Source organism: Schistocerca serialis, unplaced genomic scaffold, assembly GCF_023864345.2.
Source record: "Schistocerca serialis cubense isolate TAMUIC-IGC-003099 unplaced genomic scaffold, iqSchSeri2.2 HiC_scaffold_849, whole genome shotgun sequence".
Taxonomy (NCBI): Eukaryota; Metazoa; Arthropoda; class Insecta; order Orthoptera; family Acrididae; genus Schistocerca; species Schistocerca serialis.
This window is the reverse complement of record NW_026048462.1, coordinates 11,292,733-11,364,821: the sequence shown is the minus strand read 5'-3', so window position 1 is coordinate 11,364,821 and position 72,089 is coordinate 11,292,733. Positions and strand designations below refer to the sequence as shown.

General features: G+C 41.8%; 1 protein-coding gene across 1 annotated transcript; it reads left to right on the top strand.

Annotated features, from left to right (window-relative positions):
• The first annotated feature begins 36,076 nt into the window (after positions 1–36,076).
• On the top strand, positions 36,077–62,021 carry LOC126452316 (uncharacterized). The gene is made up of 3 exons (XM_050091059.1): positions 36,077–36,136; positions 39,148–39,499; positions 62,002–62,021. The coding sequence occupies exons 1-3, from the start codon at positions 36,077–36,079 to the stop codon at positions 62,019–62,021; spliced, it is 432 nt and encodes a 143-aa protein (XP_049947016.1).
• Positions 62,022–72,089: the final 10,068 nt, after the last annotated feature.

Sequence of the window (72,089 nt, the reverse complement as noted above, 5' to 3'; positions counted from 1 at the left end):
TGGATACGACAGGATTTTCTTTTGGGATACGACTGTCTCCTTTCCGAAGCACTATTCCTTCTTTACAGCATCCCTCGCTCCCTCACTTTGACGAATTAACACAGAAATCGGTTCGCTATGAAATACTATGGGTTGTGTGACATCTCCCTCTAAATCGAGTAACGTTTTTATGGAAACGACAGGATTTTCTTTTGGGATACGACTATCTCCTTCCCGATGCACTATCCCTTCTTAACTGCATCCCTCGCTCCCTCATATTGAGGAATTAACACAGAAATTGCGCCGCTATGAAGTACACCGTGTTCTATGACATCTCCTTCTAAATCGAGTGACGTGTCTATGGAAACGACAGGATTTATCTTTTGGGATATGACTATCTCCTTTCCGATGCACTATTCCTTCATTACTGCGTCCCTCGCTCCCTCACTTTGACGAATTAACACAGAAATTGCGTCGCTATGAAATAGTATGGGTTCTTTGACATCTCCTTCTAAATCGAGTAACGTTTCTATGGAAACGACAGGAATTTACTTTGAGATACGACTGTCTCCTTTCCGAAGCACTATTCCTTCTTTACAGCATCCCTCGCTCCCTCACATTGACGAATTAACACAGAAATTGCGTCGCTATGAGATACAATGGGTTCTATGACATGTCCTTCTAAATCGAGTAACGTTTGTACGGAAACGACACGATTTTCTTTTGGGATACGAGTATCTCCTTTCCGAAGCACTAATCCTACATTACTGCACTACTGGCGCCCTCACATTGACGAATTAACACAGAAATTTGGTCGCTATGAAATACACAGGGTTCTGTGACATCTCCTTCTAAATCGAGTTACGTTTCTATGGAAACGGCCGGATTTTCTTACGGGTTTCGAGTAACTCCTTTCCAATGCACTATTAATTCTTTACTGCATCCCTCACTCCCTCACATTGACGACTTAACACAGATATTGCGGGGCTATGAAATATTATGTGTACTATGACTTCTCTTTCTGAATAGAATACCGTTTCTATGGAAACGGCTGGATTTTCTTTGGGATACGAGTGTCTCCTTCTGATGCACTATTCCATCTTTACTCCATTCCGCGCGTCCTCACATTATCGAATTAACACAAATATTTCGACGCTATGAAATACTATGGGTTATGTGACATCTTCTAAATCGAGTAACGTTTCTATGGAAACGACAGGATTTTCTTTTGGCATACGAGTATCTCCAATGCGATGCACTATTCCTTCCTTACTGCAAACCTCGCTCCCTCACATTGACGAATTAACACAGGAATTGCGGCGCTATGAAATACAAAGGGTTGTATGACATCTGCTTCTAAATCGAGTAACGTTTCTTTGGAAACGACAGGATTTTCTTTTGGGTTAGGAGTATCTCCTATGCGATGCACTATTCCTTCTTTACTGCATCCCTCGCTCCCTCACATTGACGAATTAACACAAAAATTGCGTCGCTATGAAATACTATGTGTTCTATGACATCTTCCAAATCGAGTAACGTTTCTTTGGAAACGACAGGATTTTCTTTTGGGTTAGGAGTATCTCCTATGCGATGCACTATTCCTTCTTTACTGCAACCCTCGCTCCCTCACATTGACGAATTAACACAGAAATTGCGGCGCTATGAAATACTATGGATTCTATGGCATCTCTTTCTAAATCGAGTAACTTTTCTATAGAAACGACAGGATTTTCTTTTGGGATACGACTGTCTCCTTTCAGATGCACCATTCCATTTTTAGTGCATACCTCGCTCCCTCACATTGACGAATTAACACAGAAATTGCGTCGCTATGATATACTTTATGTTCTATAACTTCTCCTTCTAAATCAAATAACGTTTCTATGAAAACGACCGGATTATCTTTTGTGATACGACTATTTCCTTTCCGATGCACTATTCATTCCTTATTGCATCTCTCGCTCTCTCACATAATCGAATTAACTCAGAAATTGCGCCGCTAAGAAATATTATGGGTTGAATGACGTATCCTTCTAAATCGAGTAACGTTTCTATGGAAACGACAGGATTTTCTTTAGGGTTACGAGTACCTCCTTACCGATGCACTATTAATTCTTTACTGCATCCCTCACTGTCTCACATTGACGACTTAACACAGAATTTGCATCGCTATGAAATACTATGTGTTCTATGACATCTCCTTCCAAATCGAGTAACGATTCTGCGGAAACGAGCGGATTTTCTTTTGGGATACGACTATCTCATTTCCAATGCACCACTCCTACTTTACTGCATCCCTCGCTCCCTCACATTGACGAATTAACACGGAATTTGCGTCGCTATGAAATATATTAGTTGTATGACTTCTGCTTCTAAATGGAGTAACGTTTCTATGGAAACGACAGGATTTTCTTTTCGGATACGACTATCTGATATCCGATGCTCTGTTCATGCTTTACAGCATCCCTCGCTCCCTCACATTGACGAATTAACACAGAAATTGAGTCGCTATGAAATACTATGGGTTCTATGACATCACCTTGTGAATCGAGTAATGTTTCATTGGAAACGAAAGGATATTCTTTTCGGATACGACTGCCTCCATTCCGATGCACTATTCCATCTTTACAGCACTCCTCGCGCCCTAACGTAGACAAATTAACACAGAAATTTCGTCACTATGAAATACTATGGGTTCTATGACAACTTCCAAATGGAGTAACGTTTCTATGGAAACGACAGTATTTTCTTTGGGGATTAGAGTATCTCATGTCCGATGCACTATTCCTTCTTTTACTGAAACCCTGGCTCCCTCACATTGACGAATTAACAAGAAATTGCGTCGCTATGAAATACTATGTGTTCTATGACCTCTCCTTCTAAATCGAGTAACGTCTCCATTCAAACGACAGGATTTTCCTTTGGGATACGAGTATCTCCTTTCCGATACACTATAAATTCTTTACCGCACCCCCCACTCCCTCACTTTGACGAAATAACACAGGAATAGCGTCACTGTGTAAAACAATGTGTTCTGTGACATCTCCTTCTAAATCGAGTAACGTTTCTGTGGAAACGACCGGATTATCTTTTGGGAAACGAGTATCTCCTTTCCGATGCACTATTCCACCTTTACTGCATCCCTCGCTCCCTCACATTGACGACTTAACACAGAAATTGCGGGGCTATGAAATATTATGGGTTCTATGACTTTTCCTACTAAATCGAAAACATTCCTATGGAAACGACTGGATTTTCTTATGGGATACGAGTATATCCTTTCCGATGCAATATGCCTTCTTTACTGCATCCCTCGCTCACTCACATTGACGAATTTACACAGAAATTGCGTCGCTATGATATACAATGGGTTCTATGACATCTCCTTCTAAATCGAGTAACGTTTCAATGGAAACGAAAGGATTTTCTTTTGGGATACGATTTTCTCCTTTTTCGATGCACTATTCCTTCTTTACTGCATCCCTCGCTTCCCCACATTTACGAATTAACACAGAAATTGCGTCGCTATGAAATACTGTGTGTTCTATGACTTCTCCTTCTAAATCGAGTAACGTTTCTGTGGAAACGACAGTATTTTCTTTTGGGATTCGAGTATCTCCTTTCCGATGCACTATTCCTTCTTTACTGCGTTCCTCGCATCCTGACATTGACGAATTAACACAGAAATTGCGTCGCTATGAAACACTATGGGTTCTATGACATCTCCTTCTAATTCGAGTAACATTTCTATGGAAACGACAGGATTTTCTTTGGGCTTCGAGTATCTCCTTTCCGATTCACTATTCCTTCTTTACTGCATCCCTCGCTCCCTCACATTCACGAATTAACACAGAAATTGCGTCGCTATGGAATACTATTTGTTCTATGACATCTCCTTCTAAATCGAGTTACGATTCTATGGTAATAGCAGGCTTTTCTTTTGGGATACGAGTATCTCGTTTTCGATGCACTGTTCCATCTTTACTGCATCCCTCGCTCCCTCACATTGACGAATCAACACAGATATTGCATCGCTATGTATTACAATGGGTTCAATGACATCTCCTTCAAAATCGAGTAACGTTCCAATGGAATCGACAGGGTTTTCTTATGGGATAGGACTATCTCCTGTGACGATGCACTATTCCTTCTTTACTGCATCCCTCGCTCCCTCACATTGATGAATTAACAGAGAAATTGCGTCGCTATGAAATACTATGTGTTTTATGACTTCTCCTTCTAAATCGGGTAACGTTTCAATGGAGACGTAAGGATTTTCTATTGAGATACGACTACCTCCATTCCGATGCACTATTCCAACTTTACTGCATCCCTCGCTCCCTCTCATTGACGAATTAACACAGAAATTGCGTCGCTATGAAATACTATGTGTTCTATGACTGCTCCTTCTAAATCGAGTAACTTTTCTATGGAAACGAAAGAATTTTCTTTTGGGATACGAGTATCTCCGTTTGAACACTATTCCTTTTTTACAGCATCCCTCGCCCGCTCACATTGACGAACTAACTCAGAAATTGCGTCGCTATGAAATACTATGGGTTCTATGACCTTTCCTTCTAAATCGAGTAACGTATCTATGGAAACGACAGGATTTTCTTTTGGGATACGACTATCTCCTTCTGATGCACTATTCCTTCTTTACTGCATTCCTCGCGTCCCCACATTGACGAATTAACACAGAAATTGCATCGATATGAAATACTATAGGTTCTCTGACCTCTCCTTCTACATGGATTAACGTTTCTATGGAAACGACAGGATTTACTTTTGGGATACGACTATCTCCTTTCCAATGCACTATTCCTTCTTTACTGCATCCCTCGCTCCCTCACAATGACGAATTAACACAGAAATTGCGTCACTATGAAATACTATGTGTTCTATGACTTATCCTTCTAAATCGAGTAACGTTTCTATGGAAACGGCAGGATTTTCTTTTAAGATACGAGTATCTCCTTTCCGATGCACTATTAATTCTTTATTGCATTCCTCACACCCTCACACTAACGACTTAACACAGATGTTGCAAGGCTATGAAAAATTATATGTTCTATGTTTTCTCCTTCTGAATCGAATAATGTTTCTATGGAAACGACATGATTTTCTATTATGATACAAGTATCTCCTTTCCGATGCACTATTCCTTCTTTAATGCATTCTTCACGTCCTCAAATTGACGAATTAACACAGAAATTGCGTCGCTATGAAATACTACGGGTTCTATGACCTCTACTTCTAAATCGAGTAACGTTTCCATGGAAACGACTGGATTTTCTTTTAGGTCACGACTATCTCCTTTCCGAAGCACTATTGGTTCCTTTCTGCATCCCTCGCTACCTCACATTGACGAATTAACACAGAAATTGCGTCGCTCTGAATTACTATGTGTTCGATGACATCTCCTTCTAAATGGAGTAAATTTTCTATGGAAGCGACAAGATTTTCTATTGGGAAACGACTATTTAATTCCCGATGCACTATTCCTGCTTAACTGCATCCCTCGCTCCCTCACATTGACGAATTAACACAGAAATTGCGTCGCTAATAAATACTATGGGTTCTATGACTTCTCCGTCTAAATCGAATAACGTTTCTATGGAATCGACAGGATTTACTTTTGGGATACGACTATCTCCTTTCCGATGGACTATTCCTTCTTTACTGCACCCCTCGCTCCCTCATATTGACGAATTAACACAGAGTTGGCGTCGCTATGAAATACTATGGGTTCTATGACACCTCCTTCTAAATCACGAAAAGTTTCTATGGAAGCGACCGGATTCTCTTTGGGATACGACTATCTCCTTTCCGATCCACTAATCCTTCTTTACTGCACTCCTCGCGCCCCCACATTCACGATTAACACAGAAATTGCGTCGGTATGAAATACTATGGATTCTATGACATCTTCTATATCGAGTAACGTTTCTATGGAAACGAGAGGATTTTCTTTTGGGATAGGACTATCTCCTTTGCGATGCACTATTCCTTCTTTACTGCACTCCTGGCGCCCCCACATTCACGATTAACACAGGAATTGCGTCGGTATGAAATACTTTGGATTCTATGACATCTTCTAAAACGAGTAACGTTTCTATGGAAACGACAGGATTTTCTTGTGGGATAGGAGTATCTTATTTCCGATGCACTATTCCTTCTTTACTGCATACCTCGCTCCCTCACATTGACGATTTAACACAGAAATTGCGTCGCTATGAAATACTATGGGTTCTATGACTTCTCCTTCTAAATCGAGTAACGTTTCTATGGAAACAACAGGATTTTCGTTTGGGATACGTCTACCTCCTTTCCGATGCAGTATTCCTTCTTTAACGCATCCCTCAATACCTCACTTTGACGAATTAAAACAGAAATTGCGGGGCTATGAAATACTATTGGTTCTATGATTCTATGACATCTCCATCTAAAACGAGTAACGTCTCTTTGGAAACGACAGTAATTTCTTTTAGGATGCGAGTTTCTCCTTTCCGATGCACTATTCCTTCTTTACTGCATTCCTCGCGACCTTACGTTGGAGAATTAACACAGAGATTGCGTCGCTATTAAATACTATGGGTTCCATGACATCTCCTTCTAATTCATGTAACGTTTCTCAGGAAACAACAGGATTTTCTTTTGGGATAGGAGTATCTCCTTTCCGATGCACTATTCCTTCTTTACTGCATCCCTCGCTCCCTCACATTGACGAATTAACACAGAAATTGCGCGGATATGAAATACTATGGGTTCTATGACTTCTTCTTCTAAATCGGGTAACTTTTCTTCTCTTTTGGGATACGAGTATCTCCTTTCTGATGCACTATTCCTTCTCTACTGCATCCCACGCTCCCTCACATTGACGACCTAACACAGAAGTTTAGGGGCAACAAAATACTATGCGTTCTATGGCTTCTCCTTCTATATCGAATTACGTTTCTATGGAAACGACAGGATTTTCTTTTGGGCTATGAGTATCTACTTTCCGATGCACTATTCCTTCTTTACTGCATACCTCGCTCCCTCACATTGACGAATTAACACAGAAATTGCGTCGCTCTGAATTACTATGTGTTCGATGACATCTCCTTCTAAATGGAGTAAATTTTCTATGGAAGCGACAAGATTTTCTATTGGGAAACGACTATTTAATTCCCGATGCACTATTCCTGCTTAACTGCATCCCTCGCTCCCTCACATTGACGAATTAACACAGAAATTGCGTCGCTAATAAATACTATGGGTTCTATGACTTCTCCGTCTAAATCGAATAACGTTTCTATGGAATCGACAGGATTTACTTTTGGGATACGACTATCTCCTTTCCGATGGACTATTCCTTCTTTACTGCACCCCTCGCTCCCTCACATTGACGAATTAACACAGAGTTGGCGTCGCTATGAAATACTATGGGTTCTATGACACCTCCTTCTAAATCACGAAAAGTTTCTATGGAAGCGACCGGATTCTCTTTGGGATACGACTATCTCCTTTCCGATCCACTAATCCTTCTTTACTGCACTCCTCGCGCCCCCACATTCACGATTAACACAGAAATTGCGTCGGTATGAAATACTATGGATTCTATGACATCTTCTATATCGAGTAACGTTTCTATGGAAACGAGAGGATTTTCTTTTGGGATAGGACTATCTCCTTTGCGATGCACTATTCCTTCTTTACTGCATTCTTCACGTCCTCAAATTGACGAATTAACACAGAAATTGCGTCGCTATGAAATACTACGGGTTCTATGACCTCTACTTCTAAATCGAGTAACGTTTCCATGGAAACGACTGGATTTTCTTTTAGGTCACGACTATCTCCTTTCCGAAGCACTATTGGTTCCTTTCTGCATCCCTCGCTACCTCACATTGACGAATTAACACAGAAATTGCGTCGCTCTGAATTACTATGTGTTCGATGACATCTCCTTCTAAATGGAGTAAATTTTCTATGGAAGCGACAAGATTTTCTATTGGGAAACGACTATTTAATTCCCGATGCACTATTCCTGCTTAACTGCAACCCTCGCTCCCTCACATTGACGAATTAACACAGAAATTGCGTCGCTAATAAATACTATGGGTTCTATGACTTCTCCGTCTAAATCGAATAACGTTTCTATGGAATCGACAGGATTTACTTTTGGGATACGACTATCTCCTTTCCGATGGACTATTCCTTCTTTACTGCACCCCTCGCTCCCTCACATTGACGAATTAACACAGAGTTGGCGTCGCTATGAAATACTATGGGTTCTATGACACCTCCTTCTAAATCACGAAAAGTTTCTATGGAAGCGACCGGATTCTCTTTGGGATACGACTATCTCCTTTCCGATCCACTAATCCTTCTTTACTGCACTCCTCGCGCCCCCACATTCACGATTAACACAGAAATTGCGTCGGTATGAAATACTATGGATTCTATGACATCTTCTATATCGAGTAACGTTTCTATGGAAACGAGAGGATTTTCTTTTGGGATAGGACTATCTCCTTTGCGATGCACTATTCCTTCTTTACTGCACTCCTGGCGCCCCCACATTCACGATTAACACAGGAATTGCGTCGGTATGAAATACTTTGGATTCTATGACATCTTCTAAAACGAGTAACGTTTCTATGGAAACGACAGGATTTTCTTGTGGGATAGGAGTATCTTATTTCCGATGCACTATTCCTTCTTTACTGCATACCTCGCTCCCTCACATTGACGATTTAACACAGAAATTGCGTCGCTATGAAATACTATGGGTTCTATGACTTCTCCTTCTAAATCGAGTAACGTTTCTATGGAAACAACAGGATTTTCGTTTGGGATACGTCTACCTCCTTTCCGATGCAGTATTCCTTCTTTAACGCATCCCTCAATACCTCACTTTGACGAATTAAAACAGAAATTGCGGGGCTATGAAATACTATTGGTTCTATGATTCTATGACATCTCCATCTAAAACGAGTAACGTCTCTTTGGAAACGACAGTAATTTCTTTTAGGATGCGAGTTTCTCCTTTCCGATGCACTATTCCTTCTTTACTGCATTCCTCGCGACCTTACGTTGGAGAATTAACACAGAGATTGCGTCGCTATTAAATACTATGGGTTCCATGACATCTCCTTCTAAATCATGTAACGTTTCTCAGGAAACAACAGGATTTTCTTTTGGGATAGGAGTATCTCCTTTCCGATGCACTATTCCTTCTTTACTGCATCCCTCGCTCCCTCACATTGACGAATTAACACAGAAATTGCGCGGATATGAAATACTATGGGTTCTATGACTTCTTCTTCTAAATCGGGTAACTTTTCTTCTCTTTTGGGATACGAGTATCTCCTTTCTGATGCACTATTCCTTCTCTACTGCATCCCACGCTCCCTCACATTGACGACCTAACACAGAAGTTTAGGGGCAACAAAATACTATGCGTTCTATGGCTTCTCCTTCTATATCGAATTACGTTTCTATGGAAACGACAGGATTTTCTTTTGGGCTATGAGTATCTACTTTCCGATGCACTATTCCTTCTTTACTGCATACCTCGCTCCCTCACATTGACGAATTAACACAGAAATTGCTTCGTCCTGAAATACAATGGGTTCTATGACATCTCCTTCTAAATCGAATAACGTTTCTATGGAAACGACATGATTTTCTTTTGGGACACGAGTATCTCCTTTCCGATGCACTATTCCTTCTATACTGCATTCCTCGCGCCCTCACATTGATGAATTAACACAGAAATTGCTCCTCTATGAAATACTATGGGTTCTATGACCTCTCCTTCTAAATCTAGTAACGTTTCTATGGAAACGAAAGGATTTTCTTTTGGGATACGACTATCTCCTTTCCGATGAACTATCCCATCTTTACTGCGTCCCTCGCTCCCTCACATTGACGGATTATAACATAAGTTCCGTCGCTATGAAATACTATGTGTTCGATGACATCACCTTCTAGATGGAGTAAAATTTATATGGAAACGACAGGATTTTTTTCGACATACGACTATCTAATTTCCGATGCACTATTCCTTCTTCACTGCATTCATTGCTACCTCAAATTGACGAATTAACACAGAAATTGCGTCGCTATGAAATACTATGTGTTCGATGACATCGCCTTCCAGATGGAGTAAAATTTATATGGAAACCTCAGGATGTTTTTTTGAGATACGACTATCTAATTTCCGATGCACTATTCCTTCTTTACTGCATCCCTCGCTCCCTCACATTGACGAACTAACACATAAATTGCGTCTCTATGAAATACAATGTGTTCTATGACCTCTCCTTCTAAATCGGGTAACTTTTCTATGGAAACGACAGGATTTTCTTTTGTGGTACGAGTATCTTCTTTCCGATGCACTATTCCTGCTATACTGCATCCCTCGCTCCCTCACATTGGCGAATTAACACAGAAATTGCGCGGATATGAAATACTATGGGTTCTATGACTTCTTCTTCTAAATCGAGTAACGTTTCTATGAAAACGAAAAGATTCTCTTTTGGGATACGAGTATCTCCTTTCTGATGCACTATTCCTTCTCTACTGCATCCCACGCTCCCTCACATTGACGACCTAACACAGAAGTTTAGGGGCAACAAATTACTATGCGTTCTATGGCTTCTCCTTCTATATCGAATTACGTTTCTATGGAAACGACAGGATTTTCTTTTGGGCTATGAGTATCTACTTTCCGATGCACTATTCCTTCTTTACTGCATACCTCGCTCCCTCACATTGACGAATTAACACAGAAATTGCTTCGTCCTGAAATACAATGGGTTCTATGACATCTCCTTCTAAATCGAATAACGTTTCTATGGAAACGACAGGATTTTCTTTTGGGACACGAGTATCTCCTTTCCGATGCACTATTCCTTCTATACTGCATTCCTCGCGCCCTCACATTGATGAATTAACACAGAAATTGCTCCGCTATGAAATACTATGGGTTCTATGACCTCTCCTTCTAAATCTAGTAACGTTTCTATGGAAACGAAAGGATTTTCTTTTGGGATACGACTATCTCCTTTCCGATGAACTATCCCATTTTTACTGCGTCCCTCGCTCCCTCACATTGACGGATTATAACATAAGTTCCGTCGCTATGAAATACTATGTGTTCGATGACATCACCTTCTAGATGGAGTAAAATTTATATGGAAACGACAGGATTTTTTTCGACATACGACTATCTAATTTCCGATGCACTATTCCTTCTTCACTGCATTCATTGCTACCTCAAATTGACGAATTAACACAGAAATTGCGTCGCTATGAAATACTATGTGTTCGATGACATCGCCTTCCAGATGGAGTAAAATTTATATGGAAACCTCAGGATGTTTTTTTGATACGACTATCTAATTTCCGATGCACTATTCCTTCTTTATTGCATCCCTTGCTACCTCACATTGACGAATTAACACAGAAATTACGTCGCAATGAAATACTATGTGTTCGATGACGCCTCCTTCTAAATGGAGTAAAGTTTCAATGGAAACGACAGGATTTTCTTTTGGGTTACGAGTATCTCCTTTCCGATGCACTATTTCTCGTTTACAGCATCCCTCGCTCCCTCACATTGACGAATGAACACAGAAACGGCGTCGCTATGAAATACTATGGGTTCTATGACATCCCCATCTAAATCGTGTAACGTTTCTATGGAGACGACAGTATTTTCTTTTGGGATTCGAGTATCTCCTTTCCGATGCGCTATTTCTCGTTTACAGCATCCCTCGCTCCCTCACATTGACGAATGAACACAGAAATGGCGTCGCTATGAAATACCATGGGTTCTATGGCATCTCCTTCTAAATCGAGTAACGTCTCTATGGGAACGACAGGAATTTTTTTTTGGGATACGACTATCTCCTTTCCGACTCACTGTTAATAATTTACTGCATCCCACGCTCCCTCTCATTGACGACTTATCACAGAAATTGAGGGGCAATAAAATACTATTGGTTCTATGGCTTCTCCTTCTAAATCGAATAACGTTTCTATGGAAAGGACAGGATTTTCTTTTGGGATACGAGTATCTTCTCTCCGTTGCACTATTCCTGCTATACTGCATCCCTCGCTCCGTCACATTGACGAATTAACACTGAAAATGGGTCGCCATGAAATACAATGTGTTCTATGACATCTCCTTGTAAATCGAGTAACGTTTCTATGGGAACGAGAGGATTTTCTTATGGGATACGACTATCCCCTTTCCGATGCACCATTCCTTTTTTACTGCATCCCTCGCTCCCTCCCATTGGCGAATTAACACAGAAATTGCGCGGATATGAAATACCATGGGTTCTATGACTTCTCCTTCTAAATCGAGTAACGTTTCTATGGAAACGAAAGGATTCTCTTTTGGGATACGAGTATCTCCTTTCTGATGCACTATTCCTTCTTTACTGCATCCCACGCTCCCTCACATTGACGACCTAACACAGAAGTTGAGGGGCAATAAAGTACTATGCGTTCTATGGCTTCTCCTTCTATAACGAATTACGTTTCTATGGAAACGACAGGATTTTCTTTTGGGATATAAGTATCTACTTTCCGATGCACTATTCCTTCGTTACTGCATCCCTCGCTCCCTCACATTGACGAATTAACACAGAAATTGCTTCGTCATGAAATACAATGGCTACTATGACATCTCCTTCTAAATCGAGTACCGTTTCTATGGAAGCGACAGGATTTTCTTATGGGATACGACTATCTCCTTTTCGATGCACTATTCCTGCTTTACTGCATCAATCGCTCCCTCACATTAGCGAATTAACACAGAAATTGCGTCGTTATGCAATACTATGGGTTCTATGACTTCTCCTTCTAAATCGAGTAACGTTTCTATGGAAACGACAGGATTTTCTTTTGGGATACGAGTACCTCCTTTTCGATGCACTATTCCATCTTTACTGCATCCCTCGCTCCCTTACATTGACGAATTAACACAGAAATTGCGTCGCTATGTGATACTATGGGTTCTATGACATCTCCTTCTAAATCGAGTAACCTTTCTAAGGAAACGACAGGATTTGCTTTTGGGATACGACTATCTCCTTTCCGATGAACTATCCCATCTTTACTGCATCCCTCGCTCCCTCACATTGACGTATTATCACATAAGTTGCGTCGCTATGAAATACTATGTGTTCGATGACATCGCCTTCTAGATGGAGTAAAATTTATATGGAAACGACAGGATATTTTTTGAGATACGACTATCTAATTTCCGATGCACTATTCCTTCTTTATCGAATCCCTTGCAACCTCACATTGACAAATTAACACAGAAATTGCGTCGCTATGAAATACAATGGGTTCTATGACTTCTCCTTCTAAATCGTGTAACGTTTCTTTGGAAACGACAGAATTTTCTGTTGGGATTCGAGTATCTCCTTCCCGATGCACTATTTCTTCTTTACTGCATCCCTCGCTCCCTCACATTGACGAATGAACACAGAAATGGCGTCGCTATGAAATACTATGGGTTCTATGACATCTCCTTCTAAATCTAGTAACGTTTCTATGGAAACGACAGAATTTTTTTTTGGGATACGACTATCTCCTTTCCGAAGGACTATTCCTTCTTAACTGCATCCCTCGCTACCTCACATTGACGAATTGACACAGAAATTGCGTCGCTATCAAATACTTTGTGTTCGATGACATCTCATTGTAAATGGAATAAAGTTACAATGGAAACGAGAGGATTTTCTTTTGGGAGACGACTATCAAATTTCCGATGCACTATTCCTGCTTTACTGCAACCCTCGCTCCCTCGCATTGACGAATTAACACAGAAATTGCGTCGCTATGAAATACTATGGGTTCTATGACTTCTCCATCTAAATCGTGTAACGTTTCTATGTAGACGACAGTATTTTCTTTTGGGATTCGAGCATCTCATTTCCGATGCACTATTTCTCGTTTACAGCATCCCTCGCTCCCTCACATTGACGAATGAACACAGAAATGGCGTCGCTATGAATTACTATGGGTTCTATGGCATCTCCTTCTAAATCGAGTAAAGTTTCTATGGAAACGACAGGAATTTTTTTTGGGATACGACTATCTCCTTTCCGACTTACTATTAATTCCTTACTGCATCCCACGCTCCCTCACATTGACGACTTAACACAGAAATTGAGGGCCAATAAAATACTATGGGTTCTACGGCTTCTCCTTCTAAATCGAATAACGTTTCTATGGAAACGACAGGATTTTCTTTTGGGATACGAGTATCTTCTTTCCGACGCACTATTCCTGCTATACTGCATCCCTCGCTCCCTCACATTGACGAATTAACGCAGATATTGGGTCGCCATGAAATGCAATGTCTTCTATGACATCTCCTTGTAAATCGAGTAACGTTTCTATGGGAACGACAGGATTTTCTTATGGGATACGACTATCCCCTTTCCGATGCACCATTCCTTTTTTACTGGATCCCTCGCTCCCTCTCATTGGCGAATTAACACAGAAATTGCGCGGATATGAAATGCTATGGGTTCTATGACTTCTCCTTCTAAACCGAGTAACGTTTCTATGGAAACGAAATTATTCTCTTTTGGGATACGAGTATCTCCTTTCTGATGCACTATTCCTTCTTTACTGCATCCCACGCTCCCTCACATTGACGACCTAACACAGAAGTTGAGGGGCAATAAAATACTATGCGTTCTATGGCTTCTCCTTCTATATCGAATTACGTTTCAATGGAAACGACAGGATTTTCTTGTGGGATACGCCTATCTAATTTCCGAAGCACTAATTCTGCTTTCCTGCATCCCTCGCTCCGTCACATTTTCGAATTAACACAGAAACTGCGTCGCTATGAAATACTATGGGTTCAATGACTTCTCCTTCTAAATCGTGTAACGTTTCTATGGAAACGACAGTATTTTCTGTTGGGATTCGAGTATCTCCTTTCCGATGCTCTATTTCTTCTTTACTGCATCCCTCGCTCCCTCATATTGACGAATGAACACAGAAATGGCGTCGCCATGAAATACTATGGGTTCTATGACATCTCCTTCTAAATCGAGTTACGTTTCTATGGAAGCGACAGGATTCTCTTTTGGGATACGACTATCTAATTTCCGATCCACTATTCCTTCTTTACTGCATCCCTCGCTGCCTCACATTGACGAATGAACACAGAAATTGCGTCGCTATTAGATACCATGGCTTCTATGACTTCTCCTACTAATTCGAGTAACGTTTTTATGGAAACGACAAGATTTTCTTTTTGGTTACGTGTATCTCCTTTCCGATGCACTATTCCTTCTTTACTGCATCCCTTGCTACCTCACATTGACGAATTAACACAGAAATTGCGTCGCTATCAAATACTATGTGTACGATGACATCTCATTCTAAATGGAATAAATTTTCAATGGAAACGACAGGATTTTTTTTTGGGAGACGACTATCTCCTTTCCGATGAACTATTCCATCTTTACTGCTTCCCTCGCTCACTCACATTGAGGAATATGATATACTATGGGTTCTACGACTTCTCTTTCTAAATCGAGTAACGTTTGTAAGGAAACAGGAATTTCTTATGGGTTACGACTATCTTCTTTCCTATGCTCCATTCCTTCTTTACTGCAATTCTCGCTCCCTCATATTGACGAATTAACACCGAAATTGCGTCGCTATTAAATTCTATGGGTTCTATGACATCTCCTTCTAAATCGAGTAACGTTTCTACGGAAACGTCAGGATTTTCTTTTCGGAAACGACTATCTCCCCTCCGATGCACCATTCCTTCTTTACTGCATCCCTCGCTCCCTCACTTTAACGAATTAACACAGAAATTGCGTCACTATGAAATACATTGTGTTCAATGACATTTCCTTCTATATCTAGTAACGTTTCTATGGAAACGACAGGATTTTCTTTTGGGATACGAGTATCTCATTTCCGATGCACTATTCCTTCTTTACTGCATCCCTCGCTATCTCACATTAACGAATTAACTCAGAAATCGCGGCGCTATGAAATACTATGGGTTCTATGACATCTCCTTCAAAATCGAGTAACGTTTCGATGGAAACGAAAGGTTTTTCTTTTGGGATACGACTATCTCCTTTCCGATGCACTATTCCTTCTTTACTGCATCCCTCGCTAAATCGTATTGACGAATTACAAAGAAATTGCGTCGCTCTGAAATACTATGCGTTCTATGACATCTCATTCTAAATCGAGTAACGTTTCTATGGAAACGAAAGCTTTTTCTTTTGGGATACGAGTTTCTCCTTTCCGATGCGCTATTCCTTTTTTAACTGCATCCCTCGCTCCCTCGCATTGAAGAATTACACAGAAATAGCGTCGCTATGATATGCTATGTGTTCTTTGACATCATCTTCTAATTCGAGTTACGTTTCTTTGGTAACGACAGGATTTTCGTTTGGGATACGAGTGTCTCCTTTCCGTTGCACTATTCGTTCTTTACTGCCTCCCTCGCTCCCTCACATTGACGAATCAACACAGAAATTGCGTCGCAATGAAATACTGTGGGTTCTATGACATCTTCTTCCAAACCGAGTAACGTTTCAATTGAAACGACAGGATTTACTTTTGGGATACGACTATCTCCTTTCCGATGCACTATTCCTTGTTTACTGCATCCCTCGCTCCGTCTCATTGACGAATTAACACAGAAATTGCGTCGCTATGAAATACTATGGGTACTATTACATGTCCTTCTAAATCGAGTAATATTTCTATGGAATCGTGAGGATTTTCTTTTGGGATACGACTATCTCCATTCCGATGCACTAATGCTTCTATACTGCACTCCTGGCGACCTAACATTGACGAATTAACTCAGATATTGCGTCGCTATGAAATACTATGGGCTCTATCACCTCTCTATCTAACCCGAGTAACGTTTCTATGGCAACGACAGGATTTTCGTTTATGATACGTGTATCTCCTTTCCGATGCACTATTCCCTCTTTACTGCATCCCTCGCTCCCTCAGATTGACGAATTAGCACAGATATTGAGTCGCTAAGAAATACTATGTTTTCTATGACATTTCCATCTAAATCGAGAAACGCTACTATGGAAACGACAGGATTTTCTTTTGGGAAAGGAGTACCTCCTTTCCGTTGCACTATTACTTCTTTACTGCCTCCCTCGCTCCCTCACATTGACGAATCAACACAGAAATTGCGTCGCAATGAAATACTGTGGGTTCTATGACATCTCCTTCTAAATCGAGTAACGTTACTAAGGAAACGTCAGGATTTTCTTTTGGGATAGTAATATCTCCTTTCCGCTGCACTAATCCCTCCTTACTGCACTCCCGGCGCCCTCACATTCACGAATTAACACAGAAATTGCGTCGCTATGAAATACTATGTGTTCTATGACGTGTCCTTCAAAATCGAGTAACTTTTCTATGGAAACAACAGGATTTTATTTTGGGATGCGAGTATCTCCTTTCCGATGCACTATTCCTTCCTTACTGCATCCCTCGCTTCCTCACATTCACGAATTAACACAGAAATTGCGTCGCTATGAAGTACTATGGGTACTATTACATCTCCTTCTAATTCGAGTAACGTTTCAATGGAAACGACGGGATTTACTTTTGAGATACTACTGTCTCCTTTCCGATGCACTATTCCTTGTTTACTGCATCCCTCGCTCCGTCTCATTGACGAATTAACACAGAAATTGCGTCGCTATGAAATACTATGGATACTATTACATCTCCTTCTAAATCGAGTAATATTTCTATGGAAACGTCTAAAACGAGTAACGTTTTTATAGAAACGACAGGATTTTCTTTTGGAATACGACTATCTTCTTTCCGATGCACAATTCCTTCTTTACTGCATCCCTTGTTCCCTCGCATTGACGAATTAAGGAGAAATTGAGTCGATATGAAATACTATGCGTAGTATGGAATATCCTTCTAATTCGAGTAACGTTTCTATGGAAACGACAGGATTTTCTTTTGGGATACGAGTATCTCCTTTACGATGCACAATTCATTCTTTACTGCATCCTTCGCTCCCTCACATTGCCGAATCAACACAGAAATTGCGTCGCTATGACATACTATGGGCTCCATCACATCTCCTTCTAAATCGAGTAACGTTACGATGGTAACGACAGAGTTCTCTTTTGGGATACGACTATCTCAATTTCCGATGCACCAATACTTCATTACTGCACCCCTGGCGCCCTCACGCTGACGGATTAACGCAGAAATTGCGTCGCTATGAATAACTATGGACTCTATGACCTCTCTATCTAAACCGAGTAACGTTTCTATGGAAACGACAGGATTTACGTTTATGATACGAGTATCTCCTTTCCGATGCACTATTCCTTCTTTACTGCATCCCTCGCTCCCTCAGATTGACGAATTAGCACAGATATTGAGTCGCTAAGAAATACTATGTTTTCTATGACATTTCCACATAAATCGAGAAACGTTACTATGGAAACGACAGGATTTTCCTTTGGGATACGAGTATCTCCTTTCCGATGCACTATTCCTTGGTTACTGCATTCCTCGCTCCCACATATTGACGAATTAACCCAGAAATTGCGTCGCTATGAAATACTATGGTTTTTGTGACATCCCCTTGACAATCGAGTAACGTCTCTATGGAAACGACAGGATTTTCTTTTGGGAAACGAGTGTCTTCTTTCCGCTGCACTAATCCTTCATTACTGCACTCGTGGCGCCCTCACATTGACGAATTAACACAGAAATTGCGTCGCTATGAAATACAATGTGTTCTATGACGTCTGCTTCAAAATCGAGTAACGTTTCATTGGAAACGACAGGATTTACTTTTGGGATACTACTATCTCCTTTCCGATGCACTATTCCTTCTTTACTGCATCCCTCGCTCCCTCGCATTGACGAATTAACACAGAAATTGCGTCGCTATGAAATATTATGTGTTTTTTCTCATCTCCTTCTAAATCGAGTTACCTTTCTTTGGAAACGACATGATTTTCTTTTTGTGATACGAGTAATTCCTTTCTGATGCACTATTCCTTCTTTACTGCATCCCTCGCTCCCTCACATTAACCATTCAACACAGATATTGCGTCGCTATGAAACACTATGGGTTCTATGACATCTCCCTCTAAATCGAGTAACAATACTATGGAAACGACAGGATTTTCTTTCGGATACGAGTATCTCTTTTCCGCTGCATTAATCCTTCATTACTGCACTACTGACGAACTCACATTGACGAATTAACACAAAAAACATCGTCGCGATGAATTACTATGGGTTCTCTGACATCTCCTTCTAAATCGAGAAACGTTTCTAAGGACACGACAGGATTCTCTTTTGGGATACGAGTATCTACTTTCCGATCCACTATTAATTCTTTACTGCATCCCTCACTCCCTCACATTGACAGATTAACACAGAAACTGCGTCGCTGTGAAATACTATGGGTTCCATGACTTCTCTTTCTAAATCGAGTTACGTTACTATGGATATGACAGGATTTTCTTTTGGGATACGGGTATCTCATTTACCAATGGACTAAACCTTCATTACTGCACTGCTGGTGCCCTCACATTGACGAATTAACACTGTTATTTGCGTCGCTATGATATACTATGGGTAATATGACTTCGCCTTCTAAATCCAGTAACGTTTATATGGAAACGAAAGGATTTTCTTTTGGGATACGAGTATCTCCTTTCCGATGCACTATTCCTTCTTTACTGCATCCCACGCTACCTTACATTCACGAATTAACACAAAAATTGCATCGCTAAGAAATACTATTGGTTCTATGACATCTCCTACTAAATCGAGTAATGTTTCTATGGAAACGACAGGATTTTCCTTTGGGATACCAGTATCTCCTTTCCCATGTACAATTCCTTCTTCACTTCATCCCTCGCTCCCTCACATTGACGAATTAACACAGAAATTGGATCGCTATGAAATACAATGTGTTCTATGGCATCTCCTTCTAAATCGTGTAACGCTTCTATGGAAACGACAGGATTTTCTTTTGGGATACGACTATCTCCATTCCGATGCACTATTCCATCTTTCCTGCATCCCGCACTCCCTCACATTAACGAATTACAACAGAAATTGCGGCGCTATTAAATACTATGGTTACTATGACATCTCCTTCTAAATCGAGTAATGTTTCTATGGAAACGACAGGATTTTCTTTTGGGATACCAGTATCTCCTTTCGGATGTGCAATTCCTTCTTCACTGCGTCCCTAGCTCCCTCACATTGACGAATTAACACAGAAATTGGATCGCTATGAAATACAATGTGTTCTATGACATCTCCTTCTAAATCGAGTAACGCTTCTAAGGAAACGACAGGATTTTCTTTTGTGATACGACTATCTCCATTCCGATGCACTATTCCATCTTTACTGCATCCCTCGCTCCCTCACTTTGACGACTTAACACAGAAATTGCGTCGCTGTGAAATACAATGGAATCAATGACACCTCCTTCTAATTCAAGTAACGATTCAATTGAAACGACAGGATTTTCTTTTGGGATACGAGTATCTACTTTCCCATGCACAATTCCTTCTTTACTGCATCCTTCGCTCAATCACATTGACAAATCAACACAGAAATTGCGTCGCTATGAAAAACTATTGGTTCTATGACATCTCCTTCTAAATCGAGTAACGTTACAATTGAAACGACAGGAATTTCCTTCGGAATACGAGTATCTCATTTTCCAATGTACTAATCCTTCATTACTGCACTCCTGGCTCCATCATATTGACGAATAAATTCAGAAATAGCGTCGCTATGAAATACTATGGGATCTATGACTTCTCCTTCTAAATCAAGTAACGTTTCTATGGAAACGACAGGATTTTCTTTAGGGATACGAGTATCTCCTTTCCGATGCACTATTCCTTGTTTACTGCATCCCTCGCTCCGTCTCATTGACGAATTAACACAGAAGTTGCGTCGCTATGAAATACTACGGGTACTATTACATCTCCTTCTAAATCGAGTAATATTTCTATGGAATCGTCAGGATTTTCATTTGGGATACGACTATCTCCATTCCGATGCACTAATGCTTCTATACTGCACTCCTGGCGACCTCACATTGACGAATTAACTCAGAAATTGCGTCGCTATGAAATACTATGGGCTCTATGACCTCTCTATCTAAACCGAGTAACGTTTCTATGGCAACGACAGGATTTTCGTTTATGATACGAGTATCTCCTTTCCGATGCACTATTCCTTCTTTACTGCATCCCGCGCTCCCTCAGATTGACGAATTAGCACAGATATTGAGTCGCTAAGAAATACTATGTTTTCTATGACATTTCCATCTAAATGGAGAAACGCTACTATGGAAACGACAGGATTTTCTTTTGGGATACGAGTACCTTCTTTCCGTTCCACTATTCCTTGTTTACTGCCTCCCTCGCTCCCTCACATTGACGAATTAACAGAGAAATTGCGTCGCAATGAAATACTGTGGGTTCTATGACATCTCCTTCTAAATCGAGTAACGTTACTAAGGAAACGTCAGGATTTTCTTTTGGGATAGGAGTATCTCCTTTCCGCTGTACTAATCCCTCCTTACTGCACTCCCGGCGCCCTCACATTGACGAATTAACACAGAGATTGCGTCGCTATGAAATACTATGTGTTCTATGACGTCTACTTCAAAATCGAGTAACTTTTCTATGGAAACGACAGGATATTCTTTTGGGATACGAGTGTCTCCTTTCAGATGCACTATACCTTCATTACTGCACTCCTGGCACCCTCACATTGACGAATTAACACAGAAATTGCGTCGCTATGAAATACTATGGATGCTATGACTTCTCCTTCTAAATCAAGTAACGTTTCTATGGAAACGACAGGATTTTCTTTTGGGATACGAGTACCTCATTTCCGATGCACTAATCCTTCTTTACTGCATCCCTCGCTCACTCACATTTACGAATCAACACAGATATTGCGTCGCTATGAAATACATTGGGTTCTATGACATCACCTTCTAAATCCAGTAACGATAACATGGAAACGACAGGATTTTCTTTTGGGATACGAGTATCCTCTTTCCGATGCACTAATCCTTCATTACTGCATTCCTGGCGCCCTCACATTGACGCATTAACACAGAAATTGCGTTGGTATGAAATAATATGCGTTCTATGACTTCTCCTTCTAAATCGAGTAACGTTTCTATGGAAAAGACAGGTTTTTCTATTGGGATACGAGTATCTCCTTTCCGATGCACTATTCGTTCTTTACTGCCTCCCTCGCTCCCTCACACTGACGAATCAACACAGAAATTGTGTCGCAATGAAATACTGTGGGTTCTATGACATCTTCTTCTAAACCGAGTAACGTTTCAATGGAAACGACAGGATTTAGTTTTGGGATACGACTATCTCCTTTCCGATGCAGTATTTCTTGTTTACTGCATCCCTCGCTCCGTCTCATTGACGAATTAGCACAGAAATTGCGTCGCTATGAAATACTACGGGTACTATTACATCTCCTTCTAAATCGAGTAATATTTCTATTGAAACGTCAGGATTTTCTTTTGGGATACGACTATCTCCATTCCGATGCACTAATGCTTCTATACTGCACTCCTGGCGACCTCACATTGACGAATTAACTCAGAAATTGCGTCGCTATGAAATACTATGGGCTCTATGACCTCTCTATGTAAACCGAGTATCGTTTCTATGGCAACGACAGGATTTTCGTTTATGATACGAGTATCTCCTTTCCGATGCACTATTCCTTCTTTACTGCATCCCTCGATCCCTCAGATTGACGAATTAGCACAGATATTGAGTCGCTAAGAAATAGTATGTTTTCTAAGACATTTCCATCTAAATCGAGAAACGTTACTATGGAAACGACAGGATTTTCTTTTGGGATACGAGTATCTCCTTTCCGATGCACTATTCCTTCTTTACTGCATCCCTCGCTCCCACATATTGACGAATTAACCCAGAAATTGCGTCGCTATGAAATACTATGGTTTCTATGACATCTCCTTGTCAATCGAGTATCGTTTCTATGGAAACGACAGGATTTTATTTTGTGATGCGAGTATCTCCTTTCCGATGCACTATTCCTTCTTTACTGCATCCCTCGCTTCCTCACATTCACGAATTAACACAGAAATTGAGTCGCTATGAAATATTATGGGTACTATTACATCTCCTTCTAAATCGAGTAACGTTTCAATGGAAACGACAGGATTTACTTTTGAGATACTACTATCTCCTTTCCGATGCACTATTCCTGGTTTACTGCATCCCTCGCTCCGTCTCATTGACGAATTAACACAGAAATTGCGTCGCTATGAAATACTATGGATACTATTACATCTCCTTCTAAATCGGGTAATATTTCTATGGAATCGTCAGGATTTTCTTTTGGGATACGACTATCTCTTTTCCGATGCACTAATGCTTCTATACTGCACTCCTGGCGACCTCACATTGACGAATTAACTCAGAAATTGCGTCGCTATGAAATACTATGGGCTCTATGACATCTCTATCTAAACCGAGAAACGTTTCTATGGCAACGACAGGATTTTCGTTTATGATACGAGTATCTCCTTTCCGATGCACTATTCCTTCTTTACTGCATCCCTCGCTCCCTCAGATTGACGAATGAGCACAGATATTGAGTCGCTAAGAAGTACTATGTTTTCTATGACATTTCCATCTAAATCGAGAAACGCTACTATGGAAACGACAGGATTTTTTTTGGGATACGAGTACCTCCTTTCCGTTGCACTATTCCTTCTTTACTGCCTCCCTCGCTCCCTCACATTGACGAATCAACACAGAAATTGCGTCGCAATGAAATACTGTGGGTTCTATGACATCTCCTTCTAAATCGAGTAACGTTTCTATGGAAACGACAGGATTTACTTTTGAGATACTACTATCTCCTTTCCGATGCACTATTCCTGGTTTACTGCATCCCTCGCTCCGTCTCATTGACGAATTAACACAGAAATTGCGTCGCTATGAAATACTATGGATACTATTACATCTCCTTCTAAATCGGGTAATATTTCTATGGAATCGTCAGGATTTTCTTTTGGGATACGACTATCTCTTTTCCGATGCACTAATGCTTCTATACTGCACTCCTGGCGACCTCACATTGACGAATTAACTCAGAAATTGCGTCGCTATGAAATACTATGGGCTCTATGACATCTCTATCTAAACCGAGAAACGTTTCTATGGCAACGACAGGATTTTCGTTTATGATACGAGTATCTCCTTTCCGATGCACTATTCCTTCTTTACTGCATCCCTCGCTCCCTCAGATTGACGAATGAGCACAGATATTGAGTCGCTAAGAAGTACTATGTTTTCTATGACATTTCCATCTAAATCGAGAAACGCTACTATGGAAACGACAGGATTTTTTTTGGGATACGAGTACCTCCTTTCCGTTGCACTATTCCTTCTTTACTGCCTCCCTCGCTCCCTCACATTGACGAATCAACACAGAAATTGCGTCGCAATGAAATACTGTGGGTTCTATGACATCTCCTTCTAAATCGAGTAACGTTTCTATGGAAACGACAGGATTTTATTTTGGGATGCGAGTATCTCCTTTCCGATGCACTATTCGTTCTTTACTGCATCCCTCGCTTCCTCACATTCACGAATTAACACAGAAATTGAGTCGCTATGAAATATTATGGGTACTATTACATCTCCTTCTAAATCGAGTAACGTTTCAATGGAAACGACAGGATTTACTTTTGAGATACTACTATCTCCTTTCCGATGCACTCTTCCTTGTTTACTGCATCCCTCGCTCCGTCTCATTGACGAATTAACACAGAAATTGCGTCGCTATGAAATACTGTGGGTTCTATGACATCTCCTTCTAAACCGAGAAACGTTTCTATGGCAACGACAGGATTTTCGCTTATGATACGAGTATCTCCTTTCCGATGCACTATTCCTTCTTTACTGCATCCCTCGCTCCCTCAGACTGACGAATTAGCACAGATATTGAGTCGCTAAGAAATATTATGTTTTCTATGACATTTCCATCTAAATCGAGAAACCCTACTATGGAAACCACAGGATTTTCTTTTGGGATACGAGTACCTCCTTTCCGTTGCACTATTCCTTCTTTACTGCCTCCCTCGCTCCCTCACATTGACGAATCAACACACAAATTGCGTCGCAATGAAATACTGTGGGTTCTATGACATCTCCTTCTAAACCGAGAAACGTTTCTATGGGAACGACAGGATTTTCGTTTATGATACGAGTATCTCCTTTCCGATGCACTATTTCTTCTTTACTGCATCCCTCGCTCCCTCAGATTGACGAATTAGCACAGATATTGAGTCGCTAAGAAATACTATGTGTTCTATGACTTTTCCATCTAAATCGAGAAACGTTACTATGGAAAATGCAGGATTTTCTTTTGGGATACGAGTATCTCCTTTCCGATGCACTATTCCATCTATACTGCATCCCGCGCTCCCACATATTGACGAATTAACCCAGAAATTGCGTCGCTGTGAAATACTATGGTTACTATGACATCTCCTTGTAAATCGAGTAACGTTTCTATGGAAACGACAGGAATTTCTTTTGGGAAACGAGTATCTACTTTCCGATCCACTATTAATTCTTTACTGCATCCCTCACTCCCTCACATTGACACATTAACACAGAAACTGCGTCGCTATGAAATACTATGGGTTCCATGACTTCTGTTTCTAAATCGAGTTACGTTACTATGAAAACGACAGGATTTTCTTTTGGGATACGAGTATCTCCTTTCCGATGCACTATTCCAACTTATCTGCATCCCTCGCTCCCTCGCATTGACGAATTAACACAGAAATTGCGGCGCTATGAAATACTATGGTTACTATGACATCTCCTTGTAAATCGAGTAACGTTTCTATGGAAACGACCGGAATTTCTTTTGGGAAACGAGTATCTACTTTCCGATCCACTATTCATTCTTTACTGCATCCCTAACTCCCTCACATTGACACATTAACACAGAAACTGCGTCGCTATTAAATACTATGGGTTCCAAGACTTCTGCTTTTAAATCGAGAAACGTTACTGTGGAAATGACAGGATTTTCTTTTGGGATACGAGTATCTCATATTCCAATGCACTAATCCTTCTTTACTGCGCTCCTGGTGCCCTCGCATTGACGCATTAAGACTGAATATTGCGTCGCTATGAAATACTATGGGTAATATGACTTCCCCTTCTAAATCCAGTAACGTTTATGTGGAAACGACAGGATTTTCTTTTGGGATACGAGTATCTCCTTTCCGATGCACTATTCCAACTTATCTGCATCCCTCGCTCCCTCGCATTGACGAATTAACACAGAAATTGCGGCGCTATGAAATACTATGGTTACTATGACATCTCCTTGTAAATCGAGTAACGTTTCTACGGAAACGACAGGAATTTCTTTTGGGAAACGAGTATCTCCTTTCCGATGCATTATTCCTTGCTTACAGCATCCCTCGCTCCCTAACATTCACGAATTAACAGAAAAACTGCGGCGCTAAGAAATACTATGGGTTCTATGACATCTCCTTCTAAATCCTGTAACGTTTTTACGGTAACGACACGATTTTCCTTTGGGATACTAATATCTCCTTTCCGTTGCACAATTCCATCCTTACTGCATTCCTCGAGCCCTCACATTGACGAATTAACACAGAAATTGCGTCACTATGAAATACTATGGTTTCTATAACGTCTTTTTCTAAATCGGGTAACGTTTCAATGGAAACGACAGGATTTTCTTTTGGGATACGAGTATCTCCTTACCGATGCTCTATTCCTTCTTTACTGCATCCCTCGCTCCCTCACATTGACGAATCAACACTGAAATTGCGTCGCTATGAAATACAATGGGTTCTATGACTTCTCCTCCTAAATCGAGTAACGTTTCTATGGAAACGAGAGGATTTTTATTTTGGATACGACTATCTCCTTTATGAAGCACTTTTCCTTCTTTAATGCATTCCTCGCTCCCTCACATTGACGAATAAACACAGAGATTGCATAGCTATGAAATACTATGGGTTCCATTTCTTCTTATTCTAAATCGAGTAATGATTCTATGGAAACGACAGGATTTTCTTTTGGGATTCGAGTATCTCCTTTCCGATGCACTATTAATTCTTTAGTGCATCCCTCACTCCCTCACATTGGCGAATTAACACAGAAATTGCGTCGTATGAAATACTATGGGTTCTATGACATCTCCTTCTACATCGAGTAACCTTTCAATGGAAACGAAAGGATTTTCTTTTCGGATACGACTTTCTCCTTTCCGATGCACTATTCCTTCTTTACTGCATCCCTCGCACCCTCACATTCAAGAATTAAGACAAATTTGCGTCGCTAAGAAGTACTATGGGTTCTATGACATCTCGTTCTAAATCGAGTAACGTTTCTATGGAAACGACAGGATTTTCTTTTGGGATACGAATATCTCCTTTCCCATGCACTATTTCTTCTTTACTGCATCCTTCGCTCCCTCACATTGACGAATTAACACAGAAATTGCGTCGCTTTGAAATACTATGGGTTCTATGACATCTCCTTCTAAATCGAGTAACGTTTCTATGGAGACCACAGGATTTTCTCTTGGGATACGACTATCTCCCTTCCGATGCACTATTTTAACTTTACTGCATCCCTCGCTCCCTCACACTGACGAATTAAGACATAAATTTCGTCGCTATGAAATACTATGGGTTAATTACATCTCCTTCTAAATCAGGAAACGGTTCTATGGAAACGTCTGGTGTTTCTTTTGGGATACGACTATCTCCTTTCCGATGCACTATTTTATCTTTACTGCATCCCTCGCTCCCTCATATTGACGAATTAACACAGAAATTGCGTCGCTATGAAATACAATGTGTCTACGACATCTCCTACTGAACCAAGTAACGTTTCTAAGAATACGACAGGAATTTCTTATGGGATACGAGTATCTCCTTTCCGATGCACTATTCCTTCTTTACTGCATCTCTCGCTCCCTCACTTTGACGAATTAACACAGAAATTGCTTCGCTATGAAATACTACTGGTTGTATGACATATCCTTCTAAATCGAGTAGCGTTTCTATGGAAACGACAGGATTTTCTTTTGGGATACGACTATCACCTTTACGATGCACAATTCCTTCTTTACTGCATCCCTCGCTACCTCACATTGACGAATTAACACAGATATTGCGGGGATATGAAATACTATGGGTTCTATGATATCTCCCTCTATATCGACTAACGTTTCTGTGGAAAGGACTGGATTATCTTTTGTGATACAAGTATTTCGTTTCCGATGCACTGTTCCTTCTTTACTGCATCCCTCGCTCCCACACACTGACGATTAAACACAGAAATTGCATCGCTGTGAAATACAATGTGTTCAATGACATCTCCTACTAATTCTAGTAACGTTTCAATGGAAACGACAGGATTTTCTTTTGGGATACGAGTATCTCTTCTGCGATGCACAATTCCTTCTTTACTGCACCCCTCGCTCCCTTACTTTGAAGAATCAACACAGAAATCGCGTCGCCATGAAATTCTATGGGTTCTATGACATCTCCTTCTAAATCGAGTAACGTTACAATGGAAACGACAGGATTTTCTTTTGGGATACGAGTTTCTCATTTTCCGATGCACTAATCCTTCATTACTGCACTACTGGCGCCCTCACATTGACGAATTAACGCAGAAATTGAGTCGCTATGAAATACTATGGGTTCTATGACTTCTCCTTCTAAATCGAGAATCGTTTCTATGGAAACGACAGGATTTTCTTTTGGGATACGAATATCTCCATCCCGATGCACCATTCCTTTTTTACTGCATCCCTCGCTCCCTCACATTGACGAATCAACACAGAAATTGGGTCGGTATGAATTACTATGGGTTCTATGACTTCTCCTTCTAAATGAAGTAACGTTTCAATGGAAACGACTGGATTTTATTTTGGAATACGAGTATCTCCTTTCCGATGCACTATTCCTTCTTTACTGCTTCCCTCGCACCCTCACATAGACGATTAACACAGTAATTGCGTCGCTATGAAATACTATGGGTTCTATGACATCTCCATCTTAATCGAGTATTGTTTCAATGGAAACGACAGCATTTTCTTTTGGGATACGACTATCTCTTCTCCGATGCACTATTCCTTTTTTTCTGCATCCCTCGCTCCCTCTCATTCACGAATCAACACATAAATCGTGTCGCAATGAATTACTATGAGTTCTATTACATCTCCTTCTAAATCAGGTAACGGTTCTTTTGGGATACGACTATCTCCTTTCCGATGCACTATTCGTTCTTTACTGCATCCCTCGCACACTCACTTTGACGAATTAACACAGGAATTGCGTCGCTATGAAATACTATTGGTTGTATGACATATCCTTCTAAATCGAGTAACGTTTCTGGGGAAACGACAGGATTTTCATTTGGGATACGACTATCTCCTTTCCGATGCACTATTCCTTCTTTACTGCTTCCCTCGCACCCTCACATAGACGATTAACACAGTAATTGCGTCGCTATGAAATACTATGGGTTCTATGACATCTCCATCTTAATCGGGTAATGTTTCAATGGAAACGACAGCATTTTCTTTTGGGATACGACTATCTCTTCTCCGATGCACTATTCCTTTTTTACTGCATCCCTCGCTCCCTCTCATTCACGAATCAACACATAAATCGTGTCGCAATGAATTACTATGAGTTCTATTACATCTCCTTCTAAATCAGGTAACGGTTCTTTTGGGATACGACTATCTCCTTTCCGATGCACTATTCCTTCTTTACTGCATCCCTCGCTCCCTCACATTGACGAATTAACACAGAAATTGCGCCGCTATGAAATACTATATGTTCCATTACATCTTCGTCTAAATCAAGTAACGTTTCTTTGGAAACGACTGGATTTTGTTTTGGGATGCGCCTATCTCCTTTGCGATGCACTATTCCTTCTTTACTGCATCCCTCGCTCCCTCACATTGACGAAATAACACAGAAATTGCGTCGCTATGATACTATGGGTTGTTTGACATATACTTCTAAATCGAGTCACGTTTCTATGGAAACGAAAGAACTTTCTTTTGGGATACGACTATCTCGTTATCGATGCACAATTCCTTCTTTACTGCATCCCTCGCTCCCTCACATTGGCGAGTTAAAATATTAAATTGCGTCGTTATGATATACTATGGGTTCTATGAGATCTCCTTCTAAATCGAGTAACGTTTCTTTGGAAACGACAGGATTTTTATTTGGGATACGACAATCTCCTTTCAGATGCACTATTCCTTCTTTACTGCATCCCTCGCATCCTCACATTGTCGAATTAACACAGAATTTGCGTCAATATGAACTACTATGGGTTCTATGACATCTCCTTCTAAATCGAGTAACTTTTCTATAGAAAGGGCAGGATTTACTTTTGTGATACGAGTATCTCCTTTCCGATGCACAGTTCCTACATTACTGCATCCCTCGTTCACTCACATTGCCGAATTAACACAGAAAGTTCGTCGCTATGAAGTACTATGGGTTCTATGACATCTCCTTCTAAATCAAGTGACGTTGCTATATATACGACAGAAATTTCTTATGGGTTACGACTATCTCCTTTCCGATGCACTTTTCCTTCTTTACAGCATCCCTCGCTCGCTCACATTGATGAATTAACACAGAAATTGCGTCGCTAAGAAATACTATGGGGTCTATGGCAGCTCCTTCTAAATCGAGTTGCTTTTCTATGGATACGTCATGATTTTCTTTTGGGATACGAGTATCTCCTTTCCCGATGCACTGTTCCTTCTTTACTGCTTCCCTCGCTCGCTCACATTGACGAATTAACGCAGAAATAGCGGGGCTATGAAATACTATGGGTTCTATGACATCTCCTTCCATATCGAGCAACGATTCTATGGAAAGTACAGGATTTTCTTTTGGGATACGAGTATCTCCTTTCCGATACACTGTTCCTTCTTTACTGCTTCCCTCGCGCCCTCACATTGACGAAATAACACAGAAATTGCGTCAATACGATATACTACGGGTTCTATGACATCTCCTTCTAATTCGAGTTATGTTTCTATGGAAACGACAGGATTTTCTATTGGGATACCAGTATCTCATTTCCGATGCACAATTCCTTCTTTACTGCATCCCTCGCTCCCTCACATTGACGAATTAACACAGAATTTGAATCGCTATGAAATACAATGGAATCTATGATATCTCCTTCTAAATGGAGTAACGTTTCTATGGAAACGACAGGATTTTCTTTTGGGATACGACTATCTCCATTCCGATGCACTCTTCCATCTTTACTGCATCCCTCGCTCCCTCACATTGACGAATTAGCACAGATATTGCTTCACTATGAAATACTATTGGGTCTATGACATCTTCCTCTAAACCGAGTAACGTTTTTATGGAAACGACAGGATTTTCTTTACGGATACGAGTATTTCCTTTCCGATGCACTATTCCTTCTTTACTGCATCCCTCGCTCCCTCGCATTGAAGAATTAACACAGAAATTGCGTCGCTATGAAATACTATGGGTTCTATGACATCTCCTTCTAAATCGAGATACGTTTCTTTGCACACGACATGATTTTCCATTTGTGATGCACTATTGCTTCTTTACTGCATCCCTCGCTCCCTCACATTGACGAATTAACACATAAATTTCGTCGCTATGATACTATGGGTTGTATGATATATCCTTCTCAATCGAGACACGTCTCTATGGAAACGACTGGATTTTCTTTTGGGATACGACTTTCTCCTTTCCGATGCACTATTCCTTCTTTACTGCATCCCTCGCACCCTCACATTGACGAATTAACACAGAAATTGCGGGGCTATGAAATTCTATGTGTTCTATGACTACTCCTTCCATATCGAGTAACGTTTCTATGGAAAGTAAAGGATTTTCTTTTGGGATACAAGTATCTCCTTTCCGATGCACTGTTCCTTCTTTACTGCATCCCTCGCGCCCTCACATTGACGAATTAACATAGAAATTGTTTCGCCGTGAAATACAATCGGTTCTATTACATCTCCTTCTAATTCGAGTAACGTTTCTATGGAAACGAGAGGATTTTTCTTTATGATACGAGTATCTCGTTTCCGATGCCCTATTCCTTCTTTACTGCATCCCTCACTCCCTCAGATTGACGAATTAGCACAGATATTGAGTCGCTAAGAAATACTACGTTTTCTATGACATCTCCATCTAAATCGAGAAATGTTTCTATGGAAACTACAGGATTTTCTTTGGGGATACGAGTATCTCCTTTCCGATGCACTATTCCTTCTTTACTGAATCCCTCGCTTTCTGACAATGAAGAATTAACACAGAAATTGCGTCGCAATGAAACACTATGGGGTCTATGTCATCGCCTTCTAAATCGAGTTACGTTTATATGGAAATGACAGGATTTTCTTTGGGGATACGAGTACCTCCTTTCCGATGCACTATTGCTTCTTTACTGCATCCCTCGCTCCCTCACATTGATGAATCAACACAGATATTGCGTCGCTATGAAGCACTATGGGTTCTATGACATCTCCTGCTAAATCGAGTAACAATACTATGGAAACGACAGGATTTTCTTTCGGATACGGGTATCTCCTTTCCGCTGCACTAATCCTTCATTACTGCAGTCCTGACGCCCTCACATTAACGAATTAACACAAAAATTGCGTCGCTATGAATTACTATAGGTTCTCTGACTTCTCCTTCTAAATCGAATAACGTTTCTATGGACACGACAGGATTTTCTTTTGGGTTACGAGTAATTCCTTTCCGATGTACTATTCCAACTTTACTGCATCCCGCGCTCCTTCACATTAACGAATTAACACAAAAAATTGCGTCGCTATGAATTACTATAGTTTCTCTGACTTGTCTTTCTAAATCGAGTAACGTTTCTATGGACACGACTGGAATTTCTTTTGGGATACGAGTATCTCCTTTTCGATGCACTATTCCAACTTTACTGCATCCCTCGCTCCCTCACTTTTGTGGCGGCGTTCGTAGCGACAAACAATTCGCTGTGGAAATGGCTTACGAAGTCATCGCCACACTTTTAATAGCGGGCCGACCGGTCCGCTGGAACAGTGAACAGAAAGATGACAACCCAAACACTCTGATTAAGTAAAAGTCGGTACTTATCTTTATTAACGAAGATACAGAAATACAGTAGCGAACTCGGTGGCTACAGAAATCTGTCTAGTTCGTGTCGGAGCGGCTAGGTCAGCGTCGGCTGACGACAAACAATAACTCTGCTGCGATGAACACACAACAGACTAGCAAGTACACAATTCGGTGGCGAGTATACAACTGAGCGGCGAATACAGAACTGTCCTAGCGCTCGCGACTCCAGCGCTTAACAAGCCGGAAGCCAGCGGTGGCGCGCGCGGACTTGCGGCGATTTGCTGTCTCGCTGGCGCTGCATATGCGGACGGCGTCCGTACTTTGATGCTGCCTACCTTTTGGCAGCGGGCTCGGGTGGCATTACTGGCTAGGATATAACACTCACATTGACTAATTAACTCAGTAATTGCGTCGCTATGATATACCATGTGTTCCTTGGTATATCCTTCTAAATCGAGTAACGTTTCTATGGAAACGACAGGATTTACTTTTGCGATACGACTATCTCCTTTCCGATCCACCATTCCATCTTTACTGCATCCCGTGCTCCCTCACATTAACGAATGAACACAGAAATTGCGTCGCTATGAAATACTATGGGTTCTATGACATCTCCTTCTAAATCGAGCTACGTTTCTTTGGAATCGACATGATTTGCTTTTGTGATAGGACTATTTCCTTTCCGATGCACTATTGCTTCTTTACTGCATCCCTCGCTCCCTCACATTGACGAATCAACACAGATATTGCGTCGCTATGAAGCACTATGGGTTCTATGACATCTCCTTCTAAATCGAGTAACAGTACTATGGAAACGACAGGATTTTCTTTTGGTATACGAGTATCTCCTTTCCGCTGCACTAATCCTTCATTACTGCACTCCTGGCACCCCCACATAGACGAATTAACACAGAAATTGCGTCGCTATGAAATACAATGTGTTCTATGACGTCTCCTTCAAAATCGAGTAACATTTCTATGGAAAGGACAGGATATTATTTTGGGATGCGAGTATCTCCTTTCCGATGCACTATTCCTTCTTTACTGCATCCCTCGCTCCCTCACATTGACGAATTAACACAGAAATTGCGTCGCTATGAAATACTATGGGTTCTGTTATATCCCAGCCAGTAATGCCACCCGAGCCCGCTGCCAAAAGGTTGGCAGCATCAAAGTCCGGATGCCGTCCGCATAAGCAGCGCCAGCGAGACAGCAAATCGCCGCAAGTCTGCGCGCGCCACCGCTGGCTTCTGGTTTCTTAAGCGCTGGAGTCGCGAGCGCTAGGACAGTTCTGTATTCCCGCTCGGTTGTATACTGACCACCGAATTGTGTACTTGCTAGTCAGTTGTGTGTTCATCGCAGGAGAGTCGTTGTTAGTCGTCAGCCGACGCTGACCTAGCCGCTTCGACTCGAACTAGACAGATTTCTGTAGACACGGAGTTCACTACTGTGTTTCTGTATTTTCGTTAATAAAGATAAGTACCGACTTTTAATTAATCATAGTGTTTGTGTTTTCATCTTTCTGTTCACTGTTCCAGCGGACTGGTAGGCCCGCTATTAAAAGTGTGGCCTTGACTTCGTAAGCCGTTTCTACAGCGAATTGTTTGTCGCTACGAACGCCGCCACAAAACTGGCGACGAGGGCTTCCGAACTCTTGTGCAGGGCTGGTTCAACTTGTTTCTGGTTATACTAATTATGGCGATAAAATTTTGGGATGCTGGTTTAATTTGTGTTGACTATGTCTGCCGAATTACAAGAGGTCATCTTGATACAGAGTCAGCAAATACAAAGTCTGGTGGAAGCAATCGCCAAACAAGCGGCTAATCCTCCAACACAACAGGAACAAGCACAGGCAGCACCACCTTACCGTGCTTTTGATGCATCACGAGAAGAATGGCGAGAATATTTCGCGCAGTTGCAGGCGCACATGACAGTCTACAAAATCACGGGTACTGAGCGGCAGCTTTATTTACTTTCCACTGCGGGTGTGGAACTCTATCGACTACTTTGTAAGTTGTTCCCGGAATCCAAGCCAGAAGCTTTAGACTATGACGTTGTTGTTAACAAGCTTGCTGAGTATTTCGAGTCGCGAGTTCATGTGGCAGCAGCCAGATTCAAGTTCTTCAGATTACAGAAACTGCCACATCAATCTAATAAACAGTGGTTACCAGATTTACGGGGCCTCACCCGTCAGTGCCGATTTAATTGTGTGTGTGGAGCTTCCTACAGTGATGTCATGTTACGAGACGCTATTACTCAAAACATTGCAGATTCTCGTATTCGTGCTGCTATCTTAAAGTTGCCTGACCCGTCGTTAGAGACTGTGATGAACATCATTGAAGCCCAAGATACTTTTGACTATGCTGAGTGTGAGTTAGATCAGCCATGTATTTCTCAAATTGCCTGTGCTAAGCAAGTTATGTCACGCCCGCGGCCCCACCGGCAGAGTCAGACTGTAAACACCAGCCGGCCGTGTCATGTTAAACACATTCGTCAGCCGCGTGTGCAAAATGATAGAGTTAAGTCTTGCCCTAAGTGTGTTCTTGCTCATGCTCGTGAACGTTGCCCGTTAAGAAACGCGGTTTGTCACTTTTGTCAAAGGAAAGGACACATCCAGACTGTTTGTTTGCGTAAACGCAAGAACAATTCTAGTGCTGCCCAGCCCATGGATATTCATGTTCTTCAAAGCCAGCCCCCCCAGAAGGTCGCGTTTAAAGACTCTTCCACGGTTCGTGTGGGTAATAAACTTGTTCGCAATAAGCCACCCACCCAGCCCTCTGCTATGCGACCCAAGCGTAATTCAAACGCTGTAAAAAGTAATGTACAGACTGCAAGTGAAGCGGGAGTTGTTGTTCCACCCGCCCAACCCACGAGTTGTCGTAAGCAGCGAACACGCGCTAAACGCGCTGATTTTGTGTCTTCCGCCTCCACTGCACCGATCCAGAGACAGTGTAATAAACTATTTGTGAAGCTACGCATCCAGGATAAGACCTCCAATTTTCAATTAGACACTGGTGCGTCTGTGACTCTCATAAATAGTGCTACGTATGCGGCTATCGGCCGCCCTACACTTTCAGCGGCAAAACATTCTTTGGCTACTTATAGTGGAGAACAAATTCCTGTGTTAGGTGTATGTAGCCTGCCAGCCACATTCCGTGGCAATACAAAAACAGTTTCATTCACAGTGCTCCGCGCTACAGACAGTGGAAACATTTTCGGATTAGACTGTTTTGACTTGTTTGGCCTGTCTATCCAAGACAATGTGTTGCAAATTAATTCTGTTGTTGTTCCTCAAGACAGCATAACCGATTTGTGTAAACAATACAGTGACATATTTAAAGACGAACTAGGTTGTGCTGCGAACTTTGCCGCTCATATTACGTTAAAAGATAATACTCAGCCTCGATTTTTTCGTGCTCGTCCAGTGCCTCACGCCCTCCGGGCACCTGTAGCAGATGAACTTCGTCGTTGGCAAAACAATGGTATTATTCAACCCGTTTCAGCGAGCCAGTGGGCTTCTCCCTTAATTATTATAAAGAAACCGTCTGGCAAGTTACGTTTATGTGCTGATTTTAAGTCGACAGTTAATCCTCAGACTGTCATTGATTCTTTTCCTTTGCCTAGACCGGACGAGCTGATGGATAAGTTAGGGGAAGCTCGTTTCTTTTCCAAAATTGATAAAATTGATCTCCGTGAAGCATATTTGCAATTGCCCCTCGACGAGCAATCACAACAGTATTTTGTCATAAACACGTCGTTGGGGTTGTTCCGTTTTCTGCGTTTGCCTTTTGGTTGTGCGTCAGCTCCAGCTGTTTTTCAGCGTTTTTTGTCACAACTTCTGGCTAATGTGCCATCGTGTTGCAACTATTTAGACGATGTTGTTGTGTCCGGTCGGACGCCTGCTGAACATTTCCGTAATTTGGAGTGTTTGTTTACAGTGTTGTCTCAGGCAGGCATACGTTGCAACATCGATAAATGTTCATTTTTCCTTACGGAGATGGAGTATCTGGGACATGTTATTAATGCTCAAGGCATTCATCCCTCCCAGTCACATTTAGCAGCTATTCGTGATTTGCCCGTCCCTCGCAATCTGCATGAATTGCAAGCAGTTCTTGGCAAATTGACATATTATATTATGTTTATACCTAATGCATCACAGATTGCTGCACCGTTGCATCGTCTCCGCCGTAAGAATGTTCCGTTTGTGTGGTCAGCTGATTGCCAATCCGCCTTTCAGCAGCTTAAAAAGGCTTTATTGAATGATCGTTGTCTGGTCCATTACGACCCTAACAAGCTTCTGGTGTTAGCTTGTGATGCCTCTTCTTTCGGCCTCGGTGCTGTGTTGTCTCACTGAGTCGGTAACACCGAACGTCCTATTGCGTTCGCATCTAAATTGCTAAACAAAGCTCAGTGTAATTATATGCAATTGGATAAGGAAGCGTTGGCTATTGTGTTCGGTGTCACAAAATTCCATCACTACCTCTATGGTAGACCATTCTATTTAGTAACAGATCACAAGCCCCTGACGTCACTGTTTCATCCGTCTAAACCAGTTCCTCAGCGGACAGCTCAGAGACTACAACGTTGGGCTCTTTTGTTATCACAATACCAGTATGAGATACTGTATCGCCCTACAGCTCAGCATGCAAACGCTGACGCGCTTTCTAGATTGCCGATTGCTGCGGATGATGTCTTCGATTCCTCTGACGACTCTTGCCATCAGATTGACGCCGATGAGCATCAATCCCTCCGGGATTTTCCGATTGATTATCGTCAGGTGGCACGTGATACAGCTACGGATCCTCATCTGAGTTTACTATTACGTTTTGTTCAACGTGGTTGGCCGTCCAAGGCAAAGGACATATTGGATCCTGTGGTTCGTTGCTATTATCCGCAACGTCATCTGTTGTCTGTTTCGCACGGAGTTTTGCTGTTACGCACCGAGAATGACCAGCTTCGTGTAGTGGTTCCCCAAGTGCTCCAATCCAAGGTCCTCGACTTGTTGCACCAAGGTCATTGGGGAGTGGTCCGCACCAAGCAGCTTGCCCGCCGTCATTGTACATGGATCGGCATTGATAAGCAGATTACGCAGATGTCTACAGATTGTTCGACGTGTGCCGAACACCAAGCTGCTCCGCCTCAACGCTATTTTGAGTGGGCACGCCCTGCCGGTCCCTGGCAGCGAGTACATATTCATTTCGCTGGTCCATATTGGCATTCTCGTTGGCTCATCGTGATAGATGCATTTAGTAATTTTCCGTTTGTTGTGCCCTTGCAGTCTACAACGTCTGCACAAACTATACAGGCGTTGACTTCAATTTTTTGTATTGAGGGTCTTCCAGAAGTTTTAGTGTCTGACAATGGTCCACAATTTACCTCTGCTGAATTTGAAAGTTTTTGTTCTGCCAATGGCATTCGCCATGTTCTTACACCGCCGTTCCACCCTCAATCGAATGGTGCAGCGGAGCGTTTTGTACGCACATTCAAGGATCATATGGACCGCCTTCGTGCTACGCACTCTCGTTAGCAGGCCCTCATCACGTTCCTGTCGTCGTACCGGACCACGCCACGCGACGGCCCTTCGCCTGCGGAGCTTCTCCACGGCCGTCGTCATCGCACCCTACTACGGTTGTTGCACACCCCGGATCGACCCGCCGCTTCTGAGCATCGCACGCCTTTTCAGCGCAACAACGCCGTTTTTTTCAGAGTTTATCACGGTCGCCGTCGTTGGGAACGTGGTACCGTGATAAGTGTCCAGGGTCGCGGTTTTTATACTGTTCAAGGTGCTACTGGGGTGCACAGGAGGCATCAGAACCAGTTGCGCCGCGCTGGCAGCCCGGATTCTGCCGCTCGTTCTTTGTCCACAGATTTAGTCCGCGGCGGGTTCCAGCCGCGACTTCCTGCTTCGCTGCCGCCCCCAGGGCAGCAGCAGCAGCCGTCGCCGTTACCACGCCGACAGCCCGTCCCGTTGATGCCTCCCGCGCAGCTTCATCCGGGAGCGCCCCAGGTGGTCGTTCCGGCGCCTGCGGTCCCTCTTCAGTCGCCACCGCCTTCGGAGCTGATGGACGTCGACCCCTCAGCCGGGCCGCCTTCCCAAGCGGTGGCTGTGCAGCCTGTCCTGCAGCCGCTTTCCTTGGGCACCCCCAAGGAGTCTGACACCGCAGCGCCTTGTCCGGCGCCCACTCAGCAGCCGTCGACGCAGCGTCAGGAGACGCTGCCTCTCTTCGTGGGCCCCGACGCCCGTCGCGTCCAGTACCAGAAGCTGCGCCCGTGGTCACAGGCGTGCACCCTGACCTCGGTTTTCAGTCGGTGTTTCCCGAGGCCCCGCGCAGCCGATGCTGGGGTGCGGACCGGGGACTGCCACCGACTACAGTCTCCGCCCCGGTCTCTTCTGCTACGCCTGCGGCCAGACCCCTCCCCCGCCGTCGACGCTCGCCACGACAATATTCAACGACGGTGCGGCGATTTGGAGGGGAGGAGTGTTATATCCTAGCCAGTAATGCCACCCGAGCCCACTGCCAAAAGGTCGGCAGCATCAAAGTCCGGACGCCGTCCGCATAAGCAGCGCCAGCGAGACAGCAAATCGCCGCAAGTCTGCGCGCGCCACCGCTGGCTTCTGGTTTCTTAAGCGCTGGAATCGCGAGCGCTAGGACAGTTCTGTATTCGCCGCTCAGTTGTATACTCGCCACCGAATTGTGTACTTGCTAGTCAGTTGTGTGTTCATCGCAGCAGAGTTGTTGTTTGTCGTCAGCCGACGCTGACCTAGTCGCTCCGACTCGAACTAGACAGGTTTCTGTAGACACGGAGTTCACTACTGTGTTTCTGTATCTTCGTTAATAAAGATAAGTACCGACTTTTATTTAATCAGAGTGTTTGGGTTTCCATCTTTCTGTTCACTGTTTCAGCGGACCGGTCGGCCCGCTATTAAAAGTGTGGCGGTGACTTCGTAAGCCGTTTCTACAGCGAATTGTTTGTCGCTACGAACGCCGCCACAAAAGGTTCTATGACATCTCCTTCTAAATCGAGTTACGTTTCTTTGGAAACGACATGATTTTCCTTTGTGATACGAGTATCTCCTTTGCGATGCACTATTGCATCTTTACTACATCCCTCGCTCCCTCACATTGACTAATTAACACAGAAATTGCGTCGCTATGAAATACTATGTGTTCCTTGGCGTATCCTTCTAACTCGAGTACCGTTTCTATGGAAACGACAGGATTTACTTTTGCGATACGAGTATCTCCTTTCTGATGCACTATTCCATCTTTACTGCATCCCACGCTCCCTCACATCAACGAATTAACACAGAAATTGCGGCGCTATGAGATACTATGGTTACTATGACATCTCCTTGTAAATCGAGTAACGTTTCTATGGAAACGACAGGATTTTCATTTGGGAAACGAGTATCTCCTTTCCGATCCACTATTAGTTCTTTACTGCACCCCTCACTCCATCACATTGACACATTAACACAGAGACTGCGTCGCTATGAAATACTATGGGTTCCATTACTTTTGCTTCTAAATCGAGTACCGTTACTATGGAAACGACAGGATTTTCTTTTGGGATACGAGTATCTCATTTTCCAATGAAGTAATTATTCATTACTGCACTGCTCGTGTCCTCACATTGACGAATTAACACTGAATTTTGCGTCGCTATGAAATACTGTGGGTAATATGACTTCTCCTACTAAATCCAGTAACGTTTATATGGAAAGGACAGGATTTTCTTTTGGGATACGACTATCTCCATTCCGATGCACTATTCCATCTTTACTGCATCCCTCGCTCCCTCACATTGACGAAGTAACACAGAAATTGCGTCGCTGTGAAATACAATGGGTTCAATGACATCTCCTGCTATTTCAAGTAACGTTTCTATGGAAACGACAGGATTTTCTTTTGGGATACGAGTATCTCCTTTCCGATACACAATTCCTTCTTTACTTCATCCCTCGCTCCCTCACATTGAAGAATTAACAAGGAAATTGCGTCGCTATGAAATACTATGGGGTCTATGATATCTTCTTCTAATTCGAGTTACGTTTCTATGGAAACGACAGGATTTTCTTTAGGGATACGAGTATTTCCTTTCCGAAGCACTATTCATTCTTTACTGCATCCCTCGCTCCCTCACATTGACGAATCTACACTGTATTAGTGTCGCAATGATATACTATTAGTTCTATGACATCTCCTTCTAAATCGAGTAACAATACCATGGAAACGACAGGATTTTCTTTCGGATACGAGTATCTCCTTTCTGCAGCACTAATCCTTCATTACTGCACAACTGACGCCCTCACATTGACGAATTAACACAAAAAATTGCTTCGCTATGAATTACTATGGGTTCTCTGACTTCTCATTCTAAATCGAGTAACGTTTCTATGGACACGACAGGATTTTCTTTTGGGATAAGTGTATCTCCTTTCCGATGCGCTATTCCATCTTTACTGCATCCCGCGCTCCCTCACATTAACGAATTAAGACAGAAATAGCGCCGCTATGAAATACTATGTGTTCTATGACGTCTCCTTCAAAATCGAGTAACATTTCTATGGAAAAGACAGGATATTATTTTGGGATGCGTGTGTCTCCTTTCCGATGCACTATTCCTTCTTTACTGCATCCCTCGCTCCCTCACATTGACGAATTAACACGGAAATTGCGTCGCAATAAAATACTATGGGGTCTATGACATCCTCTTCTAAACCGAGTAACGTTTCTATGGAAACGACAGGATTTTCTTTTGGGATACTACTATCTCCTTTACGATGTAATATTCCTTCTTTACTGCATCCCTCGCTCCCTCGCATTGACGAATTAACACAGAAATTGCGTCGCTAAAATACTATGTGTTCTATGACGTCTCCTTCAAAATCGAGTAACATTTCTATGGAAACGACAGGATTTTATTTTGGGATGCGAGTATCTCCTTTCCGATGCACTATTCCTTCTTTACTGCATCCCTTGGTCCCTCACATTGATGAATTAGCACAGAAATTGCGACACTATGAAATACTATGGGTTCTATGACATCTCCTTCTAAATCGAGTTACGTTTCTTTGGAAACGACATGATTTTCTTTTGTGATACGAGTATCTCCTTTCCGATGCACTATTGCTTCTTTACTGGTGCCCTCGCTCCCTCACATTGACGAATCAACACAGATATTGCGCCGCTATGAAGCACTATGTGTTCTATGACATCTCCTTCAAAATCGAGTAAGAATACTATGGCTACGACAGGATTTTCTTTCGGATACGAGTATCTCCTTTCCGCTGCACTAATCATTCATTACTGCACTCCTGACGGCATCACATTGACGAATTAACACAAAAAATTGCGTTTCTATGAATTACTATGGGTTCTCTGACTTCTCCGTCTAAATCGAGTAACGTTTCTATGGACATGACAGTATTTTCTTTTGGGATACGAGTATATCATTACCAATGCACTATTCGAACTTTGCTGCTTCCCTCGCTCCCTCACATTGACTAATTAACTCAGAAATTGCGTCGCTATGAAATACTATGTGTTCCTTGGCATATCCTTCTAAATCGAGTAACGTTTCCATGGAGACGACAGGATTTACTTTTGCGATACGAGTATCTCCTTTCCGATGCACTATTGCTTCTTTACTGCAGCCATCGCTCCCTCACATTGACGAATTAACACAGAAATTGCGGCGCTATGATATACTATGGTTACTATGATATCTCCTTGTAAATCGAGTGACGTTTCAATGGAAACGACATTATTTTCATTTGGGAAACGAGTATCTCCTTTCCGATCCACTATTAATTCTTTACTGCATCCCTCACTCCATCACATTGACACAGTAACACAGAAGCTGCGTCGCTATGAAATACTATGGGTTCCATGACTTCTGCTTCTACATCGAGTAACGTTACTATGGAAACGACAGGATTTTCTTTTGGGATACGACTATCTCCATTCCGATGCACTATTCCTTCTTTACTGCATCCCTCGCTCCCTCACACTGACGAATTAACGCAGAAATTGCGAGGCTATGAAATACTATGCGTTCTATGACATCTCCTTCTATATCGAGTAACGTTTCTATGGATAGGACAGGATTTTCTTTTGGGATACGAGTACCTCGTTTCCGATGCACTATTCCTTCTTTACTGCATCCCTCGCTCCCACGCATGGACGAATTATAACAAAAATTTCGTCGCTATGATATACTATGGGTTCTATGACATCTCCTTCTGAATCGAGTTACGTTTCTTTGGAAACGACAGGATTTTCTTGTGGGATACGAGTATCTCCTTTCCGATGCACTATTCCTCCTTTACTGCATCCCTCGCTCCCTCACATTCACGAATTAACAGAAAAATTGCGTCGATAAAAAATACTATGCGTTCTATGACATCTCCTTCTAAATCGGTTAACGTTTCTATGGAAACGACAGGATTTTCTCTTGGGATACCAATATCTTCTTTCCGATGCACTATTCCTTCTTTACTGCATCCCTCGCCCCCTCACATTCACGAATAAACAGAAAACTTGCGTCGCTAAGAAATACTATGGGCTCTATGACATCTCGTTCTAAATCGCGTAACGTCTCTATGGAAACGACAGTATTTTCTTTAGGGATACGAGTATCTCCTTTCCGATGCATTAATCCTTCATTACTGCACTCCTGGCGCCGTCACATTGACGAATTAACACAGAAATTGCGTCGCAATGGAATACAATGGGTTCTATGACTTCTCCTTCCACATCGAGTAACGTTTCTATGGAAACGAAAGTATTTTCTTTTGGGATACGAGTATCTCCTTTCCGATGCACTAATCCTTCTTTACTGCATCCCTCGCTCTCTCACATTGACGAATCAACACAGAAATTGCTGCGATATGAAATACATTGGGTTCTATGACAGCGCCTTCTAAATCGAGTAACTTTACCATGGAAACGACAGGATTTTCTTTCGGGATACGAGTATCTTCATTCCGATGCACTAATCCTTCATTACTGTACTCCTGGCGCCCTCACATTGACGAATTAACACTGAAATTGCGTTGGTATGAAATACTATGGGATCTATGACTTCTCCTTCTAAATCGAGTACCGTTTCAATGGAATCGACAGGACGTTCTTTTGGGATACGTGTATCTCCTTTCCGATGCACTATTCCTTCTTTACTGCATCCCTCGCTCCCTCACTTTAAAGAATTAACATATAAATTGCGCCGTTATGATATACTATGGTTTCTGTGAGATCTCCTTCTAAAACGAGTAACGTTTCTTTGGAAACGACAGGATTTTCTTTTGAGATACGACTGTCTCCTTTCCAATGCACTATTCCTTCTTTACTGCATCCCTCGCTCCCTCACAGTGACGAATTATCACAGATATTGCGTCGCTATGAAATTCTATGTTTTCAATGACATCTGCTTCTAAATCGTGTAACATTTTTACGGTAACGACACGATTTTCCGTTGGGATACGAGTATCTCCTTTCCGATGCTCTATTCCTTCTTTACTGCATCCCTCGCTCCCGCACATTGACGAACCAACACTGAAATTGCGTCGCTATGAATTACTATGGGTTCTATGACTTCTCCTTCTAAATCGAGTAACCTTTCAATGGAAACGAAAGGAATTTCTTTTGGGATACGTCTTTCTTCTTTCCGATGCACTATTCCTTCTTTACTGCATCCCTCGCTCCCTCACTTTGACGAATTAACACAGAAATTGCGTCGCTATGATATATTATGGGATCTATGTCATCTCCTTCTAAATCGAGTATCGTTTCTATAGAAAGGACAGGATTTCCTTTTGGGATACGAGTATCTTCTTTCCGATGCACTATTAATTCTTTACTGCATCCCTCACTCCCTCACATTGTCACATTAACACTGAGATTGCATCACTATGAAATACTATGGGTTCCATGACGTCTGCATCTTAGTCGAGTAACGATTTTATGGAAACGACGGGACTTCCTTTTGGGATACGAATTTCTCCTTTCCGATTCACTAATATTTTATAACTGCATACGTTGCTTCCTCACATTGACGAATTAATACCTAAATTGCATCGCTATGAAATACTATGGGTTCTCTGACATCTCCTTTTAAACCGAGTAACGTTTCTATGGAAACGACAGGAATTTGTTTAGGGATGCGACTATCTCCTTTCCGATGCACTATTCCTTCTTTACTGCATCCCTCGCTCCCTCACTTTGACGAGTTAACACAGAAATTGCGTCGCTATGAAATATTATGGGTTCTATGACATCTCCTTCTTAATCGAGTAACGTTTCTATGGAAACGATTTGATTTTCTTTTGGGATACGAGTATCTCCTTTCCGATGCACTATTCCTTCTTTACTGCGTCCGTCGCTCCGTCACTTTGACGAATTAACACAGAAATTGCGGGGCTATGTAATACTATGCGTTCTATGACATCTCCTTCTAAATCGAGTAACGTTTCTATAGAAAGGACAAATGGCTCTGAGCACTATGGGACTTAACATCTATGGTCATCAGTCCCCTCGAACTTAGAACTACTTAAACCTAAGTAACCTAAGGACATCACATAACACCCAGCCATCACGAGGCAGAGAAAATCGCTGACCCCGCCGTGAATCGAACCCGGGAACCCGGCGTGGGAAGCGAGAACGCTACCGCACGACCACGAGATGCGGGGTATGGAACGGACAGGATTTTCTTTTGGGATACGAGAATCTCCTTTCCGATGCACTGTTCCTTCTTTACTGCATTCCTCGCTCCCTCACATTGACGATTTACCACAGAGATTTCGTCGCCGTGAAACACTAGGGGTTCTATGACATCTCCTTCTAATTCGAGTAACGTTTCTATGGAAAAGACGGGATTTTCTTTTGGGATACGAGTATCTCCTTTCCGATGCACTATACCTTCTTTACTGCATCTCTCGCTCCCTCACATTGACGAATCAACACAGAAAATGCGTCGCTATGAAATACTATGGGTTCTATGACATATCCTTCTAAATCGAGTAACGTTATTATGGAAACGACAGAATTTTCTTTTGGGAAACGAGTATCTCCTTTCCGATGCACTATTCCTTTTTAACTGCATTGCTTGCTACCTAACATTGACCAATTAACAGAGAAATTGCGTCGTTATGAAATACTATGGGTTCTATGACATCTCCTTCTAAATCGAGTAATGTTTCTATGGAATCGACCGGACTTTCTTTTGCGATACGACTATCTCCTTTCCGATGCACTATTCCTTCTTTACTGCATCCCTCGCTCCCTCACTTTGACGAATTAACACCGCAATTGCGGGGCTATGGAATTCTATGGGTTCAATGACATCTTCTTCTAAATCGAGTTACGGTTCTATGAAAAGGACAGGATTTACTTTTGGGTTACGACTATATCCTTTCCGATGCACTACTCCTTCTTCACTGCACCCCTCGCTCCCTCATATTGGCGAATTAACACATAAATTGCGTCGCTATGAAATACAATGGGTTCTATGACATCTCCTTCCAAATCGAGATACGTTTCTACGGAAACGACAAAATTTTCTTTTGGGATACGACTATCGCCTTTAAGAAGCACTTTTCCTTCTTTACTGCATCCCTCGCTACCTCACATTGACGAATTATCACAAAAATTGCGTCGCTATTAAATACTGTGTGTTCCATGACTTCTCATTCTAAATCGAGTAATGTTTCTATGGAAACGAAAGGATTATCTATTGGGATACGTGCATCTCCTTTCCGATGCACAATCCATTCTTTACTGCAGCCCTCGCATCCTCACATTGTCGAATTAACACAGAATTTGCGTCGCCATGAAATACTATGTGTCCTATGACTTCTCCTTCTAAATCGAGTAACGTTGCCATTGAGAAGATAGGATTTTCTTTTGGGATTCGACCTTGTCCTTTCCGATGCACTATTCCTTCTATACCGCATCCCTCGCTCCCTCACATTGACGTATTAACACAGAAATTGCGTCGCTATGAAATACTATGTGTCCTATAACATTCCCTTCTAAATCGAGAAACGTTTCTATGGAAAAGACTTGATTTTCTTTTGGGAAACGAGTATCTCCATTCCGATGCTCCGTTGCTTCTTTACTGCATCCCTCCCTCTCTCACATTGACGAAATAACACAGTAATTGCGTCTCTACGAAATGCTATGGGTTCTATGACATCTCCTTCTAAATCGAGTAATGTTTCTGAGGAAACGGCATGATTTTCTTTTGGGATACGAGTATATCCTTTCCGATGCACTATTCCTAATTTGCTGCATCCCTCGCTCCCCCACATTGACGAATTAACACAGAAATTGCGTCCCTATGAAATACTATGGGTTCTATAACATATAGTTCTAAATCGAGAAACGGTTCTATGGAAACGACAGGATTTTCTTTGGGATACGAGTATCTCCTTTCCGATGCACTATTCCTTCTTTACAGCATTCTTCGCTCCCTCACATTGACTAATTAACACTGAAATTTTTGTTCTATGTAGTACTATGGGTTCTATGACATCTCCTTCTAAATCGTATAACCATTTTATGGAAACGACAAGATTTTCTTTTGGGATATGAGTATCTCCTTTCCGATGCACTATTCCTTCTATTCTGCATCGTTCGCTAGTTCACATTGACGTATTATCACAGAAATTGCGGGCCTACGAAATACTACGGGTTCTATGACATCTCCTTTTAAATCGAGATTCGTTTCTATAGAAAGGACCAGATTTCCTTTTTGGATACGAGTATCTCCTTTCCGATGCACTATTAATTCTTTACTGCATCCCTCACTCCCTCACATTGTCGCATTAACACTGAAATTGTGTCACCATGAAATACTATAAGTACTACGACTTCTCCTTCTTAATCGAGTAACGTTGCTATGGAAACGACAGGATTTTCTGTTTAGGATAAGACTATCCCCTTTCCGACGCACTATTCCTGATTTACTGAATCTTTCGCACCGTCACATTTACGAATTAACACAGAAATTGCGTCGCTATGAAATACTATGGGTTCTATGACTACTCCTTCTAAATCGAGTAACGTTTCTATGGAAACGACAGGATTTTCTTTTCGGATACGAGTATCACCCTTCCGTTGCCCTATTCCTTGTTTTTTGCATCCGTCGCTCCATCACATTGACGAATTAACACAGAAATAGCGTCGCTATGAAATACTATGGGTTCTATGACTTCTCCATCCAAATCGAGTAACGTTTCTATGGAAACGACAGGATTTTCATTTGGAATACCACTATCTCCTTTCTGATGCACTATTCCTTCTTTACTGCATCCCTCGCTAACCCACAATGACGAATTAACACAGAAATAGCGCCGCTATGAAATACTATGTGTTCTATGACATCTCCTTCTAATTCGTGTAACGTTTTTATGGAAACGACAGGATTTTCTTTTGGGATACGAGTTCCTCCTCTCCGATACACTATTCCTTCTTTAATGCATACCTCACTCCCTTACATTGACGAATCAACACAGAAATTGCGTCGCTTTTAAATACTATGTCTTCTATGACTTCTTCTAGTAAATCGAGTAACGTTTGTATGGAAACGACAGGATATTCTTTTGGGATACGACTATGTCCTTTCCGATGCACTATTACTTCTTTACTGCATCCCTCGCTCCCTCACACTGACGAATTAACACAGAAATTGCGTCGCTACGATATACTATGGGTCCTATGACATCTCCTTCTAAATAAAGTAACGTTTCTATGGAGACGACTGGATTTTCCTTTGGGATACCAGTATCTCCTTTCCTATGCACTATTCCTTCTTGACTGCATCAATCGCTCCCTCACATTGACGAATTAACACAGAAATTGCGTCGCTATGATATACTATGGGTTCTATGACATATCCTTCTAAATCGAGTAACGTTACTATGGAAACGACAGGATTTTCTTTTGGGATACGAGTATCTCCTTTCTGATGCACTATTCCTTCTTTACTGCATCCCTCGCTCCCTCACATTGACAAATTAACACAGAAATTGCGTCGCTATGAATTACCATTGGTTGTATGACTTCTCATTCTGAATCGAGTAACGTTCCAATGGAAACGACAGGATTTTCTTTTGGGACACGACTATCTCCTTTACGATGCACTGTTCCTTCTTTACTGCATCCCTCAATCCCTTACATTGACGAATTAACACAGAAATTGCGTCGCTATGATATACCATGCGTTCCATGACATCTTGTTCTAAATCGAGTAACGTTTCTATGGAAACAACAGGATTTTCTTTTGAACTACTACTATTTCCTTTACGATGCACTATTCCTTCTTTACTGCATCCCTCGCTTCCTCACATTAACAAATTAACACAGAAATTGCGTCGCTATGAAAAACTATGGGTTTCATGACATTTCCTTCTAAATCGAGTAATTTTTCTTTGGAAACGGCAGGATTTTCTTTTGGGATACGAGTATCTCCTTTCCGATGCACTAATCCATCCTTACTGCATCCCTCCCTCCATCACATTGACGAATTAACACAGAAATTGCGACGCTATGATGTGCTATGGGTTCTATGACTTTTCCTTCTAAATCGAGTAACGTTTTTATGGAAACGACAGGATTTTATTTTGGATTACGCGTATCTTCTTTCCGATGCACTATTCCTTCTTTACTGCATCCCTCGCTCCCTCACATTGACGAATTAACACAGAAATTGCGTCGCTATGATATACTATGAGTACTATGACTACTCCTTCTAAATCGAGTAACGTTTCTATGGAAACGACAGGATTTTCTTTTGGGATACGAGTATCACCCTTGCGTTGCACTACTCCTTCTTTTCTGCATCCCTCGCTCCATCACATTGACGAATTAAAACAGAAATTGCGTCGCTATGATATACTATGGGTTCCATGTATTCTCCTTCTAAATCAATCAACGTTTCTATAGAAACGACAGGATTTTCTTTTGGTATACGACTATCTCCTTTACGATGCACTACTCCTACTTTGCTGCATCCCTCCCTCCCTCACATTGACGAATTAACACAGATATAGCGTCGCTATGAAATACTAATAGTTCTATGACTTCTCCTTCTAAATCGAGTAACGTTTCTATGGAAACGACAGGAGTTTCATTTGGGATACGAGTATCTCCTTTCCGATGAACTAATCTATCTTACTGCATCCCTCGCTTCGTCACATTGACGACTTAACACAGAACTTGCGTCGCTATGAAGTACTATGGGTTTATGATATCTCCTTTTAAATCGAGTAACGTTTCAATGGAAACGACAGGATGTTCTTTTGAGATATGTGTATCTCCTTTCCGATGCACTATTCCTTCTTTACTGCATCCCTCCCTCCCTCACATTGACGAATTAACACAGACATTTCGTCGCTATGAAATACTATGGGTTCTATGACATCTCCTTCCAAATCGAGTAATTTATCTTTGGAAACGGTGGGATTTTGATTTGGGATACGAGTATCTCCTTTCCGCTGCACTATTCCTTCTTAACTGCATCACCCGCTCCCTCAGATTGACGAATTATCACAGATATTGCGTCGCCATTAAATACTATGTGTTCCATGACTTCTCATTCTAAATCGAGTAATGTTCCTATGGAAACGAAAGGATTTTCTATTGGGATACGTGTATCTCCTTTACGATGCACAATTCCCTCTTTACTGCATCCCTCGCACCCTCACATTGACGAATTAACACAGAAATGGCGTCGCTATGAAATACTATGGGTCCTATGACTTCTCCTTCTAAATCGAGTAACGTTGCCATTGAGAAGATAGGATTTTCTTTTGGGATTCGACCATCTCCTTTCCGATGCACTATTCCTTCTTTACCGCATCCCTCGCTCCCTCACATTGACGAATTAACACAGAAATTGCGCCGCAATGAAATACTATGTGTTCTATAACATTCTCTTCAAAATCGAGAAACGTTTCTATGGAAAAGACTTGATTTTCTTTTGGGAAACGAGTATCTCCATTCCGATCCTCCATTCCTTCTTTACTGCATCCCTCCCTCTCTCACATTGACGAAATAACACAGAAATTGCGTCTCTATGAAATGCTATGGGTTCTATGACATCTCCTTCTAAATCGAGTAATGTTTCTGTGGAAACGCAGGATTTTCTTTTGGGATACGAGTAACTGCCTTCCGATGCACTATTCCTCCTTTACTGCATCCCTCGCTCCCTCACATTGACGAATTAACACAGAAATTGTGTCCCTATGAAATACTACGGGTTCTATAACATCTCCTTCTAAATCGAGAAACGGTTCTATGGAAACGACAGGATTTTCTTTGGGATACGAGTATCACCTTTCCGATGCACTATTCCTTCTTTACAGCATCCTTCGCTCCCTCACATTGACTGAATAACACTGAAATTTTGGCGCTATGTAGTACTATGGGTTCTAAGACTTCTCCTTCTAAATCGTATAACCATTTTATGGAAACGACAGAATTTTCTTTTGGGATACGAGTATCTCCTTTCCGATGCAGTAATAATTCTTTAGTGGATAATACACTCCCTTACTTTGACGAATTAACACAGAAACTGCGTCGCTATGAAATACTATGGGTTCTATGACTTCTCCTTCTAAATCGAGTAAGGTTTCTATGGAAACGACAGTATTTTCTTTAGGGATACGAGTATCTCCTTTCCGATGCATTAATCCTTCATTACTGCACTCCTGGCGCCGACACATTGACGAATCAACACAGAAATTGCTGCGCTATGTAATACATTGGGTTCTATGACAGCGCATTCTAAATCGAGTAACTTTACAATGGAAACGACAGGATTTTCTATTGGGATACGAGTATCTTCATTCCGATGCACTAATCCTTCATTACTGCACTCCTAGCGCCCTCACATTGACGAATTAACACTGAAATTGCGTTGGTATGAAATACTATGTGATCTATGACTTCTCCTTCTAAATCGAGTACCGTTTCAATGGAAACGGCAGGATGTTGTTTTGGGATACGTGTATCTCCTTTCCGATGCACTATTCCTTCTTTAATGCATCCCTCGCTCCCTCACTTTGACGAATTAACATATAAATTGCGGCGTTATGATATACTATGGTTTCTATGAGATCTCCTTCTAAATCGAGTAACGTTTCTTTGGAAACGACCGGATTTTCTTTTGAGATACGACTGTCTCCTTTCCAATGCACTATTCCTTCTTTACTGCATCCCTCGCTCCCTCACAGTGACGAATTATCACAGATATTGCGTCGCAATGAAATACTATGGGTTCTATGACATCTCCTTCTAAATCGAGTAACGTTTGTATAGAAAGGACAGGATTTCATATTGTGATACGAGTATCTCCTTTCCGATGCACTGTAGCTTCTTTACTGCATCCCTCGCTCACTCACATTGACGAATTAACACAGAAATTGCGTCGCTATGAAATACTATTGGTTGTATGACTTCTCCTTCTGAATCGAGTGACGTTTCTATAGAAACGACAGGTTTTTATTTGGGATACGACTATCCCCTTTAAGAAGCACATTTCCTTCTTTACTGCATCCCTCGCTACCTCACATTGACGAATTATCACTGATATTGCGTCGCTATTAAATACTATGTGTTCCATGACTTCTCATTCTAAATCGAGTAATGTTCCTATGGAATCGAAAGGATTTTCTTTTGGGATACGAGTATCTCCTTTCCGATGGACTAATCCATCTTTATTGCATCTCTCGCTCCGTCACATTGACGACTTAACACAGAAATTGCGTCGCTATGAAGTACTATGGGTTTATGACATCTCCTTCTAAATCGAGTAACGTTTCAATGGAAACGACAGGATGTTCTTTTGGGATACGTGTATCTCCTTTCCGATGCACTAATCCTTCTTTACTGCATTCCTTGCTCCCTCACATTGACGATTTACGACAGAGATTTCATCGCCGTGAAATAGAAGGGGTTCTATGACATCTTCTACTAATTCGAGTAACGTTTCTATTTAAACGACGGGATTTTCTTTTGGGATTCGAGTATCTCCTTTCCGATGCCCTATTCCTTTTTTACTGCATCCCTCGCTCCCTCACATTGACGAATCAACACAGAAATTGCGTCGCTATGAAATACCATGGGTTCTATGACACATGCTTAAAAATCGTGTAACGTTACTATGGAAACGACAGAATTTTCTTTTGGGATACGAGTATCTCCTTTCCAATGCACTATTCCTTCTTTACTGCATCCCTCGCTCCCTCACATTGACGAATCAACACAGAAATTGCGTCGCTATGAAATACTATTGGTTCTATGACTTCTCCTTGTGAATCGAGTGACGTTTCTATAGAAACGACAGGTTTTTATTTGGGATACGTCTAACTGCCTTCCGATGCACTATTCCTTCATTACTGCATCCCTCGCTCCCTCACATTGACGAATTAACACAGAATTTGTATCGCAATGATATACTATGGGTTCTATGACATCTCCTTCTAAATCGAGTAACGTTTCTAATTAGACAATTGGATTTTCTTTTGGGATACGAGTATCTCCTTTCCGATGCATTATTCCTTCTTTACTGGATCCCTCGCTCCCTCACTTTGACGAATTATCCCCGAAATTGCGGGGCTTTGAAGTACTATGGGTTCAATGACATCTACTTCTAAATCGTGTTACGGTTCTATGAGAAGGGCAGGATTTACTTTTGGGATACGACTAACTCCTTTCCGATGCACTATTCCTTCTTTACTGCATCCCTCGCTCCCCCATATTGACGAATTAACACATAAATTGCGTCGCTGTGAAATATTATGGGTTCTGTGACATCTCCTTCCAAATCGAGTTACGTTTCTATGGAAACGACAGGATTTTCTTTTGGGATACGACTATCCCCTTTAAGAAGCACATTTCCTTCTTTACTGCATCCCTCGCTACCTCACATTGACGAATTATCACAGATATTGCGTCGCCATTAAATACTATGTGTTCCATGACTTCTCATTCTAAATCGAGTAATGTTCCTATGGAAACGAAAGGATTTTCTATTGGGATACGTGTATCTCCTTTCCGATGCACAATTCCCTCTTTACTGCATCCCTCGCACCCTCACATTGACGAATTAACACAGAAATGGCGTCGCCATGAAATACTATGGGTCCTATGACTTCTCCTTCTAAATCGAGTAACGTTGCCATTGAGAAGATAGGATTTTCTTTTGGGATTCGACCATCTCCTTTCCGATGCACTATTCCTTCTTTACCGCATCCCTCGCTCCCTCACATTGACGAATTAACACAGAAATTGCGCCGCAATGAAATACTATGTGTTCTATAACATTCTCTTCAAAATCGAGAAACGTTTCTATGGAAAAGACTTGATTTTCTTTTGGGAAACGAGTATCTCCATTCCGGTCCTCCATTCCTTCTTTACTGCATCCCTCCCTCTCTCACATTGACGAAATAACACAGAAATTGCGTCTCTATGAAATGCTATGGGTTCTATGACATCTCCTTCTAAATCGAGTAATGTTTCTGTGGAAACGCAGGATTTTCTTTTGGGATACGAGTAACTGCCTTCCGATGCACTATTCCTCCTTTACTGCATCCCTCGCTCCCTCACATTGACGAATTAACACAGAAATTGTGTCCCTATGAAATACTACGGGTTCTATAACATCTCCTTCTAAATCGAGAAACGGTTCTATGGAAACGACAGGATTTTCTTTGGGATACGAGTATCTCCTTTCCGATGCACTATTCCTTCTTTACTGCATCCATCGCTCCCTCACATTGACTAAATAACACTGAAATTTTGGCGCTATGTAGTACTATGGGTTCTAAGACTTCTCCTTCTAAATCGTATAACCATTTTATGGAAACGACAGGATTTTCTTTTGGGATATGTTTATCTCCTCTCCGATGCACTATTCCTTCTATACTGCATCGTTCGCTAGTTCACATTGACGTATTTACACAGATATGGCATCGCTATGAAATACTATGGGTTCTATGACTTCTACTTGTAAATCGAGTGACGTTTGTATGGAAACGACCGAATTTTCTTTTGGGATACGAGTATCTCCTTTCCGATGCAGTAATAATTCTTTAGTGGATAATACACTCCCTTACTTTGACGAATTAACACAGAAACTGCGTCGCTATGAAATACTATGGGTTCTATGACTTCTCCTTCTAAATCGAGTAACGTTTCTATGGAAACGACAGGATATTCTTTTGGGATGCGACTATCTCCTTTCCGATGCACTATTCCTTCTTTACTGCATCCCTCGCTCCCTCACATTGACGAATTATCATAGAAATTGCGGGCCTACGATATACTACGAGTTCTATGACATCTCCTTCTAAATCGAGTATCGTTTCTATAGAAAGGACAGGATTTCCTTTTGGGATACGAGTATCTCCTTTCCGATGCACTATTAATTCTCTACTGCATCCCTCACTCCCTCACATTGTCGCATTAACACTGAAATTGCATCACTATGAATTACTATGGGTTCCATGACGTCTGCTTCTTAGTCGAGTAACGTTTCCATGGAGGCGACGGGACTTCCGTTTGGGTTACGAATTTCTCCTTTCCGATTCACTAATCTTTCTTAATTGCATCTTTCTTAACAGCATCTTGGTTGACCTCCTCTTGGCACTCCCGCCGGGATGAGGTTATGTTAACTAGGCTGTGTATCGGCACTGCCTTTTTGCCATCGTCATTTGATAAGTAGTGCTACCCCACCGCTTTGTACATATTGCACCCAAGTTTTAACAGTCTGCCAATTCCTGACGAAATGCCCTTTTTTTAACCATTTGTGTTCACGCTTTGGTTTGCCATCTGAGTTATCGGCCGTTTTAGCAAATAACATGCGAGCTGTTGACCATGTTTTACTTTTTATCTGCTAAAGCAATACAGTGAAGGCCATTTAATTTTTAGTTTTGGACCTCCGTTTCTGTTTGGTGTCTTTTCTAGCCCTTTCTCCGTGTCCCCGTTTTTAGCTGTATTCTCTTATCTCAATTGGGACTGATGTGTAGTCGTTTTTTAACTCCTCTTTGTCTTTGTGTTCTATAGTTTTGACTTGAATACAATAGAGGGATACATTCCACTTGGGAAAAAAATATCTAAAAAGAAAGATGATGAGACTTACCAAACAAAAGCGCTGGCAGGTCGATAGACACACAAACATATACACTAAATTCAAACTTTTGCAACAAACGGTTGCTTCATCAGGAAAGAGGGAAGGAGAGGGAAAGACGAAAGGATGTGGGTTTTAAGGGAGAGGGTAAGGAGTCATCCCAACCCCAGGAGCGGAAAGACTTACCTTAGGGGGAAAGAAGGACAGGTATACACTCGCAAACACACACATATCCATCCGCACATGCACAGACACAAGCAGACATTTGTAAAGGTAAAGAGTTTGGGCAGAGATGTCAGTCGAAGGAGAAGTAAAGAGGCAAAGATGTTGTTGAAAGACAGGTGAGGTATGAGTGGCGGCAACTTGAAATTAGCGGAGGTTGAGGCCTGGGGGATAAAGAGAAGAGAAGATATACTGAAGGGCAAGTTCCCATCTCCGGAGTTCTGACAGGTTGGTGTTAGTGGGAAGTATCCAGATAACCCGGACGGTGTAACACTGTGCCAAGATGTGCTGGCCGTGCACCAAGGCATGTTTAGCCACAGGGTGATCCTCATTACCAACAAACACTGTCTGCCTGTGTCCATTCATGCGAATGGACAGTTTGGAGCTGGTCATTCCCACATAGAAAGCTTCACAGTGTAGGCAGGTCAGTTGGTAAATCACGTGGGTGCTTTCACACGTGGCTCTGCCTTTGATCATGTACACCTTCCGGGTTACAGGACTGGAGTAGGTGGTGGTGGGAGGGTGCATGGGACAGGTTTTACACCAGGGGCAGTTACAAGGGTAGGAGCCAGAGGGTAGGGAAGGTGGTTTGGGGATTTCATAGGGATGAACTAAGAGGTTACAAAGGTTAGGTGGACGGCGGAAAGACACTCTTGGTGGAGTGGGGAGGATTTCATGAAGGATGGATCTCATTTCAGGGCAGGATTTGAGGAAGTCGTATCCCTGCTGGAGAGCCACATTCAGATTCTGATCCAGTCCCGGAAAGTATCCTGTCACAAGTGGGGCACTTTTGTGGTTCTTCTGTGGGAGGTTCTGGGTTTGAGGGAATGAGGAAGTGGCTCTGGTTATTTGCTTCTGTACCAGGTTGGGAGGGTAGTTGCGGGATGCGAAAGCTGTTGTCAGGTTGTTGGTGTAATGGTTCAGGGATTCCGGACTGGAGCAGCTTCACACGTCCATCCACATCAAACCCACCAACAAGCAACAGTACCTCCATTATGTCAGCTGCCACCCATTCCACATCAAACGGTCCCTTCCCTACAGCCTTGGTCTTCATGGCAAACGAATCTGCTCCAGTCCGGAATCCCTGAACCATTACACCAACAACCTGAAAACAGCTTTCGCATCCCGCAACTACCCTCCCAACCTGGTACAGAAGCAAATAACAAGAGCCACTTCCTCATCCCCTCAAACCCAGAACCTCCCACAGAAGAACCACAAAAGTGCGCCACTTGTGACAGGATACTTTCCGGGACTGGATCAGACTCTGAATGTGGCTCTCCAGCAGGGATACGACTTCCTCAAATCCTGCCCTGAAATGAGATCCATCCTTCATGAAATCCTCCCCACTCCTCCAAGAGTGTCTTTCTGCCGTCCACCTAACCTTTGTAACCTCTTAGTTCATCCCTATGAAATCCCCAAACCACCTTCCCTCCCCTCTGGCTCCTACCCTTGTAACTGCCCCCGGTGTAAAACCTGTCCCATGCACCCTCCCACCACCACCTACTCCAGTCCTGTAACCCGGAAGGTGTACATGATCAAAGGCAGAGCCACGTGTGAAAGCACCCACGTGATTTACCAACTGACCTGCCTACACTGTGAAGCTTTCTATGTGGGAATGACCAGCTCCAAACTGTCCATTCGCATGAATGGACACAGGCAGACAGTGTTTGTTGGTAATGAGGATTACCCTGTGGCTAAACATGCCTTGGTGCACGGCCAGCACATCTTGGCACAGTGTTATACCGTTCGGGTTATCTGGATACTTCCCCACTAACATCAACCTGTCAGAACTCCGGAGATGGGAACTTGCCCTTCAGTATATCCTCTCTTCTCTTTATCCGCCAGGCTTCAACCTCCGCTGATTTCAAGTTGCCGCCACTCATACCTCACCTGTCTTTCAACAACATCTTTGCCTCTTTACTTCCGCCTCGACTGACATCTCTGCCCAAACTCTTTACCTTTACAAATGTCTGCTTGTGTCTGTGCATGTGCGGATGGATATGTGTGTGTTTGCGAGTGTATACCTGTCCTTCTTTCCCCCTAAGGTAAGTCTTTCCGCTCCTGGGGTTGGGATGACTCCTTACCCTCTCCCTTAAAACCCACATCCTTTCGTCTTTCCCTCTCCTTCCCTCTTTCCTGATGAAGCAACCGTTTGTTGCGAAAGCTTGAATTTAGTGTGTATGTTTGTGTTTGTTTGTGTGTCTATCGACCTGCCAGCGCCTTTGTTTGGTAAGTCTCATCATCTTTGTTTTTAGATATTGTTTTGACTTGGGTGCATATGCCCCAGTTGTTTTTTGTGCCCTAAAGCAAAACAAAACCAAAACCTTCTTTCCATTCCCTCATTATCCTATGCCTCACATCTAGAGGCCCATTTTCTATCAACCAGTCACGGCTTCTCTGCACCCCTTGTGCATACTCCAGAGTTTATGATAAACTATTTCCATCTGCCTGTCTTCTTTGATGCTTTTTCTTCCCCCTCCAAATTCCAAAATCTGCATTGCAGCTATTACTTCGTTCAACGTATCTCTAGTGCTCATGAGTTGCTCTGCTCTGCTCTACTTTAAATGAGCTACTGCAGCTGACAAAATCCTGAATATTTCCTCCAGGGTAGCACCCCATGGGATTGACAGTGACAGGGTGACCCACTAACAGTAAACTAACCACCCCCCCCCCCCCCAAAAAAAAAAAAAAAAAAAAGAGGGAGAGAAGAGAAAAACCTAATACGATGATGCAGACATTCAAATACACTGCCCTCATACACGTATTGAAAGTCAACATTCTGACAGAATGGCTACTCATGGATATTTCTATCGCGAACTCAAAGACAATGAGTGAGCTGGGCTCTCAGTGGAATACTGTACCCATTAAAAATTGTGCAAATAAATACACACAAACTTTGATCATCATCAGCTTTCACCTATTTGATCCAATACGTATCAATACAAACTTGGCAAAAAGACTCATGCGTTCTGTATGAACCTTGCAGTAAACACCCACAGGCGTCAGTGACGCAGTAATATCTGCGAGAACATTTGTTTATCTTGTTGAGTTTACAGAGATATGGGTGTCTTCAGGGTGGAGGTTTACAACTGGTTGTAAGATCTTCTGCTGTAAAGAAGTGCTGCTGTCTCTTCAACGAGACGTGACATCACCCTGCAGGCAGCTACTGCTTTCTGCTCTGATGGTGGCAGCATGGGGCGAGGACGTTTCCCACCGAATGTTGTGTGATACACTGCAGCTCTCACCTCAGTGTGCTCAAAGACTTGTAAAGAGTATACCCTGGTCATCCACCATTAATTGACCAAGACTGCAGCAAATGTTCATGAGTTGGTCAGGAGACTGTGCGAACGTGGCACACCTGGTTGGTGTGGAGATGGCAACTTGCAGATCATCTACGATGGTCCGCAATAGAGGAGGGCTGGCTGTGCACTAGTCTTCTTGTCCACAGTAAACCAGTAGACAGCAACAGCAGACTATGGATGTGGTATGCATCAGGCTGGCTGCATCTCGGTGTTGGAAGTCAGCAAGCAGGTAGCAGGTAGGAGGAAAAGAAAACAAGACCCTGGTCCAGGGAATGGTTGAAATTGAGGGAGAAATATACCCATGAAAATATTCTAAAGCTAATGTTACACCCAGTACCTTATGATTACATCAGTTTTCTATAAATGGACACTCAAAATTTTAGTAACTGGTTTACTTCACCCTCACATTGAAAAAGAGGACACACATATGTGAATATTCTTGGTTCTCTAATGACATTCCGTTAAAATATCACAACATGGGAACGTGTATAATACATCATTTGTGTAAGAATTAGAGAACTTTGATTTTTTTTCACTTTTTTAAATTTTATTGTACCTCCAGTTTATGTTGTGCGTAGAATATTAATTTTTTTAACTAGTTCATGCATAATACATGGCAAGAAAAGACACAGTGCCTCTACCATTTTGGTAATTGCAGTGCTATTTTGTTTTTATCCTTGATCATAGTTTCGATAGTTGTGAAAATTCATTAAATCATAAGATAAATTGTTCTAAAACTCTTTTTATCTTAACATGTGCAGCAAAGCATTAACACAAACAATGTCTATCATCATGTCAAATCTGCTGTCATCAAAATTTGTCTCAAACACACTTCATTATTGACAAACATGCCAAATAGCGCTACACGTGGTCAAATAAATGACAAATCTAGTAAAATTTGACAGATTATCAAACGTTTTGTAATCCTATTACACTAACATCATGTCAATTGTCAGACATATTAACAAACTTCTCAAAGAGAAGAGAGAACTGAAACTTCCTGGCACATTGAAACTATCTGCTGTATCAGGCCTTAAAATTGGTACCATTGTCTTTTGCAGGCAATTGCTCCACCAACTGAGCTGTTCAAGCAAGACTAATGACCTGTCCTCAAAGCTCTCATCTCCTCCCTGCCTTTCTTCACAGAAGTTCTCTTGCATACCGTGTGGGACCCATACTCCCAGAAGAAAGGATAAGAGGACATGTGGCTTAACCATAGCCATGGGGAATAGTTTCAAGAATAAATTATCAGTCAGCAATGGAGTGAGGTACCAGCAGAAGTAAAGCTGTGAGGGTGGGTCGTGAGTCATGCTTTGATAGCTCATTTAGTAGAGCACTTGTTTGAAAAAGGCGAAGATTGGAGTCCCAGTCCGGAACCGAGTCTTAATCTGCCAAAGTTTCAAATCAACACACACTGTTATGCTGAGTGAAAATTCACTCTGGGATCCCTCAGGTTGTAGCTAAGCAGTCTTCACAGTATTTTCTTCCAACAGTGCTAGTCCCACAAGGATGCAAGAGAGCTTCTGTGAAGTTCGGAAGGTACGAGATGAGGTAATGGCAGAAGTAAAGCTGTGAGGATAGGTCATAAGTCATACTTGGATAACTTAGTCAGTAGACCACTTGCCCACAAAAGGCAAAGGTCCTAAGTTCAAATTGTGGTTCAGCATACAGTTTTAATCTGCCAGAAAGTGGTTTCAATTTGCCAGAAAGTTTCAAATTGGTGCACACTGTGATACTGAGTGAAAATTCATTCAGAGGAGAGGGAACTGTTAGACTAAGTGTCAGAAACAATTTTCACAAGTTCTATGGAACTTAAAGCAAAATGCTGTATGTTAGTAATTTCCTGCCATTATATGAGTAGACGACTGTGCCAAAATACGTCCGGTAGTTATGACATCAAGTGGTTCACTCAAAATTTCATGGAACAATCTATATGCTGGGTAAAGTTTTAGATCCAACATACTTGCAGTGTATATTTTCCCACACTATCTTTAGTGGCTTCTAGTACTTACTTGTGAAATAATTTCACAAAGCGAGGAAATTTTATAATTTATTTTTTATTCTTTTTATATTCTTGTGTCTTTCAGATGCAACAGTAGAAACATAGGTATCTTATCATTGAGAGTACTTGCTGCCCACAGTTTGACCTTCTTTACAGGAGCTATTTCTGCCTTTTGGCTCCATATTATGTGACTAGTTACTATTAATAACAAGGTCTAGGGTTTGACAGTGGGAGTGTCAGCCTGAAACTGGTAACCACTGCATTAAAAATATATTTGTGCAACTGAGACAGACAAAATAAACAAAGAATACCAAATTTCTTCAGTACTAGACATTTGTGGACCCACCATCATAAGGCAGCATGCCTCAAATCAGCAAATTGACAAACTTATGTCACTTCATCAGACCGATGTCATAGCAGGTGGTTTGTATGGCTTCAACCAGAATATCATTACAGTAGACTCTAAACTATCCAGCTCGTGACTATCTAGCCTCTGTGCTATCTAACCCCTTAATCCCAGCCTACTTAATTAATATCATAGTAACACTTCTCCATGATAACTGAGGATAATTTGTTGTTTGTACTGTACTTTTATAGAACTCTAGCAAGCGGCTGCTAGCTACAATGTTGTGTGGTCTTTTGAAATGTTTTATACATCTTTTGTGCTTCTGTGTCATCTGGAGCCACAATTATAAGATACATATTCTGTTATTAATATTAAATAAATTACCAGAGCCACTCTTCAAAAAAATGATACTTAGAAACCCTCTTCCAGGCCTCCCAAACAACAATGAACACACATAAAGAGTAGGTGTGTTTGCTACCCTATGTTCTTTGTTTCTTCAGTTGTATATCATACATCAAGTGCATGTATTCTTAAATTATTGTTTGAGCATTCCATTGTGTTTTAATGAAAGAGTCTGAAATTTAGTGATATGGATCAGAAACTATGTGCTGTAATGTTACTGGATTCTGAGATAGCAGCCAAAACTATTGATTTGGATTTAGGAGTGGGGAGAAAAAATTGGCAAGTAGAAATTGAAAAGTGATATGCTCCCCAAGCTAGTGGAAGTTGAATAAAAGTAAGAAAGACAATGTTGAAAGGTAAGCATAAAGAAATTGAGGCAGCTTTATCTTTGTGGCATAAACATGTAAGAGGAAAATGTTTGCCTGTACTGGGCCCATATTTCAGGAAAAAGCATTGCAATTTCAGTGGCAGGTAGAAGGAGTAGATTCAGAATTTACTGCCAGTGATGGGTGGTTGGATTGGTGGAAAAACTGATTTGGTATTCACTAGATTACCAATAGTGGAGAGATTTTATCTGTATAGTTACAATGAGAGTGGTTAAAATTACAAGTTGTTCCCTACGAAAATGATTGCTTCAAAAAAATGAAGTTGCAGCACCCATATACAAGAAAAGTGATGAAAGACTTACCGTATTGGCTTGCAATAATGGAATTGGCAACCAGAAGCTTAGGCTTATACTAATAGAGAAATCACGAAAACCTAGAGCTTTCAAAAACCTGAAAAATCAGAAATCACTGCCCCCACATTGCACACAGCAAAAGAAAGCATGGATGCATTAAAAAATCTTAAAAACTTGATTCCAGAATGAAATTGTATCAGCTGTAGAGAAATATTTGAAAGACAACAATTTACCAAGAAAAGCTCTGCTGCTACTTCATAATGCACCTTCAAATCCCGCCATTCACAGATTGAGGTATCAAAGCATTATTTTTACCATTAAATGTGGCTGTTTTTTGTCAGCCGATGTACTGAGGCACCCTTGAAATGCTTAAGTAGTAATATCGCCACTGTCTTCCCAGTATGTTGATATCAGTGATTTAATAATGAAGACTGTGTAGCCAATCTGAAGAAGACAGACTTGCCGTGTGTCATAAGGTGGTTGGCCAAAGCATGGGAAGAGATTCTAAACATATCACTTGTAAGGTGTTGAAAAACTCTTTTTAGATCACGACCATTTTAAATTCGAATCTACATGTGAAACTGAAGTCAAAGTTGGAACTAACGATAGCATTTTGTTGCTCATAAATGTACTGGGCTGTGAAGATGTCAATGCAGATGTTGCAGAATGGATGGCAGATGTTGGGCAAGTTCATGAACCAACTGACAACAGTATTGTGGAAATGGTGATGATGCAGAGGGAAGTAACACAAGAGGAGGCAGTAAACTTAGATTACAGGAGAAATCTCATCTCACATTCAGAAGGGTTCAAGACAATTGAGACAGCAGTTTTTAGTGAGCAGGAGGAACTCATTCTAGTCATCTGTCAAAGACCTTTTAAAAGCTCAGACTTGTATGTCTCACAATTTTTGTTAAATGTGGCTTTTCTTGTGTGTAATCATACAATTATACTTAATATTGCAGATCGTTTTGTGATTCCTGTAGTAACTTTTCAGTGGTGGAGTATGTACATAACAACCACTTATAACTAGCGTGTATTATGTAATAAGTCAGAAAATGTTAATGAAATTGGGTGGTGTTATAAAAAAAGGTGTTCTGAATGGTACAGATGGTGTCAGAAAAGAGAATTTATAGAACTGTGGTGTATCCAGCTTGACTTTTTGCCACATTAGGCCAGATAGTCAAGAGTCTACTGTATTTACAAAGGTGGCGATATATATGTATCTTGTTTCCCTGTTCAAAGTAATCATTGAAAACTGTTGTGAAATGAAATATAGAATTCAGCTCATTTTGTACTGTTGCTGTGGGATAGTAAAAGGCATCAGATCAGTGCATATATTTGAGAATTTGGGTAACAGTCTTTTTACAAGTTCAGAGCGTACCTATTTTGTGTAAACATAATTACATTATGCTAACAAAATTATGTATTTCATATGCATATGCATTTCTATTATCACCATTACATTTTCCTGTGCTTTGCTTGTCATGTAAGTTTTGCCTTTGTGAATGATGTAACAGTGTTACTGGACTTCATTTTAATTTTTGACACTGACCAATACATTTCAAACATTGTTTACAGGCTCGCAAGAAGAATGTAATTAAAGATTTTGTCTCTGTGGCTGGGCTTCTACATGTTTCACACATGGGAATATTTACAAGAACTGAATTAAGCCCATACATGAAGCTGGCCCGTCTTCCTCGTGGACCAACACTTACTTTTCGCATTGAAAACTACACACTGGCAAGAGATGTTGTTTCCAGTTTGCGCAGACAACTTATTTTCCATCGTCAGTTTGAACATGCCCCATTGGTGGTTCTTAACAATTTTGCTGGGGAAGGGAGGCACTTGAAACTTATAGCATCAATGTTCCAGAACATGTTTCCCACAATTAATCTTACAAAGGTATTTGTGTTTTCTTTTCTGTGGTAAATGTATGCTCAAGCAGTTTTTGAAGAACCACAGTTTTTGTGAAGTGCTTGTATTAACTGATTTGTTAATTAATTTTTTTAAATAAGTACTGTAGAAACGTGAACTTTCTTGTTTTCCTTTTTTTTCTAGAAAATAATTGTAGAAATTAAGTGTTGACCTTACGTTTTAGTCCTCTTTATTTATTCATTTCATCTTCTCTTTGATTTTTGGAAATCTTTTCTCTTCACAATTTTCATTTTCATTTGTTTTCACTGAACATTCTGAGATTTGTCAGGTATGATCTTAGACTGGTCTAAATACATTCTTTCGAATCTAATAACCTAAAAATTTGCTCTGGTACTAACCACATTTTTGTAATTACCTATACCAAGAGCTTCACTCTGTGTTTATTGTTCTTTAATTAAGGTGTTGAAATCTGTGGGTTTAGTTACATAGCTACAAAATTGTATTTGTTTCACTCAAGAAAATATTCAGGCAGTCACCTATGTTTATCCAGTATACATGAAAGTTTTCTACTTGTGATCAGGCTGAACTGTATAGAATTATTTTGAATGAATGACACACATTGTCTTCACCGTGCCTTGCTAGGCACATGATTTCAAAGTGTCTGCTTCTGAAGGATAATTCAGTTGAGGCCATTTAGACAAAACATCTAATTGTGTATAGGTATATGAAAGGTAATGATGACTGCCAGGCTTTATTATTATCTTTTAAATTTTTCATTTCTTTTTTTTTTCTAGCCAGGGAGGGTGGGACAGAGAAAGGTGTTAGAACGTCCTCACAGTACGTGATTGGTGAAGTTTGGAGTCCCAATCCAGTACACAGATTCATAACAGTGTACAGGGTGTTACAAAAAGATACGGCCAAACTTTCAGGAAACATTCCTCACACACAAATAAAGAAAAGATGTTATGTGGACATGTGTCCGGAAACGCTTGATTTCCATGTTAGAGCTCATTTTATTTTTGTCCACCTACGCTCAATGGAGCACGTCATAATGATTTCATATGGGATACTCTACCTGTGAAGCTAGAACATGTGCCTTTAAAGGTACGACACAACATGTGGTTCATGCATGATGGAGCTCTTGCACATTTCAGTCGAAGTGTTCATACGCTTCTCAACAATAGATTCGGTGACCGATGGATTGGTAGAGGCGGACCAATTCCATGGCCTCCACACTCTCCTGATCTCAACCCTCTTGACTTTCATTTATGGGGGCATTTGAAAGCTGTTGTTTACGCAACCCCGGTACCAAATGTAGAGACTCTTCGTGCTCGTATTGTGGACGGCTGTGATACAATACGCCATTCTCCAGGGCTGCATCAGCGCATTAGGGGGGATTCCATGCGACGGAGGGTGGATGCATGTATCCTCGCTAACGGAGGACATTTTGAACATTTCGTGTTTGAAGTCACGCTGGTACGTTCTGTTACTGTGTGTTTCCATTCCATGATTAATGTGTTTTGAAGATACATAATAAAATGAGCTCTAACATGGAAAGTAAGCGTTTCCGGACACATGTCCACATAACATATTTTCTTTCTTTGTGTGTGAGGAATGTTTCCTGAAAGTTTGGCGGTACCTTTTTGTAACACCCTGTATATTCCAGTGCAGAATGAAAGATTCATCCGGGAAATAATCCATAGGCTGTTATATCCTTTCCTCAAGGAGTACTTGCCCAGCAAGGTGCACAGGAGAGCTCATTGAAATTTGGAAAGTAGTGGAGAGGTACTGAAAGAATTGAAGCTCTAGTTTGTGGATCATGCCTTGATAGCTCAGTTAGTAAGAGCTTAGCCCACAGAAGGTAAAGCTCCAGGTTAAAGTCATGGACATTATTAGTGAACTTCAAAACAGTGCACACTACCCCCCCCCCCCCCCCCCAACCAACATCTGAATTTTCCTCTTTTAATCTGAAACGCCCGAAGAAGTTGAACAAAGGCAAACGTTCTTCTCCTTCACTGACTCGAAGATCCTCTTCAACAGTGTCGCCACGTGATACCCTTGCCTGAATGACCTCTGTGTCGCCAGTGTGCACCACTAACCATTTTCTGCCCTGGACTCCACAGGCCAGCAACAGAAGAATGCCGACAGTTCTGTGAACCTCACAGAGCAGGATCCTCCTGCCTCTGTGCCCTATAGCAGTCAGCCTTCGAAGGCTGGAATTTGGAAACCGCCGACGTTAAACCCCCTTCATTTTTTCCTCCTCATCGTTCTCCTCCAATGTAACTTTCACAATCTTCGATCCAACTAAGCGGATTTACGGCTGCTCTTGGAATCGCAGCGTCCACTCTTTCTCTGCCTTCAGGAAACAAAATTGCGTCCTCATGACCACCTTGAATCTCGCATTTCTTCTCGGTCCATTTTGACCTTCCCCCTGTTGATGGTGTTCCATCTCATGGGGGAGTCATGATGCTGATATGCGATGACATTTATAGTCAACCCATCACTCTGACTACCTGCCTTCAAGCCATTGCAGTTCGCCTTTTCCTTCCTCACTTAACCGTTTCCCTTTGTACCGTTTACATTCCTCCGTTATTTGATATCGCCAGGGCAGACATCCTCCAGCTTATTGGGTAGCTACCTCACCCCTTTCTGCTGCTTGGTGACTTTAATGTGGACCATCCCCTTTGGGGTTCTTCCAGAACCTGTCCTAGAGGTGCCCTCTTGGCTGACCTTGTTAATCAACTTAACCTCTTTTGCCTTAACAGAGGAGCACCCGCGTTCTTTACAGACTCCATGCACACCTATTCCCATTTGGGTGTATCCTTCTGCACTGCCCAACTTGCCCGTCATCTCGAATCATCCGTTCTCTTTGACACATACTCGAGCAACCATTTCCCGTGTGCTGTCCGTTTGCTGACGCCTACCCCCCTACATACACACCCAAATGGCAGCTTACTAAGGCTGATTGGAGGCTTTATTCCTCCCTAGCGACCTTCGACAAACAACATTTCCCCAGTTGTGATGACCAAGTGGAATATCTTACAAATGTTATCCTTACCGCCGCAGAACGTTTCGTTCCTTGCACTTTCTCTTTACCATGCCATATCCCTGTGCCTTGGTGGACCAAGGCATGCCACGACACAATTTGCACGCAGAGACGTGCTCTCTGTGCTTTTAACCATCATCTTATGATGGAAAACTGCATTCATTATAAACAGATACATGCACAGTGTCATTGCATTCTTTGGGATAGCAAAAAAGCTAGCTGTATTTCATTCACTAGTTCTTTTAACAGTTCCACTCCCTCTTCTTTCATGTGAGCCAACTTCCGATTGCTGTCCGGGGCCAAGATCCATTCCCCATCTGACAATAGCAGATGATGTCATTGTGGACCGTATTGCTTTCTCAAACACCTGGGAATGCCATTTTGCGGAGATTTCGAGCTCCTCCCACTATCAACCTGCCTTCCTCCATCAGAAATGAGTGGAGGAGGCTCAGTCGATACCCTTCTCTTCTCAGAATCAAGAGTGCTACAATGCTGCCTTTACTATGAGGAAGCTAGATCAGGCTCTCACTTTGCCCTCCACCTCAGGGCCAGACTTTGTTCACATGCAGATATTGCAGCACCTTTCTCTTGCAGGCAAACACTTTCTGCTTAATACATACAACCACATCTGGGCAGAGGGCCTGTTTCCCAGACACTGGCTTGAAGCACCTTCATACCCATACCTAAGCCCGGTAAGGACATACATCTTCCTTCTAGCTACTGCCCCATTTCTCTCACCAGCTGTGTTTGCAAGATGATGAAATGTACAAGTCATGCCCGGCTGATATGGTGGCCCGAGTCTTGCAATTTACTAATCACTGCACAGTTACCCTGTAGATTAATGCTATAATGGCTTGTCTCCTGTCGGGCATCTCCAACTCCCTTTTCTTTGATGATTTTGCCATCTAGTGCAGTTCTCTGTGGCCTTATGTCATTGAGTGGCACCTTCTGCGATGTCCTGATTGTCTTATTTCATGGAGCATCGACAATGGCTTTTGTTTTTCCACTGACAAACCGTTTGTATGATTTTCTGGCAGTGAAATTGGTTTTTCCCATTGTCTTTACATCTTGGGCCTGTTGCTCTTCCATCCCTTGAAACTACAAAATTCCTGGGGCACATGCTCGGCAGAAAACTTTCTTGGTCCTCCCATGTGTCTTACCTGGCAGCCTGCTGTGTGTGGTCCCTTAATGTCCTCTGTGTCCTCAATGGTACTTAGTGGGGTGCAGATCGAATCACCCTCCTCCATTTGTACTAGTTCCTTATCTGTATGAAACTAGACTGTGGGTGTTTCGTCTGTCCCTCTTACACTGTCTCAATACTATCCACCATTATGGCATCCGTTTGATCACTGGCACCTTTTACACTAGCTTGTTTGAGAGTCTGTATGCAGAAGCTGCCGAATTACTGATGTCCTATTGCCGTGACTTTCTCCTCAGGAGATATGCTTGCTGTTTGTCTGTCATCCGTGGCCACCCATCCCTCGATGACTCCTTTGGTTGCCAGAATGGGGAGCGTCCCTCTCCTCTGTTACCTCCTGGAGTTTGCTTTTGGCTCTTGCTCTGCCAGCTTAACTTCATGCTACCTGCAACTTTCCCATTGGGTGTGAACTCTTCACCATCTTGGCTTCATGTGGTGGCCAGTATACACCTGGGCTTCATTCGCTTCCTAAGAACACTACTCCAGCCTCGCTCTGTTGTCTTTAGTTTCATGACATTCCCAAGGAACTTTGCGTACACTGATGGTTCTCAGACTGTCCATGGTGTTGGGTGTGCCTTTGTCATTGGCACCGACGTTTTCTGGTATGAGCTTCTCGTACACTGCTCAGTATTTACATCAGAGCTCTTCGCCCTATATCAGGCCACATTGTACATCCTGTGACACAGGCATTTCAATTGCATCATCAGCTCCAACTCTCTCAGTGCCTTTCAAAGCCTCTGTGTGTTGTACACTGTCCATCCCTTAGTGCAATGGGTCCAGGAAAGCTGTCACTTGCCGACTCTTGATGGACCCACTGTGATGTTTATGTGGATTCATGGTCATGTCCATCTGACAGGAAACAAGGCCACTGATGCTGTTGCCAAGGTTGCAGTCCTTGTATCTCAGCCCGCTAGTTTTTACATTCCCTCTTATGATCTCTGTGTTGCTGTCTGTCAGCGGTTGGTGTCACTTTGGCATCACCACTTGTCCTCCCTTCATGAGAAGAAGCTCCAGGGAATTAAGGCTCTTCCAATGGCTTGGACAACCTCCTCTCGGCCCTCTCGCCACAAGGAGAACATTTTAACTAGGTTGCTTATTGGGCACTGTCTTTTTAGCCATCACCATTTCTTAAGTGGTGCTCCCCCACCTCTTAGTGCAAATTGTGCTCAACTTTTGACTGTCCATCATTTCTTGATGGAATGCCCTTTTTTTAACCACTTATGTCCCTGTTTGTGATCGCCGTCTGATTTAATGACCGTTTTAGCAAACGACGCGCAGGTTGGCAACCACGTTTTACTTTTTATCCTTTGTGGCTAATGTCATTTAATGTTTAGTTCTGGACCTCTATTTTTCTATGTTGAATTTTATAGAATTTCTCCACATCCCTGTTTTTTAGCTCTCATCTCTTCCGTCGATTGGGACTGACATGTAGTCGTTTTAACTCCCCTCTTTGTCTTCGTGTTCTACAGTTTTATTATTGGCACATTTGACCCTAGTTATTTTGGTGTCCTAAAAACAAACAAAACTAAACCACAGTGCACAACCTGCTGCAGAATGAGAGACTCATTCTAGAGTATACCAGAAGTTTAGGCATTCTTGTTGTTGCTGTCTCCAGTCCAAAGACTGGTTTGATGCAGCTCTCCAGATTACTTTATCCACTGCAAGCCTCTTCATGTCTGAATAATTACTGCAACCTACATCCTTCTGAATGTGCATAATGCAGTCATTTTTTGGTTTTCCTCTATGATTTTTACCCTCCACACATACCTACAGTACTAAATTGATGATCCCTTCATGCCTCAGAATGTGTCCTACCAACCAATCCCTTCTTCTAGTCAGATTGTGCCACAAATTTCTCTTGTCCCAAATTCTGTTCAGCATCTCCTCATTAGTTATGTGATCTACCCATCTAATCTTCAGCATTTTTCTGTAACACCACATTTCAAATGCTTCTATTCTCTTCTTGTCTGAACTGTTTATCATCCATGTTTCACTTCCTTACATTGCTACATTCTGTACAAATACTCAATGTTAACAAATTTCTCTTCTTCAGAAACGTTTTTCTTGCCATTGCTAGTCTTCATTTATATCCTCTTACTTCGACCACCATCAGTTATTTTGTTTTCCAAGCAGCAAAACTCATCTACTACGTTAAGTGCCTCATATCCTAATCTAATTCCCTCAGCATCACCTGATTTAATTCACCTACATTCCATTATCCTCGTTTTGTGTTTGTTGATGTTCATCTTATATCTTTCTTTCAAGACACTGTCCATTCCAGTCAACTGCTCTTCCGAGTCCTTTGCTATCTCTGACAGAGTTACAGTGTCATTGGATAACCACAGAGTTTCTATTTCTTCTCCATGGTTTTTAATACCTACTCCAAATTTTTCTTTTGTTTCCTTTACTGCTTGCTCTGTATACAGGTTGCATAACATTGGGGATAGGCTACAATTATCTCACTCCCTTCTCAACCACTGCTTCCCTTTTGTGCCCCTTGACTCTTATAACTGCCATTTGATTTATGTACAAATTGCAAATAGCCTTTCGATCCCAGTATTTTACCCCTGCCACATTTAGAATTTGAAAGAGAGAGTTTCAGTCAACATTGTCAAAAGCTTTCTCTA

Excerpts from the sequence above, each read along its gene's own strand:
- LOC126452316 (XM_050091059.1), top strand. The coding sequence starts at position 36,077 with ATGTACAGACTGCAAGTGAAGCGGGAGTTGTTGTTCCACCCGCCCAAC. Across the intron at positions 36,137-39,147 it reads CGCCCAACCCACGAGTTGTC|CCGCGACTTCCTGCTTCGCT; the intron begins GTAAGCAGCGAA and ends GGCGGGTTCCAG. Across the intron at positions 39,500-62,001 it reads CTTCGTGGGCCCCGACGCCC|ATGCAACAGTAGAAACATAG; the intron begins GTCGCGTCCAGT and ends TGTGTCTTTCAG.